General features: G+C 38.6%; 3 protein-coding genes across 3 annotated transcripts in view; 1 reads left to right on the forward strand and 2 right to left on the reverse strand.

The window, feature by feature from the left end:
* Positions 1–3,429: 3,429 nt before the first annotated feature.
* On the reverse strand, positions 3,430–32,929 carry suclg1 (succinate-CoA ligase GDP/ADP-forming subunit alph). The gene is made up of 9 exons (XM_073843062.1): positions 32,802–32,929; positions 31,323–31,423; positions 26,861–26,977; positions 26,382–26,594; positions 23,080–23,137; positions 21,985–22,068; positions 21,732–21,883; positions 11,128–11,316; positions 3,430–3,788 (listed from the first exon to the last, which is right to left on the reverse strand). The coding sequence occupies exons 1-9, from the start codon at positions 32,833–32,835 to the stop codon at positions 3,762–3,764; spliced, it is 975 nt and encodes a 324-aa protein (XP_073699163.1). The 5' UTR covers positions 32,836–32,929; the 3' UTR covers positions 3,430–3,761.
* A 1,428-nt stretch (positions 32,930–34,357) lies between these two features.
* On the forward strand, positions 34,358–36,855 carry cisd2 (CDGSH iron sulfur domain 2). The gene is made up of 3 exons (XM_073842883.1): positions 34,358–34,520; positions 35,105–35,319; positions 35,867–36,855. Exons 1-3 carry the CDS (start codon positions 34,418–34,420, stop codon positions 35,954–35,956), a joined length of 408 nt encoding a protein of 135 aa, XP_073698984.1. The 5' UTR covers positions 34,358–34,417; the 3' UTR covers positions 35,957–36,855.
* Positions 36,856–70,559: 33,704 nt separating this feature from the next.
* LOC141337148 (sodium/hydrogen exchanger 9B2) overlaps positions 70,560–72,089 on the reverse strand; it is a 7,268-nt gene continuing 5,738 nt past the window's right edge. Inside the window, exons 9-10 of the mRNA XM_073842912.1 lie at positions 71,964–72,089; positions 70,560–71,359 (exon numbers count right to left, since the gene is read on the reverse strand). The exon at positions 71,964–72,089 is cut by the window's right edge and continues 11 nt beyond it. Coding sequence (XP_073699013.1) covers positions 71,099–71,359; positions 71,964–72,089 — 387 coding nt within the window. The 3' untranslated portion in view covers positions 70,560–71,098. The remainder of the gene's footprint in view (positions 71,360–71,963) is intronic.

Here is a 72,089-nt window from a genome sequence, read left to right on the forward strand (position 1 = left end):
CTCAGCAAATGTGAGGTTAGCATTTGATTCTTTCTGCTGAAGAGAGGCTGGGTCACTGCAGAGTGCACTTTCAGTCCGACTTCACATAAATATGCCAAGACACATCCTTACCCTGTTCAGCACTGAAATTGCAAGCAATTCCAGCTGCAGTGTTGAACCGATTCCCTATTGAGAGTCTTCGTATTATCTGGTTTTCTGGTGCACTTGTCTTACGTGGACAACCAGCCCTTTTGGGGGACTTGAATGAATTAGTGTCACTAATTGTAAAACTGCAATATTTGAGAAAAAAAAAAAAAAATCACAGATTTGAAATGATTAAAGGGATAGTTCACCCCAAAATGAAAATTTTGTGTTTATTTGCTTACCCCCAGGGCATCCAAGATGTAGGTGACTTTGTTTCTTCAGCAGAACACAAACAAAGATTTTTAGCTCAAAGTGGTGCAGTCTGTCAGTCATTTAATGGCAGTGGATGGGCAACAAACCTTTAGAAGTAAAACAAAACATGCACAGACAAATCCAAATTACACCCTGCGGCTCGTGACGATACATTGATGTCCTAAGACACGAAACGATCGTTTTTTGCGAGAAACTGAACAGTATTATATCATTTTTTTACCTTTGATACACAGCCACGTCCATCTGTCCTAAGCACGAGCTCATCATCCGACTCGTTACACGTGTATGCGCTCTGGTGTTTGTGTTCTGCTGAAGAAACAAAGTCACCTACATCTTGGATGCCCTGGGGGTAAGCAAATAAACATCAAATTTTCATTTTTGGGTGAACTATCCCTTTAACTTCTCTTGCAGTTGCTGAAAGGGTCATCTCTTTGGCTTTCATCTGGAAAACCTCCTGTCGCAAGGTTTTTAGTCACCTTAGAGTGGCCTGCCATCTTGCAATCTCAGTGAAGATGTCTTTCATACTTTTCTGGGCCTTGACAGTGTTATTTTCTTGGCAGTCAATACAACAGTCACAGGCCTCCCGGTTTTAATCTAAATTTCTTAAATTGTGTTCCAAAGATGAACGAAGCTTTTACAGGTTTGGAACGACATGGGGGTACGTGATTAATGACAGTTTTTTTGGGGTGGAGTAACCCTTTAAGGAAATTAGCACCAGGTGCCAGAATAACACCAATAACTTGGAGGTATCTGTAAGTGTTCTCAAATTTTGATCAGAGTTCTTTTTCAAATATCTCATTTAGGTTTTTTATACTGTGCTTTAGAATACAATAAATTTATGAATTATGCCTAAAAAAAATTATCATGCCCTTCTACTCCTCTTAGGATAACTTCAAATAGAACTAAGCAGGGACCTTGAAATTTAGGAAATTATAGGTTGTTCTCAAATTTTGATCTCCACGGTATATGTTTGGAATGACATTTTAGGCACCTTTGCTGTAAAATGAGGATGCTGTCAAAAATAACATCATAAATAGTTTCTTCATCAATTAACTTCTATTAACTAAATTAAATCGTGTGACCATCCTTTGTGTTTAAAGAAGCATGTGCCCTAGGTACACAGGTTCGCAGGTAGTCTCTTGAAGCATCTTGGAGATGTTGCCACAGCTCTTCTGGATTTAGTCTGTCACAGTTTGTTCTGTTCCTTCATGTCATTTCAAACAGACTGGATGATGATGAGATCAGATCTCTATGTAAAGCACTGGCTGATTTCCGCTTGCACACAGACTCTGCGTGCAAGCAAAAAGCTCACTGGATTATTACAATTAATGGCAGAATGAAGGTTTGGAAATGTAACTGATATTTCCTACTGACACAATACAGCAAAAGAGAAATAACAGACTTAAAACCATTTTTTATCTGGTGAAAATACTAGTGTTCTAATAATTTTGGCAACCACTGTTATTTACACAAATTATTATTTATGTATACATTTCAAAGGACATTTCTTTTATTATAACTGAGAGTTCCAAGAGGCAAAAGCAGCATGAAACAAACTCAAACTGAAATAGCTTTTCAACACTACGCAGTTTTGAAGGGTGCTTATTGGGATCTACAAAGATAAATGTCATATTACTCAACTGCACTTAATTTAAAGGCGAGCATATGACTTATGAGCGTTAAGAACAAATAGTGCAACCACACAGAGTTAGTTGCAAACTAAACTAGTTACTAAGCCATACAGTGTGAACTTTCTGTCCCAATTTAAGAAAGAGTTCACAAACAACTGGTACAACCCATCTACCCTGGTGAGCACTAATAAGCTCAAGTCTTATATCTAAGAATAAAAGCTGGTACGCATCCACAAATTTTGCGCCACTGTAGCATTAGATATCACACAGTCAGCGAATCTGTGATCATTTTCTCAAAGTACGTGTCCCAATTTCTGTTCGCCACAAAGGCAGATACAGAGACGCGATGTGTGTCAGTTCAAGAGCTCATCTCAGTGTTTTTCCCGCCCCTATTCTTCCCATTACAGTTCAGCTGGAGGGCTGTAACGATACAGTCAGCGTACCATACATTCGGTGACATTTCCATGCTGACCTCCTCCCACTTGTTCCACACAAATTGGTGTTATTGAAATCTGAGCAAACTCACACATTTTTCCCATTCAGACAACCTGTGCAACCTCGCATAATTGAGGCTGATAAATATGTGATTCCAACTAAGAATATTCATCAACTCTGAGCACTTCTGAAATGCACCTGGCAAGAGAACAAATTTGCATTTTCATTCTTTATCGGAATAAAATGTGAATGCATGTCATTAGGCAGGAGAGATGCAATTACAGGGCGAAAGGAGAAAGTCCTCCCACACACATTTTACCTTCCAGTGAGGCATGTCAGAATTAATAAACCTGTGTCTGCAAATGAAAATCCTTGCTAAAAGCCTGGGACAGGTGACATGTAGTTCTGCTCTTTTCGATGCAAACTAGATTGCGCCATTTAGCGCTCCAATTTTGCCACGCCAAAATAAAAGTTGTCGTACGCAAATCTTCCGAGTGATACGTTATGACAACAGGCCAGCATTACCTGATGATGACATCTTCGGTACAGCTTTCTAAACCTGTCCTGGCCATCTTCACATCTGTAATTGCACCTGCCACATGAAGTAGATGCTGAAAAATACAGGAGAAAATGTCTATGCTTTTAATGGCAAAGAAAAATGACATTTAATGCACTCAAAGACTGGAGGAGCTAGAAGGTCACGCTGAGCCAGTATGAACTGCAAAGCAAAGCAATGTCAAAGGCTTTCACTTGCACAAATGAGTTCTAATGCAAAGGGTGAACGTCATTGTGCCGTACAGCGATTTAGTTTCAGAATCACATGTTAGATCTCACCGAGAGGAGATACATTCATCAAGACTGCCAAAAGGATAACATGCTTCTTTCAAAGCGCACGATCGTCTGAAACCCGCATTGAGCTGCTGTCAATGAATGAAGCATATGTGAAAAGAAATCAACAACTGCAAGGTAGAGCACAAGAGATATATTTTCTGTTTCAGAGGGAGAGAAAACATTATGACATTAAGCAACAACACGGCTGATTTGCTCCGAGTGTGGCAGGATTAGAAAGTGGATGCTGTATGTTCCTGTGCGGTTCAGATCTAAGACGAAGGCTGTGTTAGACTTTGAAATGTTGTTTTTTTATTTCGTCTCGTGCAAATGTGGAATATGTACTCATAGAATCATTTGAAAACACAACGTGTGCGCACTGTTGAGCCTGGAGGAAGGTGGTGGGCTCCAGCAGGGATGAAGGTCCTAAGGCAGGGAGGGCAGTTTGTTTCTCAGACTCCCTCTAACAAGTTACAACATCTTCCTCTTCTCAAACTCCTGCAGAGAACAGGGAAGAGTAAACAGAGGTCAAACAAACATGATCGGCAGGAGCTGGGAGCAGGGTCTGCTTTCAGTGCGACCGTAGCAGGGGTCTGTTATGCAGTTAGTTTTGTCTGAGTCAACAAAGTTTACTGTGCTGAAAGTGCTGAAATACAAAACAAAGAATAATTAAAGGATTAGTTCACACAAAAATGAAAATTCTGTCATTGGTTATTCACCCTCATGACGTTCCAAACCTGTAAGACCTTCGTTTTATTCATATCAGAAAACAAATTAAAATATTTTTGATAAAATCTGAGCGCTTTCTGACCCTGCATAGACAACATCGTAACTCAAGGACAACGAGGTAAGGAAATCAACAAAACAGTCCATGAGATATCAGTGGTTCAACCTTAATTTTATGAAGCTGTGAAAATACTTTTTGTGCGCAAAGAAATGTGTACGCGTGAAAAAATCCTTGTAGCTTCATAAAATAAATGTTGAATCACTGATGCCACATGGACTATTTTTAAGACAACTGTTTTACCTTTCTGGGCCTTGAACGTGCAGTTACATTGCTGTTTATGCAGGGTCAGAAAGCTCTTGAATTTCATCAAAAATATCTTAATTTGTGTTTCAAAGATGAACGAAGGTCTTACAGGTTTGGAATGACAAGAGGTAATTACAGGAGAAGTTCACTTCCAGAACAAAAATGTACAGATAATTTACTCAGCCCCTTGCCATACAAGATGTTTGTGACTTTCTTTCTTCAGTGGATAAGAAATTATGTTTCTTGAGGAAAGAAATTCAGGAACTATCTCCATATAATGGATGTCAGTGGTGCTCCCAGTTTAAAGTTGAAGTTTGAACTTCCAAAATGCAGTTTAAATGCAGCTTCAATGGCTCTAAATGATCCCAGCCGAGGAAGAAGGGTCTTATCTAGCAAAACGATTGGTCATTTTCAAAACAAACTGACACTCATCTAAGCCTGCATGAACTGTTTTTTTGTTTTTTTCCCCCGGTCAATACAGTTAGGGTATGAGAAAAAACTTCCATCTCATTTTCTTCCCCAACTTCAAAATCATTTGTGTTTTCAACCAGTGTTTTGGGTTGGTATGAACATGCAAAGTAGATCAAACGCCCTTTACAAAAAAGGGCGATGTAGGACGATTTTGATGTTGAAGAAGAAAACGAGGTGGGAGTTTTTCAACATACTCTGACTGTATTGACCGGAAAAAAATAAAAATAAATAACAGTTCACGAAGACTTAGATGAGATAAGCGTTTGAGATTAAAAAGTATATAAATTGTCAATTTGTTTTGAAAATGACCAATCATTTTGCTAGATAAGACCCTTCTTCATCAGCTGGGATCGTTTAGAGCCATTTGAAGCTGCATTTAAACTGCATTTTGGAAGTTCAAAATTTGGGTCACCACTGAAATCCATTATATGGAGATAATTCTTTAAATGTTTTCCTCAAGAAACAATTTCTAATCACCTGAAGAAAGAAACACAGGAACATCTTGGACGACAAGTAGGTGAGTAAATTATCTGTCAATTTTTGTTCTGGAAGTGGACAGAATTTTTATTTTTTGGGTGAACTATTCCTTTAAGTATAAAGACATGGAATGAAACATACAATATAAGAACAAGAAGAGAACAGATTTGTGCAGCAGTCAAGTGAAACTTTAAATCTGATCTAAAAGCTTTTTTTGTTTCATATGCTGCTTTTTTGTTGAAATTGTTTGTTTTCGCTATATTTTAATCACTTTGAGAAGCTTCTTCTAAAAGCCTTACATAAAAAAGGTTATTATTTTAATTCACTCTAAAAATAAAAATGCAGTCTTTAAGTTGGCCTCATGCTGTTCCAAATCCGTTTAACTTTATTTCTTCAAAGAAACATGAAAAGAGTTTGTAGAATGTTTTGCTTTTCCATAAAATAAAAGAGAATGAGGTTCAGAGACACAACGGGACAAAAAGTTGATATTTACTTATTGTATGATATTCATATGATTCATATCATTTATATGTAATATAACATACATTTTCATTTATGGGTTGAATTATACCTTGAAATAAAAAATGTGATGCAAAAAGTAAAAATGTTTTGGTGTTCCTTATAGACATTTTGTGCTATCCACTACCCCTCAGGTTATGATACACTGATACACTGATACACTGCTAACAGGGCTGTTTTTCCTTTTTGCAGAAAATTTATTTTTCATCAAGTCTGGAAACCATTCTTCAGAAATGTGGTTTGTACTGTATTTGTCGCAGATGTTTTGATATTTTTCGTATTTTAGAAGAAAATGCCACTCTGTTTTGACCTTGCCTGTTGCACAAAATCTTTCATTGCCGAGTATCTGAAGTTTTTTTGTGTCTGCCATATTTTCAATTTTCAATGGCTAGACTGCTCAAAAATGTTTTGTTTCAGCTTCAGTGTCCCTAACAGTCTAATAGGAATCTATATATTTCATATATTTCGATTTTTCAAATGTGAAAGTTGGAAAGTTTCAACAGCTGGAACGCCCTTTGCATTAAACAGAAGATAGCTCTGCGAATCTCAGGATTTGAGGCCATATAAAGGTTAATGGTAAAAAGCAAAACATTTACAGAAGCTGTGGGTAAACACAAGCTGTGAGAAATGCACTGTACGATACAAAGACAAATGTAGATCGTTCCAGTCAGGAATAGCTATTTACATAGTTAATTTACAAAGGCTTACAGCTACAGGGTGATGCATTGTGCTTTTGAAAATGCATTTTCCTCAACTAAGGGTGACGGAATGGTGCATTTCTGAGAGAATTCCCTTATGCAAATGTCACGTCTTCAAATAGAAGATGCACAGTTTGTCTGTAAAAATACTTGAAGCTCTACTGCCATCTAATGGTCAAGAAGTGCCTTGTCTGCAGCAGACTGAAAAATTATGGATTGCACAAAATGGCCTTGAGTAACACAAGAAATTAAGTATTTGCTGTGATTACATCATTAGGAAAAAGAGAGGGGGAAAGAACGAGACTTTGAGAGTGATTAGGCTGGGTGTTTTCTTGAATACTGACAATTTGCAAAGATTTCATGACATAAATTAAGCATCACTGAGAATATTGATTTACATGCGCGTTTTTTGGTCATTAATGTTTCTAAAACTGTGAAGCATTAAGACGGATACCTAAAATAGTTTAAACTGTCTGTTTAAAAGAAGATTTAAAACACTGACACAAAGGTTTGTTTGTATCATCACTCAAAAAATCATAAAGGTCCCAGTGTGACATTTTACTTCCTTTACAATAAAAATATTGCTGTAAATTACTCTGCACTGCCATTTTAAAAATACACTACCATACTAAAGCTAAAAACTGTGGGATCTGAGTGTTTTTTTTTCATGTTTTTGATCAAATATATAGTAAAACAACAATACAGTTAAATATTATTACATAACTGTTTTAAATTGTAATACTTTTTAAAATGTTATTTATTCCTGTGACAGCAAAGCTGAAATTTCAACATCATTATTCCAGCCTTTAGAGTCAGAAATCATTCTAACATGCTGATTTGCTGCTCGAGAAATATTTCTGATTATTAAAAAGGTTGAAAACATTGTACTGCTTAATGTTTTTGTGGAAACTGTGATTTTTAGGATTTCAGGATTTTTTCCCCAAGTTCAAAACAGCATTTAATTGAAATGAAAATCTTTTGTAATGTTTCCTTGCTGAATAAAGGTATTAATATCTTTCAAAATTACTGACTTTCAATTTTTGAGTGGTAGTGCAATTCCTATTTAAAGGAATAGTTCACCCAAAAATGAAAATTTGATGTTTACCTGCTTACCCCCAGGGCAACCAAGATGGCCGAGAGAGCTCAACGCGCTGCAACTTAAGAAAACAAACACTGACCAACAGCCACTGAACAAATAATCAGGTCCCAGATGGGTTTGTCACGTTTTGAGGTCCCCCGAAACATTTCCGTTGTGCTCTGTGCTATTTGCAGCACTTTGTGTTTGCAGCGCATTCGTGAGTTTGCAGTGCGTTTCCGTATTTGTGTTTGCATTGCGAGGATGTGCAGCACCTGTGTTGTCAAACTGATGAGGATGTTTTTTTTAATTTGTTGTCGTTTTTTTTCTGTTTGCATGTGTTTTCTTAAGTTGCAGCGCGTTGAGCTCTCTCGGCCACCGTAGTTTCTTCAGTAGAACACAAAGATTTTTACCTCAAACCGTTGCGGCCTGTCAGTCATATAATGGCAGTCAATGGTTACCAAATATTTAAGAGTAAAAAAAACATACACAGGCAAAACCAAATTAAACCCTGTGGCTCTTGATGATACATTGAGGTCTTAAGACGCACAACGGTCAGTCTGTGCAAGAAACTGAACAGCATTTATATAATTTTTTACCTCTGATCCACCGCAATGTTCAGCTGCATGGAGCGCGTTCACAACAGCCAGCGCGTGACGCATCAACGTGCTCAGGCAATGTAGTCGGTGAAAAGTCAACGCTCCCAGATGAGTTCACACAAGGAAACATAAACTTTTAGTTTTTAATCAGTTGGCAGAATCAGGATAAGCACAAGTAATTACCATTTTGAGAGGCCAATATGCACTATGTAAACAATGAGTGAGGTAAACATGCGAAAGATCAATTCCGCGTGTACATCTACTATGGCAGATTACGTTGATGTGTCACACGCCAGCTGGGTGAACGCGCTCAGGACAGTAGAATGTGGTGGATCGAAGGTAAATGATAAAAATACTATTTTTTTACTCTTTTTTTTTACACAGACCGATTGTTTTGTGTCTTAAGACCTCAATGTAGCGTGACAAGCTGCAGGGTTTAATTTGGTTTTGCCTGTGTATGTTTTTTTTACTCTTAAAGATTTGGTAACCATTGACTGCCATTATATGACTGACAGACTGCAACGGTTTGAGTTAATCTTTGTTTGTGTTTTACTGAAGAAACAAAGTCACCTACATCTTGGATGCCCTGGGGGTAAGCAAATAAACATCAAATTTTTATTTTTGGGTAAACTATCCCTTAATGCTTACTTAAATTTCAAAAATAATTATTTTAAATTAGATTTTACTGTTTTTACTGTCAGAAAATGTATACAACTTATACTTATGCGAATACAAAAAAAGGGAGATCTGAATATAATTATTAGGGCTGGGCGATTCTTTCGATTTTTTCGATTAATTCGAATTTACGTTTTAAGACAATTTAATTTTTTATAAAATCGAGGTATCGCGATTTTTTAATAAAAATATTAGATACATTGTAATTTCACCAATGGCAGAATAATTAAGAGGCAATATTGTCCGACCACATGATGGCGCGCCTAATTAACCGCTGTATTCAGAACGGAAAACAAATAGCGCATTCTGGTAAAATAAAGCGAGTCACTAAGGGGACATGATTAGCTGCTTGCTAGCAAGTTAGCCTGCTACATTAAATTACATACAATTTCACTTACCAATGGTGCGACTAAAAAGAATCTTAGGTCGCACCGGTGCGACCAGCAGTTCAAGGGCAAAAAAAAAAAACTACTGCGTACGACTATGAAAAAATATTTAGGAGCACCATGTGCGACCCGACCAGCATATTTTTATTTGCGCTGAGTGGAGCTTCAAAGGTTTCCATGTGTTTTGCACCTTGACTAATGTATCTCAAGTGTAGAGAGTGTAAATAAGAGACTGAATGGGCAGTAGCTTTGTTTGTTATAATAGAGCTTTGTGAGATTGCGAACTAAGATGAGTGACAACTTTTAATCATTTTTAAGGGAGTTTGTAAACGAGATATTGATTTATTACAACAGTTAAATAAACAAGAAGTTATTATTAAGTGACTTACATCGTCTAACTATAACACTATTGCCAGATTTTGCTCTATTTCGTCGTCAAAAGTGGTCTGAAACAAGTCACAGCTGAGCCGCCGCGCATCTCCACTCAAACACAGCGGTGTTTCGTTTATGATGGAATGTGCGTTTTTAAACGAATCTAGTGAAATGATTCAATTCCCCATTCATAAAGAGTCACTTGCTTTATTCCTTGAATGAACCATCCGTTCAAAGTAATCAAATGAATTATATGATTCAGTAATTAAATCAGTGTCTTACCACCACCTGCTGGCAGATCGCTGCAGTTATTTAAATCATTTAATATTTCTGTGTTCAAAATTGTATATTTTTGTATATGATATAAGTGCAAGAGAAAAGCATGGAAATATATGTTTTCCTCCCATCTCATATTTATTTGTGTTACAAACATTTACTGTGTCTGGTATGATAAGAATGGGGCCTGGTGGAAAGCGATCACTGATATAGATGCAATGTATATTGCAAAAATATATGGTGCCCATATATATTGTGAAAAAGCTGTTTCTTTACATGCTAAAAGTAGTAGGGGGAAAAAAATCGATTTAAATCGTAAATCGAATTTTTTTTGTGAAAAAATCGGGGATTTTATTTTTAGGCAATATCGCCCAGCCCTAATAATTATTATTGGCTATATAATCCAGGCATAAACACAAATAATGGGAGACCAAGGGTTAATATTCAGGTTGACATTGGGGCAGGTACACCATGAGTGAGTTGCCTCTGTATGTGTGAGTGTTAACATGGGGGGAAAAGCGGGGAAACACACAATCAACTTTGAGGTGTGTGTATGTGCCATCATTAAATCGGCCAATGAGATAAACACAGATGTATGAACACAATGGGCTGCAAAATTAACAACCAGCCAGAGTGTTTTTCATCATTACTTCCAATGATTACAAATTAGAATCCAGGGGTGTGGTGGAAGAGGAGAGAAAATGGTATTGATGCAGAGGAAGGAGCGTTTGCTAGCGCTGATAATGAAAGGCTAAAATGATGAATGAGTGTAATACACGCTTTCACTTTTTATACATCTTGTTAAAACTCCTGGCTGTGATAAATTGAGATACAGAGGCAGAGCTGCTAACTCACCAATATAAATGGAGCTTTGTTCATTTCCTCTCTCGCGGTGTAGCTTTCTATTGAATATCTTACGGTAAAAACTGCAGTGACTGTCTAAGGGGGCCCTTTGTATTAGTCACCGTTTGGCCCACAGATTGCAGAATTTCCCTAAGCCATTTCGGCTAGAGCCGAACAAACCGATAAATCTACTTTAAAGAGTTGTCAGCAAAACTGACATCAATGTGAGACTTTAAAAGAAGAAAAATAAAAAAACAAATCTTTATTTTTTCTTTTTACTAAAACGAATTTCTTTAATGGCTTGCTCTCAGCATGTTCGAGTTTGCAGAGCATTTAGTGAGGTAAAACACGAGGTGACGGCTCTGTGGTGACTCTGCCTCTGAGTTACAGCTCACACTGAGAAAAAACGGTCTTACCTTGTACATGGTGCTGCCCAGCTGAGCTGGAGACATGCTGACGACGACTCCAGCTGACTGCAGGGCGGAGATCTTCTCTTTGGCACCCCCCTTGCCTCCGGCAATGATGGCTCCCGCATGCCCCATTCTCCTTCCAGGAGGGGCTGTCAAGCCAGCAATAAATGACACCACTGGCTTAGCATTGGCCCCCTGAAAAGACAATGACACAAGTTAAAGGACTTTGAAATGCAAACACACTCTTTTGTTTTGAATGAAATTATCACTTATATACAGCAAGGATACACTGACAATGTGTCATGTCACAAAACTTATGCGTTCCCCTGAGACACTTCTTACCAAAAATCTTGCAAACCTCGAACTTCTGTACACAATGTATATGTATGAGTTTAGAAAGTTAATATCTTTAGTGAAAAATATCTGTTTTTGTTTGACCACTGCATTATGGCTCTCCATATAAAACAACAGCAAGAAAAATGTTTTGAGACAATTACAGAAGATGAGTCTCTATTTTTATTTCCTCAAACTACAGCTCACAGACTAGTAAATAAGAGGTGTGCAGAGTGCAGAGGCTTTTAGACAACGCATACTGTGCTCAAAATTGGCATTAAAAGGGAGGAAAATCAAGGCATGTAATAGCTTGTGTGGGAGTAAGCAGATGGGCAGACAGTGGCTCGAGTATGTCATTTAATACAATCTCACTTTCATGGTAGGCAATTTGTCATGTCCACGCCAATTAACTGTCATTGCTCATGGACCATCATGCTCAGGTCTGTTTTTTCCTCATTTCCACCATATTCGGTCCTCATGAATGACATCCTAATTCCAGAGTGGGATGTGGGTTGTCATAAATCGCAACTGCAGCTGCCAACAGATGGGCGCGTGGAATAAAATGGTAGCCTAACATTTTGGATGTTGTGGGGGACATTTGAGACACCTTCGCTTGGAAGGCTGAAACTAAAAGTCAAGGGATGAGTGGTTACCATGTGCCAGCCCCATCATTCTAGGGGTAAAAAGCGTCTTTCTCCATTGCCATTTATTCGAAAAAAAATATTTTATAAATATCTTAATATAGAAGATATTTTTAAGCGGCATACTTCTGGGTCTTCCTGAGCTACTGCCATCAAGATCAATAGAAATGCTAATAGATAGTTTTCTCTGGTATTATAGACCTCCTCGGGCTGAAATGGAGCCAGCACTAATTCAGACACGCTCATTAGCATCTCACAGGAGAGTAGGCTTCTAAACTTCACTGGCAATTTTTGATTTCACTAAAAACTTTAAATGGGAATGCAAACTTTAGGTGGGGAAGATGAAATGAATGTGACCGCCAGTCAAAGACGGTCTGACTTAATGCCTGATAATCTTCAACTACCCGCTAACATTATAATGCTCCACAGGAGCCGTCTTCGGTTCAAAGCTCAAGCTGTTCATGCTCACGCAGCCGACTACAGACTAAAGCCTAATCTGGGAAGATTACGATAATGAACTGAGGTAATTATATTTTGCTCATGCACAAAACCTTGAGACAGTGTTGGAGAGGAACGCCATGCTTTCATTCTGTGCTTCTTTTTGTTGAATGACAACGGCTTCTTCTGAGACTCTCTAGTCTGAGCTTGTTAAAAGGGATAGTTCACCCAAAAATTAAAATTGTGTCATTAATTACTCACCCTCAAGTCTTTTCAAACCTGCACGACCTTTGTTAATCTTCAGAACAGAGGATATTTTTAATAAGCTTCTGACCAGTGTGGCGGGAGTCCCGAGGCACAATCAGCGTCGCCCTGGCAACTCACGCCAAACACCTGGACCTCATCACCACGGACCAATCGTTCACGGACGCCGCCCCTACAAAAGCCGGTTGCTCACCACAGATCACTGAGAAACTATCTCCGATGAGGTTGAAGCTTACCTGCTCTCTGCTCTCATTTCCCCCTACAGATTCGCCGTGAACGATTGGCCACCGTCACTTCTGGACACCGCCACCACCGCGAACTCACCTTCAAGCACCTACCCGTTTGCTTGCACCTTCCTGGGGAATTCTGCACGACAAGGACTTCACCTCTCACGGAGCACCGACGCACATTCACCTGCCACTTCACCGTTTCACTTAAGTCTGTTCAATAAACTCACCCTCCGGGGCTCAACTAAAAGTCTTGTCTTGTCGTGCTGTTCCCCGCCCGGCCACAAGGTGGTGGAGAATGCGGGCAAGTTTCCGGGCCTGAGAACACCGACGAGCAAGACTCACTGTTTGTTTACACCGCCATCTTGCCCCCATTCACTTCCGGTTCTGTTTTTTTCAGGGCGCGCCGCTCCCCGAGATCATGGAAGAACTGGTCAAACAACTCACCGAGGTTAGCGTCCGCCAGCAGCAATGCTTTGAACTGTTGACGGAGCAACATGGACAGATTCAAGGATATTTGGCAGAACTACGTGCCCCGGCTGCTCACACCGTCCCGCTGCCGGACCCCCGCGCCGCCGCCGCTCGACTACTACCTAAACTGACCGCAGATGATGATATTGAGGCTTACCTCAAAATGTTTGAGTCTGTCGCTCGCACAGAGGGTTGGACGAGAGGAATTTGGGCGGAGATATTGGCACCGCTGCTTTCTGGTGAGGCCCAACGGGCGTATTTTTCATTGCCAGCAGCAGCACAAAATAACTATAGTGAATTAAAGAGAGAAATTTTAGGGCGTTTGGGGCTTTCAGCCGTTGCGGCTGCACAGCGTTTTCATGACTGGGAGTTTAAAGCACGGTTGCCAATTCGCGCTCAAATAGCCGATCTGATGCGGTTAGCAGAGCATTGGTTACTAGAGAACTCGCCATCTCCGGCCCAGGTAGTCGAGAAAGTAGTAGTCGACCGGGTGCTGAGAGCGCTACCGCGTTCAATGAAGCAGGCGGCCGGGATGAAGGGTCCAAGAACTCTAGCCGAGCTGGTTGACGCCGTGGAGCTGGCGGACGCAGCCTTCCACCGGGAGGCCGGGGAGCGAGCGCCGCCTTTCCCCCGGAGGGTGAACCAGGAGCGACGCACGCCAGAGGCGCACCCCCGCGCAGTATACAGACCGCCCAGTCCCCGCGACGAGCCAATGCCCACCGATCCACCATCACCGACCCCCAAAGCCTGGATGACCGGCTGCGTGGTGCACCGGGAAACGCCACCAGGAGCCCCCACGACCTTCGTCATGATTCGAGGACGACGGTATCGGGCCCTCCTCGACTCCGGAAGTTCAGTCTCCCTCGCCAGGCCCGGACCCCTAGAACCCCGGCCAGCCCCCAAGTCAACGATGCCTATCACGTGTGTCCACGGTGACACCCGTCAGGTACCTACAAGTCTACTTACCTTTCGTAGGGATGGAAAAGCCTGGACCCTGGAAGTCGGAGTCGTAAGCGACCTGCCGGTCCCATTGCTGTTGGGGCGCGACTGGCCGGGGTTGGAGGCTGCCCTCGCCGAAGCTGCCCGGTCCCCTCGTCCTCGGCACCACCAGCATCGGCCGCCGTCGCGGGGATCTCGAGGCCATACCAACCTGTTGACAACCGACAGTGGGAGAGATGGTGAGTCCCCCTCCCGTAATACTAACCTCTTCCATGATGTCTTCCGGCAGGTTACGGGCGGGGGAGACTTTGGCCGCGCCCAGAAGGAGGACGACCGGCTGAAGCACTGTTGGCGACAGGTCCGCATCCTGGAGGGAAAGGAAGTCCTCCCGGCACCTCACCCTCTCCCATATTTCGTCGTCCAGAACGGTCTGCTATACTGCGTCGCGGAGCGACGGGGGGAGGTCAAACACCTGCTGGTCGTCCCAAAGACCAAGACGGAGCTGGTCCTAGAGTTGGCGCATTCGCACCCCATGGCTGGTCACCTGGGAGCCCAAAACACGACGCAACGGATTCGGGATCGATTCCACTGGCCCGGCCTGGAGGCCGAGGTCAGGAGGTTTTGCCAGGCCTGCCCTACGTGCCAGCGCACGTCACCCAGAAAACCTCCCCCCAGCCCGCTGATTCCATTACCCATCATCGGGGTGCCCTTTGAGCGAATCGGGATGGACATCGTGGGGCCGTTGCCGAGGTCTGGCCGGGGACACGAGCACATCCTCGTTATCGTGGACTACGCCACCCGGTACCCAGAAGCAGTCCCCCTCCGCCAAGCCACCGCCAAAGCCATCGCTCGCGAGCTGTTCCTGCTCTCCAGCCGGGTGGGTCTACCGTCGGAGATACTGACCGACCAGGGAACCCCCTTTATGTCCCGGCTAATGGCTGACCTCTGCCGGCTGCTGAAGGTAAAGCAAGTGAGGACCTCGGTCTACCACCCCCAGACCGACGGGCTCGTCGAGAGGTTCAACCAGACCTTAAAACAGATGTTGCGACGGGTGGCCGCCGAAGACAAAAAGGACTGGGATCTGCTCTTGCCTTATGTGCTGTTCGGCATCCGGGAGGTACCACAGGCCTCCACAGGGTTCACTCCCTTCGAACTCCTCTTCGGCCGGCAACCCCGTGGCCTCCTCGACGTAGCCCGAGAAGCCTGGGAGCAGCAGCCGGCAGTCTACCGGACCGTCGTCGAGCACGTCCGAGACATGCGGGAGAAGATCGACCGGGTCATGCCGTTAGTCCGGGAACACCTGGTGAAATCCCAACAGGCCCAGCAACGTCTCTACAACCGGGCGGCCCAACCGCGGGAGTTCCAACCTGGAGATAGGGTGATGGTCCTGGTCCCCAACGCAGCCTGCAAGTTCTTGGCCCAGTGGCAGGGGCCCTACACGGTTGAGGAGCGAGTGGGCCCAGTTAACTACCGGGTAAGACAACCCGGCCGAAGAAGAGTAAACCAATTATATCACGTTAACCTGTTGAAGAAGTGGATCGGGGACCGGGACCAGCTCGCCGCCCTCGCCTCCCAAGATCCCGCGGTTGTAGATGTCAATCCCAACCTGTCAGCCACACAGAAGACGGAGCTGCGGCACCTGGTCGGTCAGTTCCTGGACGTCTTCTCCGACAGCCCCGGCCAGACTAATGTCCTAAGCCACGACATCTGCACCCCTCCGGGCGTCCTCGTCCGGCAACGGCCCTACCGAGTCCCAGAGGCCCGCCGGCAGGCTATAGAGGCGGAAGTCCAAAAGATGCTCAAGCTGGGGGTAATAGAACCATCACGGAGCCCGTGGTCCAGCCCGATTGTCCTGGTCCCGAAGCCCGACGGCACCCTGAGGTTCTGTAATGACTACCGACGCCTAAACGACATCTCCGACTTTGACAGCTACCCCATGCCCCGAGTGGATGAGCTCCTGGAACGGTTGGGGAGGGCTCGGTACATCACAACACTCGACCTCACCAAAGGCTACTGGCAAGTCCCCCTCTCGGCCGACGCCAAGCCCAAAACGGCCTTCTCGACGCCCTCGGGGCACTGGCAGTACCGGGTTCTCCCCTTTGGCCTGCATGGGGCCCCCGCCACCTTTCAACGACTAATGGATGTAATCCTCCGTCCCCATCAGGCCTATGCCGCAGCGTACCTCGACGACGTGGTCATCCACTCGGAGGCGTGGGAAGACCACCTGGAGCGGCTGCGCAGGGTGCTGTTGGAGCTTCGCCGGGCTGGACTAACCGCCAACCCCCGCAAATGCCACCTAGCCATGAACGAAGGCAGGTACCTCGGCTTCAAAGTGGGAAGAGGACTCATCCGGCCTCAGGAGGACAAGGTCAAAGCCATTATGGATGCCCCTAAGCCATCCACCAAGTCGCAGGTACGTGCCTTCTTGGGGTTGGCGGGTTATTATCGGTGCTTTATCCCCGGCTTTTCCTCTATAGCCGCCCCTCTGACAGACCTGACCAGGAAGGGACAGCCAGAGCGGATCCGTTGGTCTGGGGAAACCGAGGAGGCCTTCCGGCGCATCAAGGAGGCCCTGACCACCGAGCCCGTCCTGCGTGCCCCAGACTTCAACTGTCCCTTCCTGCTCCAAACGGATGCCTCCGACACGGGATTGGGGGCCGTGCTCTCCCAGGTCCAGGAGGGAGAGGAGCATCCGATTGTGTACATCAGCCGGAAGCTGTCCAAGGCCGAGCGCAACTACGCCGCGGTAGAGAAAGAAGCTCTCGCCATCAAGTGGGCAGTCCTGGAGCTGAGGTACTATTTATTAGGTCGACATTTTACACTGTTTACAGATCATGCACCGCTACAGTGGATGGCCCGGGCCAAAGACACTAACGCCCGGGTCACGAGGTGGTTCCTCTCGCTCCAGGACTTCCACTTCGATGTGCGCCACCGGGCCGGATCCAGCAACTCCAACGCTGACGGACTCTCTCGGTCTTGGGCAGCGTATGCAGGTCTGTCAGGGGTCATTCCCCTCCCACCCCCTGTCTCCCCTTTTGTTTCTGCCACCAGGACCAGGACGTCGCTTGGGGGGGGGAGTGTGGCGGGAGTCCCGAGGCACAATCAGCGTCGCCCTGGCAACTCACGCCAAACACCTGGACCTCATCACCACGGACCAATCGTTCACGGACGCCGCCCCTACAAAAGCCGGTTGCTCACCACAGATCACTGAGAAACTATCTCCGATGAGGTTGAAGCTTACCTGCTCTCTGCTCTCATTTCCCCCTACAGATTCGCCGTGAACGATTGGCCACCGTCACTTCTGGACACCGCCACCACCGCGAACTCACCTTCAAGCACCTACCCGTTTGCTTGCACCTTCCTGGGGAATTCTGCACGACAAGGACTTCACCTCTCACGGAGCACCGACGCACATTCACCTGCCACTTCACCGTTTCACTTAAGTCTGTTCAATAAACTCACCCTCCGGGGCTCAACTAAAAGTCTTGTCTTGTCGTGCTGTTCCCCGCCCGGCCACACCCTGCATAGACAGCAACACAACCACCACATTCAAGGTCTAGAAACGTTGTAAAGACATCATTAAAATAGTCCATGTGACATCAGCGGTTCAACCATAATTTTACGAAGCTACGAGAATAGTTTTCGTGCTCATAGAAAACAAAAAATGACTTTATTCAAGAATTGTTCTCTTCTACGTCAGTCACCACCATCATTCATGAGCGTACCATGACGGTGAAGAGAAAAACTGTTAAATAAATAAAATAAAATAAATTAATTATTTTTGTTACACAAACAAAAAGTATTCTTGCAGCTTCATAACATTACTGTTGAACCACTGATGTCACATGGACTACTTTAATGATGTCCTTATTACCTTTCTGAGCCTTGAACTTGTCAGTTGTGTTGTAGGGTCAGAAAGCTCTTATTTATTCACCTTGTTTTTGTATAATAGTCATTTTTGAGTAAACTATCCCTTTAAAAGTGAACAAATTGAATGTATTTTGGCAGAACAAACCCCAGAAAAATAGCTGATAGGTATTCAACAGATGTTTGCGGGAAACAATTTGTCAGGTTTCCACGTTAACAGTTGGAAAGCTTCCTCTCCATCATTCAGCAGCTCCCAATAGTGTTGCGGTGACTGTGGACTGCAAGTGGATCTTAATGGGCAACGTTCCCTAGGTGACAAATGTTAGCAATAAGCAAAAACAAGCATGAAGCTGACAAGCACTTGAGAGGAATATTCATATCAATATGCTAATTTGGCTGAAAAGCAATTTTGCAGTTTGCCTTGGCAATTCTGACACAAGGACTTACTGGTGTATGCATGTTGGGAGTTGATAAATTCAACAAAAAGGGAAAAACAGGGTGCTTGCACCATTATTTGCACAATGCAACTAGAGCTAATGGAAAGTAAGCATCAGATATGGATCCAGCAGGAAGTGTGGGGGCGTATAAATGCACTGTGAAGTTATGGGATCGGACCATGAGCCCTTTGTCACTACCATTATTCCAAAAGAAAAACAGACATTCTTCCTATGTCTAAAATGGCTCATACTATAACATAAATCTGGCTTGACTTTTTTTCTAGAGCTAATAGTTTACAAGCTCCTCTATGGATCGCCACTCCTAGAACTTGATGTATCATCCCCGGCCGCACTTCTTAATGAGACCAGCATGCGTTTAACAGTCTGATCAATTCAGGTCTTGTTAACAGCGGCATAGACGGAAAATTTCATAACTGCCAAATACTCCTCCCAAGGCTAAATCTACCGCATGAAATGTAGCATGACCACGTATTGATCTCCATTATTCATAGCCAAGGCCATCTTTAGAGCATTCGCTTAAAAACTACCTTGTTGAGGTAATGAGATAAGTTCACCTGAAAGGAACAATTTCATACAATTTGCAACTAGTCTTCGAGGAATAATTTCCACCAAGTCAATTCTCCCACTAATTTAATTGACAGGCCGGAAAAGAAGGAAGTTTCACAGTGCTAACTTGTGCACAAAGAGCTACAAGCTCGCTTTTCTTCAAGTGCTTAATGGTTTCTGCAACTGTGAAACTCCTCAACAATTTTGAAAATTGCAGGTTTTGCCATTTCGGTTCAGTTCAAATATGGCAACAATAAAAATGAGCTCTGATTCACAGAGCGGAAGAGAGTTTCTTTGAACATCCAAGCACTCACTCCAAAATGAGGTACTTGTCCATGCTGTGAACATATTCAGAGCGATTTGCTTGATTTTCTGAGGTTACCGTTCCCCCACCACTCTACCACGCTCTCAAACTTAAGCTCCGTCTGAATCATGTCTGGCCGCCTGGGTTCCACTTGAGAAAATGGACATTCATGCATCAGTTTACCACAATCATCACAGCTGAAGCTATTCCATTGTGCCAACGCTTGTTTTATATCACAGACTAAAATTTCTTCCAATGCAAGACACTTGTTAACACATCAGCTCTCTGCATGACTCTCAGACTGGAGGAATAAATAAGCCAAGCTTAATAATAACACAAACTGAGGTGCTGTTAGGAGTGGAGTGAAACCCAGCTTGGCTGGTCCAAAGATCACAATGAAGCTCTGTAGACTTTCCTTCGTAGCCAAAACAGATCAAAGAGCAGCTGGAGTCTGTTTTCTCATTCAGAGAAACAGTGTGAGCTCCAGGGATGAGTAGCTCCCCTTAGCAAGGAAAGAGGAGCTCCATGTGTGGTGAGGGTTCCTGTTTGTTGGAGAAAGATGCCGATATCCAGAAGATGAAAAACAATGTGTACTTCCCAAGGGCTAAGAAAAAAGAAGCACTGATTCGTGGACCTAAAAGTTTATCAGTTTTATCATTTTAGTTCTTGACAGCCCCTGTTCACAATTTAATGTTCATGGGAAAAAATATATAGAATTGTATAGAGCTAATTAGGGATAATTATATAATTATATAATCGCAATATAATATTTCCTCAATAAAACAATATGAAGAGTTCCATAAATGTTTAATATAATGTATATGAACTAAAAGCAGAATGAAACAGTGCTACTCAGTTGAACCGCGTCAACCGGACCGTTTATCCGCTCGGCCATGCAGCGTGAGCTCACTTGAGCAGATGTGTTTACTCTGTTACACAAGCACCAAGCAGTGCTGTGAGATCCAGTGTGAAACACCTGAATTCAGTGAGGAACACAAATGACTTATTTAAACGAGTTTAAAAGTAGATAAAACAGTGCTGACAAACAGGAGAAACACTATGCACCGATACAGTCACAAAGCATTTCATCTACAAATCGCTGTCAGTTACCATGAATTTACTGTAGTAACAGTAGTACTGGGTATATGTATAAAATTTTATTATATTATTAATGTACACATAATTTAAATGTTTTAAAGGTGTAATGGAATATAATTACAATGTTGTTTGATTAAGCTATAGCATGTGTCCATTTATACTAAATGTATTTAGACTACTGGTTTTCCATACAAATACCTACAAACCATATAGTTATATTTTTACCATGGTTTTGAGGTGTGCAATGTGTGGTTTTAACTGCGTTTATCATGATTTAAAATGTATGCTACTATGGAGGACCAATGATTAATAAAATTAATAATCTGGAAAATGAAATTTTACCATATAAAATTAGGTTGCTACAATTTTTTTAAATGTTTCCGATTTGAACAAAAATGTACATCTGCATCCTAACTCAAGCTACTGCTACTGCCACTACTACTACCAAATGTGCACTTCTAAGAGACAAATATATATTAAAAAAATGTTATTAATATTATCAGGCAACACAAACCTGCTTTTTGATTTGAAACAACAAATCACATGCAGAAATACATTTTTCTATTATGATATTTATTTTAAGGAAAATTAATGGTCTGGCTTCTACAACTTTCATTTTGGAGCAAAAATCTGGCTTTAAACTTGAAAGAAATAAAGATTTGACATTTTTTTTCGTAATAATTATCGATTTTGAATGATATGAAATATTTTTTGTTTTCTTTGCAAAGAAAAAGTATTCTCTTAGCTTCATAAAATTAAGTTTGAACCACTGATGTCACATGGACTATTTTAACAATATCTTTACTACCCTTCTGGGCCTTGGATGTGTCAGTTGTGTTGCTCTCTATGCAGATTCGGAAAGCTCTTGGATTTCATCAAAAATATCTTTTCGGTTTAGAACGACATGATGGTGAGCAATTAATGACAGAATTTTCATTTTTGGGTAAACTTAAGCTTTAAGCTTTGAGAAAACGTTTAAATGTAAAAGCTTCCTTTTAGATGTGAACATATGAGAAGAGCTTACAGAGTTGTGCTGTTTCAGGTACTCTGCCGCATTCTCCTCTGCATCTCCTCCAATCTCTCCAATCAGAATGATGCCCTCAGTTTTGGGGTCCTGCAGGAACACCTCCAGGCAGTCAATGAAGTTGGTGCCATTAAAAGGGTCTCCACCGATACCTGAAGGAAAATACAATTTGTTCGAAGACCTCTCTGCACTAAACACTCTGTAGACTAAGCAGATTTATAATAATGGATGATTGATTGCTAGTTTTCCATACCAATGCACAGTGACTGGCCCAGACCCACTTGTGTCGTCTGATGTACGGCTTCATATGTAAGGGTGCCCGATCTGGACACAATGCCTGAAAAAAAAAAAAAAGAACATAAATAAATTGATAAACTGCTATATTATAATTTAATTTGGATTGTTAATTGAACATAATTTGGTACAATTAACCATTACAATAAAAGATTTAAATGAACACATTTGAGTACTTAATTGGCAATTGCTTATACATTTGATTAATTAATAGGTATATAATGTAGTTAAAATGTGAATTTAATCAGCGGACATCCATAAATTTAATACAGCAACAGCAACAAAAGCACAAGTCTCTACTTTCTGTCTTTCACTGATTACATGTTCTGCAGATCATAACTTCTTTATGTCTTGACCATTTTTCTAGAAAGCAAAAATTGAAATTCCTAGAACTTTTTATTAATATACATATTAATAATGCAGTTTTCCTGCTGTTCTATTTCTGTACGCCCAATGCAACCATACAGTTTTTATTAAAACTTTGCAAATGTTAAATGTAACCTAACAGGAAGAAAACTGTATTGGAAAGGGCTAACCATGGCTGAACCATTTCATTTTATGAGGTCACATCTTTCATTACAAAAACAAGCACAGGGTTTAAGTCTGAATACCACTCTTCACAGCTTTTCGAAATGCTGTGGCATCTGTCTAGTGATTTGACTTGAAACTGCACAGCCCTGCAGTTTAAACCTCCCTGACAGATAACTGATGAGAAGCTGTCTGCACCGCTCTCTTTTTAGCAGTCTGAACACTGTGCTACGGTCTACATCTGAGTTCATGTTTGAGTAGAGACATCTCATCTTTCCTGACATGGTGAGAAACTCTAACAAATCCAACACATTAAAAAGTGTCCATCTCAAATCAAGACCCTCTAGCTCGGGCTTTGATGCTTCTTTTATGAACGAGAAGACATGAGGTACGCTAGGCTTTTCAAGGATCTTTTAAGGTTCTATTCGATCAGCATGTTATGCTCTGTGCTGTCAGAATCTTCTGGAACGATGCCTGAGTTTTCTTTGTCATAACAAAGAAAGGTGTCATCCAGGAGAGCTCTTACCAATTCTTCCTTTCTTGTGGATGTGTCCAGGCATGATCCCAATTTTGCACTCGCCAGGCTACAAAAAGATAGAGAAAAAACACCATTAAAGTTCAGTTTAAATTATACATTTTACTACAGGCAATTTAAGTTGCCAGCAGCGGGGGTTTAGAGTCAACCTGAAATCATAACGGACACAATTTAATACACATTCCAGGTATTATTTTGGAAAAAAGAAAAAAAGTTAACGGCAGAATATGTAAACTTTTTTGATTAAAATATCCAAAAACCACTAGAACTGTGGTAAATATTTTTGCTGAATTGTGTACTTACATTATCCCAATTGTTTTAAAGAATGTTTAAATCCAGAGAAATAAGCAATTTTAACTAGTGTAACAGACCGTGTCATTGTGTGACCTGCTAATGACGTCGTACACCCTCAATGTTACCGTTTTATTTTGTAGAAAACATGTACAGAGTAGCATTATAACAGAACACACTTAAATGTATCTAGTATAATAAAACTGTGCTGTTTTTCCTACATACGCATGACCCGAAGAAACGAAAGCGGTCGACGGTTGCATAATAAAAGCTCCGGTGCTTTCAAGCCATGTATCGCGCTCGTCCTTCATTAGTTATCGCTCCAGCTGCCTTGTTTCACTTGTTTCGCCCCACCTGCTTCATACTACAGTGACCTTAATAAGTCTTTAATACATTAGCTCATCCATGGACATGATTTCTGCCCGAGCCCCGATGGATTGCATCAGCTGTGAGGATGAAGACGACAACTCCCATGATTTCACACTCAATCATGGTGTCATCAAACTACGCCTTTGGTTCTTTGTTTGTTTTGAATATGCACCCTCTATCGGTGAAAACTTATTGTGTCTTTAACCTTTTATCCAAATGTAATAACCTGTTATAAACTACCCTTTAAAATTAAGATCAGTTCAATTTATGTTTTTGATTTTTTTAAGGCTGCATTTATTCGGAAAAAAAAAAGTGAAACAGTAATAACGTGACATAGTTTTACAATTTAAAATGACTTTTTTTATTTTATCTTTATGTATTTTATTACTGTGATGGCAAAACTGTTTTTTTTTAGCAACCATTACTATTCAGTGTCACAAGATCCTTCAGAAATCATTGTAATATATTCACGTTATTAAATATTATTGATGCTGAAAACAGTTGTGCCACTTCATATTTTTGTGGAAACAGTTTCACAGATTCTTTCATAAATTGAAAGTTAAAAAAACAGCATTTATTTGAAATAAAAATCTTTTGTAACCTTAAAATGCCTTAACTGTCACTGATCAATTTATGCATCACTGCTGAATAAAATTGCTACTTTCTTTGAAGAAAACTCCTATTTTCACTTATAACACATTATGGAATTAAAATAAATAATTAATGTGTTATGTTAACTTCAAATTTAATACATTTCCTACAGTGTTTTATAGTAAATACTGCTATACAAACTGTTATCATTTACATACGTGGAGCGTCTGTGAATTTTGTTTATTATAACGTTTATTTGGGAATGCAATGTGCGCCATTTCATCAGACTTGTAAGGTAAATAATTTATAAACCTACGAAAACACAGGGGATTACATCAATATCTTTCTCAATATGCTAACTGTTCATTGTGATTTCAAAATAAAAGTTTAAACCCTCGCTCTGTGTTTACACGTTTTGATGTCCACATATTCAAGAAATTACAGTGGCTGGAGAACTGAGTGACAGCTTTTAATGTTTTTAAGGGAGTTTGTAAATATTGATATTGATTTAATACAACAGTTAAACAAACAAGAAGTTAATATTAAGTGACTTACATTGTCTGACTATTGCCTGATTTCGTCGTCAAAAAAAGTTTTTTTTTTTTTTTTTTTTTAAGAATCTAGTGAGTCAACGATTCCATTACCCATTCATAAAGACAGTCCTTTGCTTTATTCCTGAATGAATCAGCTGTTCGAACGAATTAAATAAATAATAATATGATTTAGCAGTTAAATCAATGACTTGCCATAAAAGTAGGGCTGTCGCGGTAAAGGAATTTCCCTTGCGGTAATTTTGAGTGGCTCAGTAGCGCGATATGCGGTATTACCGCCATATATATATATATATATATAATTGTGTGTAGGCTGTTACAATGTAAGGTCATATTCAGAAATCAATAAACAGTTAGCGCGCATCCTCGAATCTAACTGGACAAGAGACTTTTTCTGTCAGTATTTCACCTGTGTGTTCTAGGCGAGCTGTCAGTCAGTGCAGTTTCGTTGTTATGCCACAAGATGGAGGCAAGAGACTATCTTTAAGTGAGTCTTAAAACCGTTCATTCAACTACACGTTCAAAACGCTTATTTATTCATAGAGAGACGTAATGAAACACGATGTTGAAATCATTTTAACTTTAATCGCCACTTTTAAAGGCTCAGCTGACCAGCAGAGCGTCGATGCTAAGACAGAGAGATTTCACTTTCCTTGGACATGACAAGCTAGTTTCACATACATACCTGACTTGATCTGAAAGACAGACGCAGGTAATCGCACAAGCTCAGTCGATCTCTCTCTCATTCGCTGTCTGTTTAGAATTAAGTGCATATCTAACTGAGCCTCATAATAAACACATTATGTTATCATTACTAACTTATTACTAATTTAATATTCAGCACACAAGCATTAAGTGAGAAGGGCAAAACCTTAGGAAAAAAGAAAACAGGCAAATATCGTGGTTGCTGCAGTTGTTGCATTCCTCTGCGGTTATGTAGGTCAATAGCGCGGTATTGCGATATTGCGGTTATCGCGACAGCCCTACATAAAAGTTTACATAACTTAAAGTTAGAAAAATGCCATTACTACAGTAAAAACAAAATTTTGCGGAGTTCATATTAACATGACTTTTGATTCTGAATTTGTTGTGAAGGCAAAGTTTGTGATATTAAATTTTATCTGAAAACTTTTGAAACTGAATAGAGACTGAAACTGTTCTCGGGGTTCTCTTTGCTGGATATGATGACAAAAATAAACATGTTGTATGCCTTAGCAGCTGGATAAATTCTGACTAGAAAAATAAGCATCTGTGTGTTCTGTTTTAGTTTAGCAAGCAGGAAATTGAAACTAAAAATAGCAATTTTGGGAAGTAATGACAAAAAAACATGTTAAAGAAATAAACATTGTGTTTAAAAGTGTGCGATTTATCACGATTAAAAAAATTATCTATTGACAGCCCTAATTTTAAGTCATTTTAAAGGCTATTGCTCACTTAGGTCTTATAATTATCCAATTACTCAATTAATCGACAGATTACTCGATTACTTACGTTAATGACACCGGGACAGTTGGGGCCGACAAGGCGGGTCTTGTTCTGGCGCAGCAGCTTGTGTTTGACCCGCACCATGTCCTGCTGAGGGATTCCCTCTGTGATACAGACGGCCAGTGATATCTCTGCATCAATTGCTTCAATAATGGCGGCTGCCGCGAAAGGGGGCGGCACGTAGATCACGGTGGCATCAGCCCCTGTGCCATCCTTAGCCTAAAAAGATTCATTCACAGAACCAAAACACAAATTAGGTCAAACCTTCAATTTTGGGTATCTCAGTTGGGCTTTATGTGAAAGTGTTTAAACTGATAAAGATTACACAACTAGCCTCTGGCCTTTAATGCTTCTGTTACTGTTGGAGTGACTTGCTCTAAATAAGTCCCCTTAAAAGTCCCCTAACACCCTCAGAGAACCAGAGCAGCTGTCCAAAAAGTAACTGTGGCTCACAGGAGACTGTCAACAGTCTCACAGGCCATTACCTCCTTCACAGAGTTGAAGACTGGCAGACCCAGGTGTGTTTTGCCCCCCTTGCCAGGAGACACTCCTCCTACTAACTGAGAGCCATAGTCCAGAGACTGCTGACTGTGAAAGGTGCCCTAGAGACAGAGAGAGAAAACAGACATCTTTCAACCACCAAGAACAAAGAATTTGACTTAACGTTCAATCATAGACAACTTTTATTTACTTTATTTAAAGGGACATACAACAAAGAATCAAATTATACTTTTAAGTTAAAGACCTTGACGTAAACATACTTTAAATGAAACAAAAAACTTTATCGCCAGTCCAAAAAGACCATTTGTTGATGGTGATCCACACTCTGTTCATCTTAACAAGCTGATACTATCATTCCTAAACACCAGAGGAACTAAAGATATATTTAAGTAAGTGTGTTAAAGTTCACTAAACCTTGAACCATTTGTGATTGTGTGAAGCACCTGCTGTTCCGTAAATCTCGGCTGAAGGAACGGCTGAAGTTTATTTTTAAAAAGGTCTTGGATTATTTTATTCAATTTGATCTTAACCGTTAAAACATGTTTTATTGTTTTGTGAACCTGCTACAATTGGTGTAATGCAGACTTTTTAAAGATAAATAGTAAAAAAAAGATAAAGTTAAAAAAGGAGGTTCAAATCTATACTGAATCCAAAAGCAAACCTGCTGCCAAAGTATGAGCAGACCAGAGTGCAAAGGTGGTATTTCTCAAAAGGCACAGCAAAAAAAAAAAAAAGACAGTTTTATTTTAAATGTCAGAGAGTGGGTGGAAAATGTCTTTGAAAAAAGTAAATTATGACAAAAAAGCAAAAAAAAAAAAAAAAATATCTAAATGGACCTCATTTAAAATAAAATAAAAAATTTAATTAAAATAAATAAAATAATAAAATAAAATAAGGCACAGCAGCTAAAAAAGTGAGGGTGTCAGAGAGGGTGTGGAAAATGGCTTTGAAAAAAATAATTATGACCAAAAAAATTATAAAACTAATGACAATTTACATTTATTTAAAATAAAATAAGATAGCAGCATTTATTTTATATGTCAGAGAGTGTGTGGAAAATGGCTTTGAAAAATTTATGCCAAAAAAAGGTATAAAAACAACATGACTATTTAAATGGACCTTATTTAAAATAAATAAAATAATAAAACTGCACATCAGCAAAAAAAAAAATAAAATAAAAAAATAAAATATATATATATATATATTTTACATTTCAGAGAATGTGTGGGAAATGGCTTTGAACAAAATTAATTATGACCAAAAATGTATAAAACTAATATGACAATTTACATGGACCTTTAAAATAAAATAAAATAAATAATATTGAAATAAAATAGTAAAAAGACAGCAGCAAAAAAGACGGTTTTAATGTAAATGTCAAAGTGTGTGGAAAATGGCTTTGATAAAATTATGACAAAAAAGGCTAAAAATAATAGAACAATTTAAATGGACCTTATTTAAATAAAATGCAATAAATGTCAGAGAGTGGGTAGAGAATGGCTTTGAAAAAAGTCATTATGACAAAGAAAGTATAAAAACAATGACAAATTAAATGGACCTTATTTAAAATAAAATAAAAATAAAATACCAGGGAAGAGATTAAAGACATTAAGACAGGACACGGGCAGGACCGTATCAAGACCCTACAAACAACCCAGTACAGTTTACTAAAGAAAATGCACATAAACAGGACTGTCAATTCAGTAGATATAGTAATAACCTTTATGACTATAAAATTCTAAATAACATCTGTATAACAGACATATGACACTGGCTGGAACACAGAGCCCAAACCACTACACAAAGATAAACCACAGCTTTTAACAATACAAAGAATAGCTCAAAAAAGTCTTAGGCACGATTACATATTTTTTAAGTACATAGATAAATCAGTTCACATTTAACTTGCTTTTTACATTTAGTTAGTAATTTAATGAGACTAATGTACAACATGACAGAGCACAGGCTTATAAATGCAATTTCCTAACGTGACACATTTTAAAATCAATGAAAATTAAATTAAATTATTTTATCAGCAAAATACTGTTTCCCTCTTATTACAGATTTGAACAGTCAGTGGAAATCGTACATCATGAACTTTAACCTTTCTTCCCCTGCTATGTCTGTGTTAATTATTACAAATTATTTTGAAACATTGCAGATAAGTCCAAAGGCAAGGGTCGCCAGTACCATGTCAATATCTACCACTGTATTATTACAATTATAATTAGAAAGAATGAGAAATCTGGCACGTTTTCGATCCATTTCCCCTCAAAGCGTCCTCTTGCCAACTTTTCTACCATCATTTGTTCTCATGCTTTCATTAACACTGAAGTGCTGTGCTAACTTTGCCGTTTTTCCTGCACGCTGCCTCCGTTAACAGTGTGGCGATTAATTTGAGGTATGGTTTGCTTATGTAGCCGAACAGCAAAGTTAATATGCCGCGATGACACTCTAGTCATTCCTCATCCCCTTCTAATTATAATGAGTGTTCATTAAAACTTCATCTAATAACCCTTTATTATAGTAACAAGTCATCTGAAAGAGGGTGAAGGAGAGCGGGAGAAATACAATGAGAGATACGACATAAATCAGAGGGGCGAGCAAAGCAAGGTTATTGGATACTAGAGCCAGCAGTTTTAGCGTAAAAGTCCTACAGACAGAAGTCAAATCTTTATCTAATAAAATAAAACAAGAATTGATAGTGGATACTGCTGCTCAAATGTTTGGGATCAGTAAGACTTTAAATATTTTTAAAAGATGTTTCTAACGCTCATCAAGACTGCATTTATTAGATTAAAAATACAGTAATTTTGTGAAATATTATTACAATTTCAAATTGCAGTTTTATAGGTTAATATACTTTAAATATATTTTTTTTCATGTGATGCAAAGCTACATTTTTATCATCCATTACTCCAGGCTTCAGTGTCACATGATCCTTCAGAATTTATTCTGAGTTATTATCAATGTTAAAAACAGTTGTGCTGCTTAATATTTTTGGAACCTAGGATACTTTTTTCAGGATTCTTTGGTAATTAAAAGAACAGCATTTATTCAAAATATAAATATTTTCTAACAATATAAGTCTTTAGCATCACTTTTTAATCATTTAACACATCCTTGCTGAAATAATATATATATATTTTCTTTAAAAAAAAAAAAATTAAAATACTGACCCCAAACATTTGAAAGGTAGTGTATATTATTACAAAAGATTTCTCTTTTTAATAAATGCTGTTCTTTATTTTTTTCCATCAAAGAATGCTGAAAAAAGTATCACAAGTTTCAAAAAAATATTTAGCAGCAAATGTTTCCAACATAATAAATCAGCATATTAGAATGATTTCTGAAGGATAATGTGACACAGAATAATGCTGAAAATTCAGCTTTGCATCACAGGAATAAATTATGTTTGAATATATATTAAAATAGTGATCCATTATCAATTGCAATAATATTTAAGACATTACTGCTTTTCTGTATTTTTGATCAACTGAAACTTCTTTAAAAAAACATAAAAAAAAATAATATTATATCTTCCACTTAAGTTTCTCTTGTTTTGCACTAAAACCCACTTTGCTCTTAAAATGCGATGCCCACAGTTTTACAAACAAGGAAAAAATAATGACCACTGCAGCCTACAGATCCTTAAAATAATGTCAAAATTAAAAACGCTATTTTAGGGTTTCATAAGCAAGCAGGCTTCACATCAAGTTCATCTGTGACTCACTGTTTGCAAAACTGAATTTATCAACTTTTTAATATTTTGGGTCAAATAAAACTTTGGTTTTATCAACAGCATCTGTGGCATTACGTAAATTACCACAGAAAATAACTTTAAGTCCCTCAGTTAAATAAAAGAGCATCAAAATGACAATTATTGTTTGAATTTTGTTGTCAAATTGACAGAATCTCAATCTTGTTTCATAGTATAAAAAATATGAATAATTAAAGCACAAATTTATTTATTTATTATCACATAGTGTGATTTTTAGGTGGCAGGTGTGCAACAAACAATGTTTAGTGAAATTTGTTCATGCATAAACTAAAAATATCACAGACAGCACTGGTTCATCAAAAACAAGATCAGTTAAAAACAAGTTGACATGTTCACCCGTTGCAAATTATTCACGATGTGTGCATGAAAAAGACACGTTTAAAACCTACCATCAGAGAAGTGAAACCAAAAATTCCTAATATTATTTTATTATTTTCTTTTTGGTTGCCGAAATTTCAGTGCATCACAACACATTATGGTCCGTTACGGTGAGCAGATAATTTAGTTTAAAATACTGCTGTTGCTCAGCCAGTTACTCTCACTCCGACAGGCCACAACCAATGACTGCATTTCAGTTAGTGACTAAATGAAAAAGAGGCAAGCCTTTTTAGATATTTGGTTAGAAATGTAGGGTGCTGTGGGGATCACAGACTGTGGCTACTCACCTGTTTTCCTGTGAAGCCTTGACAGATGACCTTACTGTTCTTGTTGATGTAAAGGTTGTTTCTGTTGCCAGTATAACAGTGTCTCACCCCAGCCTGCTGCACTGCAAATACAAACACAACAGCAGTGGAATAATAACCAAGTATCAGTTAATACGTCTAAAATTTTCTTAAACATTTTGGATTATTTTTTAAAAATTTTTAGTAAAGCCCCAAATGTTGCCGTTTCTATATTTCTGCCTTTGTAATATATTCTGGGTTCAACACAACCGCCTGCAGTTTATTTATTAATCTGTCACACTAAATGCAAATGTTTGACCTGTAGGGTAACAACAAAACTTGGTCAACTTGGTAGCTACACTAGTAAATTTGGTCTAGGCCTAAAAAGTTACTTTGGTCTAGGGCCAGGCCTAAGCAGTTTCTTTCACATTACTCTATATATGTTCCCCCTACAGGGTCTAATGTCCAAAGGTCATGCTGCCTTGACCTCAAACAGTTTAGAAATAAGACAGGAGTCGAAGCGACAACACTAGTTGTAAAGCACCAAGCTCTACTATAAATTCCAATATATTTATAAGTGTTCAGCAAAGAGTTTCAACTCCTGAATGACGTAACAGAGAGACTATGACTTCAAGAAACAGGTTATTGATCACAACTGACAGGGATAGATGGTCTGTCTACATTTATCTAGGTTAAAGTTCACTTTAAACCGCTCATAGACAATCAGTTGCTTATCTACTCAATAGCAAAGCTATTTTGTGTGAATTCCTAAAGATATTAAATAAATGCAACATTTTATGGCATTACACTAATTTCATTAGGTATACAAGTGATTTAAAGGTATTTAAAGGTAAGATAAAAAGGTATAGAGTGCAGTGTATCGCACTGAGAGAAGTTAGTCAACACTAATTTCTGTGAGTGAAAATTCCCTTATTGACAGACACTTGATTGCACAAGACTGGAAGAGTTAACAGAGAACCAAAAGTTTCAGAAGTGGCAATACTCGTATAAAGATTACAGTTAAACGCCAACTCTGAATTTCTACTGCATTACTTTTAAGAGAAAAAAGGTTATGCACTGATGACAGCAAAGTACAAGAAAGCACACACAGCTTAAGTTGTCACACTAGTCCTCTTCATGTACTAATCCTTGTCAACATGCGTTTACATTGAATGCTACTGCTGTCAGTCTGCAACTTGTCCAGTTTACTAACATTGATATTTTATATAAAGTTTCGTAACCTCGCGATTAATTTGAAATAACATATTAACAGAGCAAAAGGTCACGTTTCAGAAGTTCACTGTTAAATGTTACACTTGGTGCACAGCAACACAACAGCATTAGCATTAGCTAACTGTGTGTGTTTAATGCAAATAATAAGAGATAAATGACTCTAACGTGTACAATAGCTGAGGGAGCAATGTCAAAACAAAGACAGCTTTGTGTTTTAAATGTAACAACACTCGGGTCAGTTTTACTTACAGAGCAAGCGGGCAAACAACCTGCTGTGAGACATCTTCGGTCATTCACCAATGACACCGGACAGACATGGACCTAAACGTCAGCGCACATAGTAGTCCTGATAGTTGCCTGAAGAGAAAGAAACGCCTTCATAGGGCGTAAACAACAGATCTAAAACACACCATAGGATCACATGTAACTTAAGAAATAAATTTAGCTCGTTGTAAATATTACATGAAGGAATGCTGAACAATGTTGTTCTTTCATGCCTGCCTTAAATAATATAATATAATAAATATAATATAATAATCTGATTTTACATATATATACAAGATACACTGTATACAGTATCCATTTGTATCCACATTTAGATTTTTGACAGCATTATTTATTTATTTTTATCATTATTATTTAAAATTTTGTGAGAAAAAAAATGTAAAAAAAATTAAAGGCAGAGTTGTTTTGAACATGAACACCCAGTTCATTAATAATCCACATAATACATAATTAGAAAATAGTTTTTACAGTTATAATTTAATTCTAATTCAATTGAAATATATATAATATATTATAATATAATTTAATATAATATAATATTATATTATATTATATATTATATTATATTATATTATATTATATTATATTATATATGATCAGCAGTATCTTATTATTAATTATTATTATTATTACTCTTTGCAGCGAGTAACACTGTATACAGTATCCATTTGTATCTGCATTATGATTTTTTTAATTAATATTATTAATATTATTATTTTAAATTTTGTTAGAAAAATTAGGGAAAAAATGAAAGGAAATAAGACAGAAAGAGATGTTGTGAACATGACCACTCAGTCTAATAATAATCCACATAATGTGAAAATTTTTTTTTAAATTATAATTCAATTCTAATTCAATTTTAAATAAATAAATAAAAATACATAAATATATTAATCTGATATATATAATTATATTACATTTTGTGAGAAAAATGGGAAAAATTAGGAAATAAGACGTGTTAGATGTGTTATAATTATGAACACCAAGTCTATTAATAATCCATATAAAATATGTTTTTAATTAAAATATATATTTTAAATAAATGAATAAATAAATAAATAAATAAGCACACTGAATAAAATATGGCTTAGCTTTAGTTCGTTTTCTTTCACATTAATATGTTGGCTACTTTCAATAAATATTACCATGTACAAATTGCATAATTTGTATAATAATAATAATAATAATAATAATAACCAAAATATTATTAAAAAGTTCAAACGAAAACGTTTCACACCATCAAATTTCTAAGAATTTTTAATATCCAATTTAATCCGTTTTCTAGACTCTTTTTCTGCACAACAGAAAAGCAAACAGCCAATAAAACTAAAAGCAAGTGGCGCGGTGAAAGCAGCCAATCAGGCTCAACCAACTCTGCACATGCTGATTGGTTGACGCTTTTACTGCGCGTCGTGCACTTACGCCTATTCACGATCACAACCTACGTATATTCTTCCAGCCTTGACTAGCACCTTCAACGAGCAAACGGAAACGACTACGCAAGTAAACTAACGCGATGACGTAGAATGTCCCAGGAAATATCCTGCTGTCTCAATTAGAAGCGCACAAAGTCATTCAAGATGGTGTTAGAAAGTATTTCCAAGATTATCAAAATACAGCTTCCAGCCTACCTCAAGAAACTGCCCCTTCCAGAAACAATCGGCGGCTTTGCGAGACTCACAGGTATGTGTTTTATCATCCAAAATGTCACCAGCGTAGGAGGAAAGTTAAGTTAAGCGCGCATGTCTGCACAGAAACAGTGATATAAAACTCAGTTTTCCGTCTGTTAAACGCCAAAATAACTCATACCTAATTATTTGTTTGGAAAAATGCAAGTTTTAAGAATAGTCCACCTTTCATGTAATGTTTTGCAGTGCCTCACTGCACAAAATATCCACAGGAGAGAGTGTTTACTTTAAAAATGTAAGAAAATATCCAGAGCATCTGACAGCATGCTTTGCTCTAGTATAGTATAGAAGATGGCACAATAAATACACAACTATTTGCATCTGTAAATGTAAAGTAGCCTATACATGCACCTAAATTAACCCATCATCAGTTTTAACAAAGGTCATTGTGTTCATGAGAAGTATATTATCACTAATGCACATGTGTGTGTTAATCATTGGATAGTACTTTATCTGACACTTACCACACTTCTTTTTCCACATTAAGTAGATCCCTTACTAAGTGGCTTGTGATGAGTTATAGTGATAATTAAGTGTACTTAAACTTAAATCCCATGATAACTTTTGATTGTGTCTCAGTTTCAGAGTGGTTGCGGCTCCTGCCGTTATTGGGGATTTTGGCTCTGTTGGGTTATCTGACCATCCGGCCCTTCCTGCCCAAGAAGAAAAAGCAAAGAGACAGTCTAATAAATCTGAAGATCCAAAAAGAAAACCCAAAAGTGGTGAACGAGATCGACATAGAGGACCTGAGGACTCCAAATGTTTGCTACTGCCGCTGCTGGCGATCTAAAACGGTAGGAAGCTCAACGCCTAAGATAAAAAGAAAAAGTTTAATGTAGAAAAAGTTTAAATTAAATTGAATGGGTAGGTAATATCACTTTAAACATCAAAAAGTCACTTTTGTATAGCACTTATCACAATACACATCATAAAATCATAATGTTAATGTTTATAATATCTTAATGCATTAGTAACATTTAGCAGATTAGAGCTGGGCGATTATATATATATTACATTTTCCGTTGATACAAGCCATCAAACAATAGAATAATAGAGAAAATGGACATGCAAAACTAAATTGTGACTTATTGGTGGAAAAAAAAACAATTGGATCAAAGATGGAAAAAGTATTATTAAATTAATCAAATTTATGACATGTCCCCTTTTTAAAAAAAATATATATATATTAGTGAAACTATTAATGTACATGTGAAAAATGAAAAAAAAAAAAAAAGTGTGATTTGTTACTTCCTCTTTTAAGTGTCTATTTTGTCAAAAGCCTCGGGTGCCTAAGAACCACTGTCACTATCAGCTCTTAATTTGTTCTTTCTTATCTTGCAGTTTCCTGTTTGCGATAAATCACACATAAAGCATAACGAGCTGACAGGAGACAACGTTGGTCCACTTATTCTTAAGAAGAAGACTCTGTAGCCGTCCAGCTTCGGCCCCTATAAAATACCTAGTTTTCTCCACTGAAAAACCTACTGTAATTTAGTTTGTTGTACTTACCCAAACCTATTCCAACTTGTTATTGTGGTATAGAGACGCATAGAGCTTTAATGCTCAAGATATTGTGGTTGATCTGAGAGAATAATTATATTGATTACTTTTTGTTACATTGCTCTGGTGTGTTTACTTTTTATACAAACGTAGTAGATTTTTGTGTGCAATATAACTTTGCCATAGGGGTAAAATTTCGATTGATGTCACCAATTCTTCATTCGTGGTGATGAAAGTGTCTTTTTTATTTTTAATCTGTATCTAGATTCAGTTTTAACTTTAAATCGCCTTTTACTATTAGTGTTGTCGTTGTGATAACTTGCGGGAGACAACATAAATCAAATACTTTTAACTTTTCGATGTGAAGTATATTATTAGGATTTGTTTTTGTCATTTTCTGCAGAAATATTCCTAAAGTTCTACAATGTTTGCTAAATTATTTCAACTACAGGATACTAAACTTGACTTGTGTTTGCGCACATACAGACATTTCACATTGCATTAGATTGTAACAAATGCTTTGGTCAAAGCTATTGTTACTCATCATTCAAATATTACAATATTTATCATAATGTAACAAAGACAAGTGACCTCTTTTAACCTTCCACCTGAACCAACATGCTGCAACAATTAGGCCTACAATTCATAATATGTATGCATTAATTTCTATTCAAAATAGTTTGACAATCCCTTGGTTCCTTTTTTTGTGCCATGTTTCATATGAGATTGCTCTTGTTCATAGGTGTTTTCATTAAAAATACATTTGTATGGTAACTGGAATGTGCCTAATAATGACTTTTGTAAAATAAAAGGTAACCAACCTTCTTTTAGATCACCGATTTTGTTTTTGTTTTGCTTAATTATCTAATTTGAGTGATGGATATGTGATGCCATGCCAACAGTTTGCGTTTTGTGTACTTTTCCTAGACCACACAATAGTGTAACTCTACCACACCAATGCTTGAAATGTCTTTTCAGAAAGTAACAGTGCTGCTTATTTACATCTGATTTGCGTTAGATGATATAACAAGATATGCTTTCAAATATAAACAGGTTTGCCTGTCGTTACTGAAAAGGCAAATGTCATTCATTTTCTGCAGCAGTCTACAATCTACAAGTAAACTACACATACACCATAGAAAAAAAGTTATTACATAAAGATGGCTATAAACATAAGGTGTTAAAAGTAGTCATTTAATTCCTTAAATTAAATTATCAGTGACTGCATGTAGCATTGCCATTACTGTGACAAAACCATGACACAAAACGTAAATTTCAATCAGTAAACATAACTCACTGTATTCACAAAATAACTTTCTCTTTCTTATGACTCTATAAACATTCAAATACACATTTGATGAAAACAATCATATTAAAATAAAAACTTATAAATATGGATCATGGAAAGTAACATGAGGAACTGGTGCAATGCTGAAGCAAAAATATAGAATTTGTTATTCTTGTACTACTACTAAATAAAAAAAATCCTTCTTTAGGTTCTAAAATGAATTCACTGTAAACACAAAATGTAACGGAGCTCTGAAGTGACCACAGTAGTATTTGATTGTTTTGTGTAACGACTAACAAGATACTAAGAAATCTTTGATCAATCTCAGAATGCAGATCAATGACTGTGTTCGGAATAGTTACTACTATACTGTTCCTACTATTGCTGCAGTATACAATATGCCTAGAATACACGGGTAAACTGCTACATTTTCCAAAATATAACTCTTGCATGAATTACTCTTATCCTGCAATGTACTCAACTTCAGCATCCATTCCACATTGATGGATGATTTGAAAGAAAATGTTTTCTAGCTGCATTATTTGTATGGTATGTTAAATATTAATTTTCGTTTCAAAATAACCATCACCTGCCATTGACAGTGGCGAAAAAGTGGGCATGTATTCTACTGAACATTTCCCACTGTCCAATTCTTTGTTTCAGGGCTATTAATACCAAAAATCAATTACTAATACTAATAAATATAGCTGCAACAATGAGTAAAGGAAGCCATTTTAAGAAGACTTTATACAAGATTTTACTTACCAACAGTTGCCGCTGTTATCAAATCAATGTGGTGTGTTTAGTGTGAGGTGACAAAGGCACACAGAAAGTTTGGTCATTTTGGCATCAAGCCTTAAATTTTGTAGTGCCGCTGTATAACTGTTTCATCTATCGACAATGAAATCCATAACTTTTTGTCAGCACAATCTGAAGATGATCTGACTCGATTGTGGTGAAAATAAAAAATGGTCTGAAGATTATTAAGAGTCAAATTTGGTGAAAATCAGATCAACGGTCTAGGAGGAGTTAAAAAAAAGTAGGTTTTCTACATTAATCAGAATGGCTGACAGTAAGTTCAGCCAATTTTGGCTTATTTGGTATCAATGTTCTCGGCGTGACCCAAGGAATGTTAGCATTATATAAGGAATAATCAGCATTTTTCAAAATTTCCTTATAACTTTTTACCACAAGGTCGTGCTGCCATGAAACCTTTTGAGTACAGTCAGGGCATGGTGCCGAAGACACATACTGATTTCCGTAACGATACGTCAATGTAAAATATAGCATTTTATGACCAAATTCAAAATGGCTGACATGGGAAAATTGGATATGGTTCGACTCGTTATGCTCTTCCGAATCTAACGAGACCATTTTTGGCCAAACTATTAAGAAGTTATAAGCAAAAATAGCCATTTTCATCATATCTCCTGAACACTAGGTGGCACTGTGCAGAAACACAGCAGGTAGCCTCAGGTCACGCTTGTTATAACACACACCAAGATTGGTCTCAATATCCCTAACCTTTGCAGGATATAGCCTCACGTCCATTTTGGTGTATTTTTTGAGAACTGCTATTCAACTTGAATTTCATAACTTTTTGCCAGCATGGTCTGAAGATGCTCTGAGCCAATTTTGGTGAAAATCAGACAAACCGTCTAGGACGAGTTCGAAAAAGTAGGTTTTTCAAACAATTAAAAATAGGAAGGAAAAAAAAACTAAACCTTATTTTTGAATTTTGGTGTTAATTCGACTAAGCATGAGCTAAGGATTCAGAGGAAAAAAAAGAATTTTGATTCTGTGCTTTACTGTTCAAAAGTTATTAGCATAAACATGAGTGAAATTTGTGGACAAGTGGTGGCGCTAAAGAGTTTCCGTTAGAGACTCCAAATTTGCTATGATTAATGTTGAGACTGTCCTCTATCAGTGGGCCAAATTACACAACTTTCCCGCAAGCGGTTCTAAGGACTGCTATAGACTTCCAGAACGGAATAATAATAATAATAAATATAGCTGCAAGCAGCAATTACGGGGCCAAGCACTCAAAGCGGAAAATGAGGAGCTAACGATGGCAGGAACAGCAGACCAACTGCAACAATAAGTAAAAAGAAGCCATTTTAGGATGATTTTAGTCAAAACGACAGAAAAGTGATGTAGAACGCCTACTGATATGATTTAATGGCTTATTAGGTTTGACCAACAGGTGGCGCTGTTATCAAATCCATGTGGTGTGTTTAGTGTGAGATGACAAACGTTCACACAAAGTTTGGTGTCATTATGTCAAAGTTTTCCAAAGATATAGCCTTAGAGTCATTTTCACATCAAGCCTGAAATTTATAGAGGCGCTGTACGAAAACGGTTTCATCTATCAACATGAAATCCATAACTTTTTGTCAGCACAGTCTGAAGATGATCTGACTCGATTTTGGTGAAAATCGGACAAACGGTCTAGGACTAGTTCGAAAAAGTAAGTTTTCAACATAAATCAAAATGGCGGACAGGGAGTTTGGCCAACTGTTGCATAATTGGTATCTATGTTGTCGGCATGACCCAAGGAATATTTTGAGATCACTTTTATTACAATAGGCTAATGCTATCTACAGTTATTAGCATTTTTGTTCATTTAAAAACTAATGGTCAATGAATGCTTCATTACTCTTGACCAATAGGTGGCGCTGCTACCAAATTGATGTGGTGTAATCAGTGTGAGGTGGTAATGCCACATACCAAATTTGGTGCAAATATCTCAAAGCTTTGCAGAGATACAGCTTCCGATGCGCTTTGGCATCTTACCTGCAAATTCGTTGATGCGTTAAATGAAAACGGTTTCGAATATCGACACGAAATCCATAACTTTTTGTCAGCATGGTCTGAAGATGATCCGAGTCAAATTTGGTGAAAATCCGACTAACGGTCTAGGAGGAGTTCGAAAAAGTAGGTTTTATACATTAATCAAAATGGCGAACAGGAAGTTAGGCCAATTTTGGCATAATTGGTATCAATGTTCTCGGCCTGACCCAAGGAATATTTTGAGATCACTTTTATTACAATAAGCCATTTTTTTCAGAAGTTATTAGCATTTTTCGAAATTTCGTTATAACTTTTGACCACAAGGTGGCGCTGGCCCCAAAATTGGTATGTCCATTCAGGGCATGGTGCCGAACATTTTTGTAATTATTGTCGAAACGATACGTTAATCCGTTCTCAAGATACAGCATTTTAAATCTAAATTCAAAATGGCCGACACCCAAAATGGCTGACATGGGAAAATTGGATATGGGTCGACTCGGCATGCTCCTCCGAATCTAACAAGACCAGTTTTGAGATTTTTGGTCAAACCACTGAGAAGTTATAAGCAAAAATAGCCATATTTCATAACTCCTGACCACTAGGTGGCACTGTGACGAAACACTGCAGGTAGCCTCAGGTCATGCTTGTTACAACACACACCAAGTTTGGTCTCAATATTCCAAAGCGTTGCGGAGATACGGCCTCACGTCCATTTTTGAACGCTTTTCGTAGAATTAATTAGCGCGTTATTCGAGAACGGTTTGACCAATCAACTTGAATTCCATAACTTTTTGCCTGCATGGTCTTAAGATGATCTGAGCCAATTTTGATGTAAATCAGACAAACCGTCTAGGACGAGTTCGAAAAAGTAGGTTTTATAAACAAAAAATTATAGAAAAAAAACTAAACCTTAGGATTTTTGAAATTTGGTGTTCATTCGACTCGGCATAACCCAAGGATTCAGGGAAAATTGGAATTTTGATTTTATGGCTTACGGTTCAAAAGTTATTAGCAAAAAGAAAGTGAAAGTTTGGACAAGTGGTGGCGCTAGAGAGTTTGAATTAGAGACTCCAAACTTGCTATGGTTAATGTTGAGTCGGCCCTCTATCAGTGTGCCAAATTATACAACTTTCCCGCAAGCGGTTCTATGGGCTGCCATAGACTTGCGGCGGAATAATAATAATAATAAATATAGCTGCAAGCAGCAATTACGGGGCCAAGCACTCAAAGCGGAAAATGAGGAGCTAAGGATGGCAGGAACAGCAGACCAACTGCAACAATAAGTACAAAGAAGCCATTTTAGGATGATTTTAGTCAAAACGACAGAAAAATGATGTAGAACGACTACTGATGTGATTTAATGGCTTATTAGGTTTGACCAACAGGTGGCGCTGTTATCAAATCGATGTGGTGTGTTTAGTGTGAGATGACAAACGTTCACACAAAGTTTGGTGTCATTATGTCAAAGTTTTCTAAAGATATAGCCTTAGAGTCATTTTCACATCAAGCCTAAAATTTGTAGAGCCGCTGTACGAAAACGGTTTCAACTATCAACATGAAATCCATAAATTTTTGTCAGCACAGTCTGAAGATGATCTGACTCGATTTTGGTGAAAATCGGACAAACGGTCTAGGACTAGTTCGAAAAAGTAGGTTTTCAACATAAATCAAAATGGCGGACAGGGAGTTTGGCCAACTGTTGCATAATTGATATCTATGTTGTCAGCATGACCCAAGGAATATTTTGAGACCAGTTTCATTACAATAGGCTAATGCTATCTACAGTTATTAGCATTTTTGTTCATTTTAAAACTAATGGTTAATGAATGCTTCATTACTCTTGACCAATAGGTGGCGCTGCTACCAAATTGATGTGGTGTAATCAGTGTGAGGTGGTAATGCCACATACCAAATTTGGTGCAAATATCTCAAAGCTTTGCAGAGATACAGCCTCCGATGCGCTTTGGCATCTTACCTGCAAATTCGTTGATGCGTTAAATGAAAACGGTTTCGAATATCGACACGAAATCCATAACTTTTTGTCACCATGGTCTGAAGATGATCCGATTCAAATTTGGTGAAAATCCGACTAACAGTCTAGGAGGAGTTCGAAAAAGTAGGTTTTCTACATTCATCAAAATGGCGAACAGGAAGTTAGGCCAATTTTGGCATAATTGGTATCAATGTTCTCGGCCAGACCCAAGGAATATTTTGAGATCACTTTTATTACATTAAGCCATTTTTTTCAGAAGTTATTAGCATTTTTAGAAATTTCGTTATAACTTTTGACCACAAGGTGGCGCTGGCCCCAAAATTGGTATGTACATTCAGGGCATGGTGCCGAACATTTTTGTAATTATTGTCGAAACGATACGTTAATCTGTTCTCAAGATACAGCATTTTAAAGCTAAATTCAAAATGGCCGACACCCAAAATGGCTGACATGGGAAAATTGGATATGGTTCGACTCGGCATGCTCCTCCGAATCTAACGGGACCAGTTTCTAGATATTTGGCCAAAGCACTAAGAAGTTATAAGCAAAAATAGCCATTTTTCATATCTCCTGACCACTAGGTGGCACTGTGACGAAACACTGCAGGTAGCCTCAGGTCATGCTTGTTACAACACACACCAAGTTTGGTCTCAATAAGACAAACCGTTGCGGAGATATGGCCTCACATCCGTTTTTGCGCACTTTTCGTAGAATTAATTAGCGCGTTATTCGAGAACGGTTTGTCCAATCAACTTGAATTCCATAACTTTTTGCCTGCATGGTCTGAAGATGATCTGAGCCAATTTTGGTGAAAATCAGACAAACCGTCTAGGACGAGTTCGAAAAAGTAGGTTTTATAAACAAAAAATTATAGAAAAAAAACTAAACCTTAGGATTTTTGAAATTTGGTGTTCATTCGACTCGGCATCACCCAAGGATTCAGGGAAAATTGGAATTTTGATTTTATGGCTTACGGTTCAAAAGTTATTAGCAAAAAGAAAGTGAAAGTTTGGACAAGTGGTGGCGCTAGAGAGTTTGAGTTAGAGACTCCAAACTTGCTATGGTTAATGTTGAGTCGGCCCTCTATCAGTGTGCCAAATTATACAACTTTCCCGCAAGCGGTTCTATGGGCTGCCATAGACTTGCGGCGGAATAATAATAATAATAAATATAGCTGCAAGCAGCAATTACGGGGCCAAGCACTCAAAGCGGAAAATGAGGAGCTAAGGATGGCAGGAACAGCAGACCAACTGCAACAATAAGTAAAAAGAAGCCATTTTAGGATGATTTTAGTCAAAACGACAGAAAAGTGATGTAGAACGCCTACTGATATGATTTAATGGCTTATTACCTTTGACCAACAGGTGGCGCTGTTAATAGATCGATGTGGTGTGTTTAGTGTGAGGTGACAAACGTACACACAAAGTTTGGTGTCATTATGTCAAAATTTTCCAAAGATATAGCCTTAGAGTCATTTTCACATCAAGCCTAAAATTTGTAGAGGCGCTGTACGAAAACGGTTTCATCTATCATCATGAAATCCATAACTTTTTGTCAGCACAGTCTGAAGATGATCTGACTCGATTTTGGTGAAAATCGGACGAACGGTCTAGGACTAGTTCGAAAAAGTAGGTTTTCAACATAAATCAAAATGGCGGACAGGGAGTTTGGCCAACTGTTTCATAATTGGTATCTATGTTGTCGGCATGACCCAAGGAATATTTTGAGACCAGTTTCATTACAATAGGCTCATGCTATCTACAGTTACTAGCATTTTTGTTCATTTTAAAACTTATAGTTAATTAATGCTTCATTACTCTTGACCAATAGGTGGCGCTGCTACCAAATTGATGTGGTGTCATCAGTGTGAGGTGTTAATGCCACATACCAAATTTGGTGCAAATATCTCAAAGCTTTGCAGAGATACAGCTTCCGATGCGCTTTGGCATCTTACCTGCAAATTCGTTGATGCGCTAAATGAAAACGGTTTCGAATATCGACACGAAATCCATAACTTTTTGTCAGCATGGTCTGAAGATGATCCGAGTCAAATTTGGTGAAAATCTGACTAACGGTCTAGGAGGAGTTCGAAAAAGTAGGTTTTCTACATTAATCAAAATGGCGAACAGGAAGTTAGGCCAATTTTGGCATAATTGGTATCAATGTTCTCGGCCTGACCCAAGGAATATTTTGAGATCACTTTTATTACAATAAGCCATTTTTTTCAGAAGTTATTAGCATTTTTCTAAATTTCGTTATAACTTTTGACCACAAGGTGGCGCTGGCCCCAAAATTGGTATGTACATTCAGGGCATGGTGCCGAACATTTTTGTAATTATTGTCGAAACGATACGTTAATCCGTTCTCAAGATACAGCATTTTAAAGCTAAATTCAAAATGGCCGACACCCAAAATGGCTGACATGGGAAAATTGGATATGGTTCGACTCGGCATGATCCTCCGAATCTAATAAGACCACTTTTGAGATTTTTGGTCAAACCACTGAGAAGTTATAAGCAAAAATAGCCATTTTTCATATCTCCTGACCACTAGGAGTCACTGTGACGAAACACTGCAGGTAGCCTCAAGACATGCTTGTTACAACACACACCAAGTTTGGTCTCAATAAAACAAACCGTTGCGGAGATATGGCCTCACATCCGTTTTTGCGCACTTTTCGTAGAATTAATTAGCGCGTTATTCGAGAACGGTTTGTCCAATCAACTTGAATTCCATAACTTTTTGCCTGCATGGTCTGAAGATGATCTGACTCAAATTTGGTGAAAATCAGACAAACCGTCTAGGACGAGTTCCAAAAAGTAGGTTTTATAAACAAAAAATTATAGAAAAAAAACTAAACCTTAGGATTTTTGAAATTTGGTGTTCATTCGACTCGGCATGACCCAAGGATTCAGGGAAAATTGGAATTTTGATTTTATGGCTTACGGTTCAAAAGTTATTAGCAAAAAGAAAGTGAAAGTTTGGACAAGTGGTGGCGCTAGAGAGTTTGAATTAGAGACTCCAAACTTGCTATGGTTAATGTTGAGTCGGCCCTCTATCAGTGTGCCAAATTATACAACTTTCCCGCAAGCGGTTCTATGGGCTGCCATAGACTTGCGGCGGAATAATAATAATAATAATAATAATAATAATAATAATAAGAATTCTAACGGATACAATAGGTGCCTTCGCACCTTCGGTGCTTGGCCCCTAAATATAGCTGCAAGCAGCAATTACGGGGCCAAGCACTCAAAGCGGAAAATGAGGAGCTAACGATGGCAGGAACAACCGACCAACTGCAACAATAACGAAAAGGAAGCAATTTTAAGAGGATTTTAGTGAAAATTACAGAAAAATGGTGTAGAACGCATACTGATTTGATTTAATGCTTATTACGTTTGACCAACAGGTGGCGCTGTTCTCAAATCGATGTGGTGTGTTTAGTGTGAGGTGACAAACGTGCACACAAAGTTTGGTGTCATTATGTCAAAGTTTTCCAAAGATATAGCCTTAAAGTCATTTTCACATCAAGCCTAAAATTTATAGAGGCGCTGTACGAAAACGGTTTCATCTATAAACATGAAATCCATAACTTTTTGTCAGCACAGTCTGAAGATGATCTGACTCGATTTTGGTGAAAATCGGACGAACGGTCTAGGACTAGTTCGAAAAAGTAGGTTTTCAACATAAATCAAAATGGTGGACAGGAAGTTTGGCCAGCTGTTACATAATTGGTATCTATGTTGTCGGCATGACCCAAGGAATATTTTGAGACCAGTTTCATTACAATAGGCTAATGCTATCTACAGTTATTAGCATTTTTGTTCATTTAAAAACTGCTAGTTAATGAATGCTTCATTACTTTTGACCAATAGGTGGCGCTGCTACCAAATTTATGTGGTGTCATCAGTGTGAGGTGTTAATGCCACATACCAAATTTGGTGCAATTATCTCAAAGCTTTGCAGAGATAAAGCTTCTGATGCGCTTTGGCATCTTACCTGCAAATTCGTTGATGCGTTAAAGGAAAACGGTTTCGAATATCGACACGAAATCCATAACTTTTTGTCAGCATGGTCTGAAGATGATCCGAGTCAAATTTGGTGAAAATCCAACTAACGGTCTAGGAGGAGTTCGAAAAAGTAGGTTTTCTACATTCATCAAAATGGCGAACAGGAAGTTAGGCCAATTTTGGCATAATCGGTGTCAATGTTCTCGGCCTGACCCAAGGAATATTTTGAGATCACTTTTATTACAATAAGCCTTTTTTTTCAGAAGTTATTAGCATTTTTCGAAATTTCGTTATAACTTTTGACCACAAGGTGGCGCTGATCCCAAATTTCGTATGTACATTCAGGGCATGGTGCCGAACATTTTTGTAATTATTGTCGAAACGATACGTTAATCTGTTCTCAAGATACAGCATTTTAAAGCTAAATTCAAAATGGCCGACACCCAAAATGGCTGACATGGGAAAATTGGATATGGGTCGACTCGGCATGCTCCTCCGAATCTAACAAGACCAGTTTTGAGATTTTTGGTCAAACCACTGAGAAGTTATAAGCAAAAATAGCCATTTTACATAACTCCTGACCACTAGGTGGCACTGTGACGAAACACTGCAGGTAGCCTCAGGTCATGCTTGTTACAACACACACCAAGTTTGGTCTCAATATTCCAAATCGTTGCGGAGATATGGCCTCACTTCCATTTTTGAACGCTTTTCGTAGAATTAATTAGCGCGTTATTCGAGAACGGTTTGTCCAATCAACTTGAATTCCATAACTTTTTGCCTTCATGGTCTGAAGATGATCTGAGCCAATTTTGGTAAAAATCAAACAAACGGTCTAGGACTAGTTTGAAAAAGTAGGTTTTCAACATAAATCAAAATGGCGGATAGGGAGTTTGGTCAACTGTGGCATAATTGGTATCTATGTTGTCAGCATGACCCAAGGAATATTTTGAGACCAGTTTCATTACAATAGGCTAATGCTATCTACAGTTATTAGCATTTTTGTTCAATTTAAAACTAATGGTTAATGAATGCTTCATTACTCTTGACCAATAGGTGGCGCTGCTACCAAATTGATGTGGTGTCATCAGTGTGAGGTGGTAATGCCACATACCAAATTTGGTGCAAATATCTCAAAGCTTTGCAGAGATACAGCTTCCGATGCGCTTTGGCATCTTACCTGCAAATTCGTTGATGTGTTAAATGAAAACGGTTTCGAATATCGACACAAAATCCATAACTTTTTTTCAGCATGGTCTGAAGATGATCCGAGTCAAATTTGGTGAAAATCCGACTAACGGTCTAGGAGGAGTTCGAAAAAGTAGGTTTTCCACATTCATCAAAATGGCGAACAGGAAGTTTGGCCAATTTTGGCATAATCGGTGTCAATGTTCTCGGCCTGACCCAAGGAATATTTTGAGATCACTTTTATTACAATAAGCCATTTTCTTCAGAAGTTATTAGCATTTTTCGAAATTTCGTTATAACTTTTGACCACAAGGTGGCGCTGAACCCAAAATTGGTATGTACATTCAGGGCATGGTGCCGAACATTTTTGCAATTATTGTCGAAACGATACGTTAATCCGTTCTCAAGATACAGCATTTTAAAGCTAAATTCAAAATGGCCGACACCCAAAATGGCTGACATGGGAAAATTGGATATGGTTCGACTCGGCATGCTCCTCCAAATCTAACAAGACCAGTTTTGAGATTTTTGGTCAAACCACTGAGAAGTTATAAGCAAAAATAGCCATTTTTCATATCTCCTGACCACTAGGTGGCACTGTGACGAAACACTGCAGGTAGCCTCAGGTCATGCTTGTTATAAGACACACCAAGTTTGGTCTCAATATTCCAAAGCGTTCCGGAGATATTGCCTCACTTCCATTTTTGAACGCTTTTCGTAGAATTAATTAGCGCGTTATTCGAGAACGGTTTGTCCAATCAACTTGAATTCCATAACTTTTTGCCTGCATGGTCTGAAGATGATCTGAGCCAATTTTGGTGTAAATCAGAGAAACCGTCTAGGACGAGTTCGAAAAAGTAGGTTTTACAAACAATTAATTATATAAAAAAAACTAATCCTTACGATTTTTGAAATTTGGTGTTCATTCGACTCGGCATGACCCAAGGATTCAGGGAAAATTGGAATTTTGATTTTATGGCTTACGGTTCAAAAGTTATTAGCAAAAAAAAAGTGAAAGTTTGGACAAGTGGTGGCGCTAGAGAGTTTGAGTTAGAGACTCCAAACTTGCTATGGTTAATGTTGGGACGGTCAACTATCAGTGTGCCAAATTATACAACTTTCCCGCAAGCGGTTCTATGGGCTGCCATAGACTTGCGGCGGAAGAATAATAATAATAATAAATATAGCTGCAAGCAGCAATTACGGGGCCAAGCACTCAAAGCGGAAAATGAGGAGCTAAGGATGGCAAGAACAGCAGACCAACTGCAACAATAACGAAAAGGAAGCAATTTTGAGAGGATTTTAGTGAAAATTACAGAAAAATGGTGTAGAAAGCCTACTGATATGATTTAATGCTTATTACGTTTGACCAACAGGTGGCGCTGTTCTCAAATCCATGTGGTGTGTTTAGTGTGAGGTGACAAACGTGCACACAAAGTTTGGTGTCATTATCTCAAAGTTTTCCAAAGATATAGCCTTAGAGTCATTTTCACATCAAGCCTAAAATTTGTAGAGGCGCTATCCGAAAACGGTTTCATCTATCAACATGAAATCCATGACTTTTTGTCAGCACAGTCTGAAGATGATCTGACTCGATTTTGGTGAAAATCGGACGAACGGTCTAGGACTAGTTCGAAAAAGTAGGTTTTCAACATAGATCAAAATGGCGGACAGGGAGTTTGGCCAACTGTTGCATAATTGGTATCTATGTTGTCGGCATGACCCAAGGAATATTTTGAGACCAGTTTCATTACAATAGGCTAATGCTATCTACAGTTATTAGCATTTTTGTTCATTTTAAAACTAATGGTTAATGAATGCTTCATTACTCTTGACCAATAGGTGGCGCTGCTACCAAATTTATGTGGTGTAATCAGTGTGAGGTGGTAATGCCACATACCAAATTTGGTGCAAATATCTCAAAGCTTTGCAGAGATACAGCTTCCGATGCGCTTTGGCATCTTACCTGCAAATTCGTTGATGCGTTAAATGAAAACGGTTTCGAATATCGACACGAAATCCATAACTTTTTGTCAGCATGGTCTGAAGATGATCCGAGTCAAATTTGGTGATAATCAGACTAACGGTCTAGGAGGAGTTCGAAAAAGTAGGTTTTCTACATTAATCAAAATGGCGAACAGGAAGTTAGGCCAATTTTGGCATAATTGGTATCAATGTTCTCGGCCTGACCCAAGGAATATTTTGAGATCACTTTTATTACAATAAAACATTTTTCTCAGAAGTTATTAGCATTTTTCGAAATTTAGTTATAACTTTTGACCACAAGGTGGCGCTGGCCCCAAAATTGGTATGTACATTCAGGGCATGGTGCCGAACATTTTTGTAATTATTGTCGAAACGATACGTTAATCCGTTCTCAAGATACAGCATTTTAAAACTAAATTCAAAATGGCCGACACCCAAAATGGCTGACATGGGAAAATTGGATATGGTTCGACTCGGCATGCTCCTCCGAATCTAACAAGACTAGTTTTGAGATTTTTGGTCAAACCACTGAGAAGTTATAAGCAAAAATAGCCATTTTTCATATCTCCTGACCACTAGGTGGCACTGTGACGAAACACTGCAGGTAGCCTCAGGTCATGCTTGTTATAACACACACCAAGTTTGGTCTCAATACTCCAAAGCGTTGCGGAGATATGGCCTCACTTCCATTTTTGAACGCTTTTCGTAGAATTAATTAGTGCGTTATTCGAGAACGGTTTGTCCAATCAACTTGAATTCCATAACTTTTTGCCTGCATGGTCTGAAGATGATCTGAGCCAATTTTGGTGTAAATCAGACAAACCGTCTAGGACGAGTTCGAAAAAGTAGGTTTTACAAACAAAAAATTATATATAAAAAACTAAACCTTACGATTTTTGAAATTTGGTGTTCATTCGACTCGGCATGACCCAAGGATTCAGGGAAAATTGGAATCTTGATTTTGTGGCTTACGGTTCAAAAGTTATTAGCAAAAAGATAGTGAAAGTTTGGACAAATGGTGGCGCTAGAGAGTTTGAGTTAGAGACTCCAAAGTTGCTATGGTTAATATTGGTACGGTCCTCTATCAGTGTGCCAAATTATACAACTTTCCCGCAAGCGGTTCTATGGGCTGCCATAGACTTGCGGCGGAAGAATAATAATAATAATAATAATAAATATAGCTGCAAGCAGCAATTACGGGGCCAAGCACTCAAAGCGGAAAATGAGGAGCTAAGGATGGCAGGAACAGCAGACCAACTGCAACAATAAGTAAAAAGAAGCCATTTTAGGATGATTTTAGTCAAAACGACAGAAAAATGATGTAGAACACCTACTGATATGATTTAATGGCTTATTAGGTTTGACCAACAGGTGGCGCTGTTATCAAATCGATGTGGTGTGTTTAGTGTGAGGTGACAAACGTTCACACAAAGTTTGGTGTCATTATGTCAAAATTTTCCAAAGATATAGCCTTAGAGTCATTTTCACATCAAGCCTAAAATTTATAGAGGTGCTGTACGAAAACGGTTTCAACTATCAACTTGAAATCCATAACTTTTTGTCAGCACAGTCTGAAGATGATCTGACTCGATTTTGGTGAAAATCGGACAAACGGTCTAGGACTAGTTCGAAAAAGTAGGTTTTCAACATAAATCAAAATGGCGGACAGGGAGTTTGGCCAACTGTTGCATAATTGGTATCTATGTTGTCGGCATGACCCAAGGAATATTTTGAGACCAGTTTCATTACAATAGGCTAATGCTATCTACAGTTATTAGCATTTTTGTATATTTTAAAACTAATAGTTAATGAATGCTTCATTACTCTTGACCAATAGGTGGCGCTGCTACCAAATTGATGTGGTGTCATCAGTGTGAGGTGTTAATGCCACATACCAAATTTGGTGCAAATATCTCAAAGCTTTGCAGAGATACATCTTCCGATGCGCTTTGGCATCTTACCTGCAAATTCGTTGATGCGTTAAATGAAAACGGTTTCGAATATCGACACGAAATCCATAACTTTTTGTCAGCATGGTCTGAAGATGATCCGAGTCAAATTTGGTGAAAATCCGACTAACGGTCTAGGAGGAGTTCGAAAAAGTAGGTTTGCGACATTCATCAAAATGGCGAACAGGAAGTTAGGCCAATTTTGGCATAATTGGTATCAATGTTATCAGCCTGACTCAAGGAATATTTTGAGATCACTTTTATTACAATAAGCCATTTTTTTCAGAAGTTATTAGCATTTTTCGAAATTTCGTTATAACTTTTGACCACAAGGTGGCGCTGGCCCCAAAATTGGTATGTACATTCAGGGCATGGTGCCGAACATTTTTGTAATTATTGTCGAAACGATACGTTAATCCGTTCTCAAGATACAGCATTTTAAAGCTAAATTCAAAATGGCCGACACCCAAAATGGCTGACTTGGGAAAATTGGATATGGTTCGACTCGGCATGCTCCTCCGAATCTAACGGAATGAGTTTCGAGATTTTTGGCCAAATCACTGAGAAGTTATAAACAAAAATAGCCATTTTTCATATCTCCTGACCACTAGGTGGCACTGTGACGAAACACTGCAGGTAGCCTCAGGTCATGCTTTTTATAATACACACCAAGTTTGGTCTCAATATTCCAAAGCTTTGCGGAGATATGGCCTCACTTCCATTTTTGAACGCTTTTCGTAGAATTAATTAGCGCGTTATTCGAGAAAGGTTTGTCCAATCAACTTGAATTCCATAACTTTTTGCCTGCATGGTCTGAAGATGATCTGAGCCAATTTTGGTGAAAATCAGACAAACCGTCTAGGACGAGTTCGAAAAAGAAGGTTTTATAAACAAAAAATTATAGAAAAAAAACTAAACCTTAGGATTTTTGAAATGTGGTGTTCATTCGACTCGGCATGACCCAAGGATTCACAGAAAATTGGAATTTTGATTTTATGGCTTACGGTTCAAAAGTTATTAGCAAAAAGAAAGTGAAAGTTTGGACAAATGGTGGCGCTAGAGAGTTTGAGTTAGAGACTCCAAACTTGCTATGGTTAATGTTGAGTCGGCCCTCTATCAGTGTGCCAAATTATACAACTTTCCCGCAAGCGGTTCTATGGGCTGCCATAGACTTGCGGCGGAATAATAATAATAATAAGAATTCTAACGGATACAATAGGTGCCTTCGCACCTTCGGTGCTTGGCCCCTAATAAGAATTCTAACGAAAACAATAGGTGCCTTCGCACCTTCGGTGCTTGGCCCCTAATAAATATAGCTGCAAGCAGCAATTACGGGGCCAAGCATTCAAAGCGGAAAATGAGGAGCTAAGGATGGCAGGAACAGCAGACCAACTGCAACAATAAGTAAAAAGAAGCCATTTTAGGATGATTTTAGTCAAAAGGACAGAAAAATGATGTAGAACGCCTACTGATATGATTTAATGGCTTCTTAGGTTTGACCAACAGGTGGCGCTGTTATCAAATCGATGTGGTGTGTTTAGTGTGAGATGACAAACGTTCACGCAAAGTTTGGTGTCATTATGTCAAAGTTTTCCAAAGATATAGCCTTAGAGTCATTTTCACATCAAGCCTAAAATTTATAGAGGTGCTGTACGAAAACGGCTTCAACTATCAACATGAAATCCATAACTTTTTGTCAGCACAGTCTGAAGATGATCTGACTCGATTTTGGTGAAAATCGGACAAACGGTCTAGGACTAGTTCGAAAAAGTATTTTTTCAACATAAATCAAAATGGCGGACAGGGAGTTTGGCCAACTGTGGCATAATTGGTATCTATGTTGTCGGCATGACCCAAGGAATATTTTGAGACCAGTTTCATTACAATAGGCTCATGCTATCTACAGTTATTAGCATTTATGTTCATTCTAAAACTAATAGTTAATGAATACTTCATTACTCTTGACCAATAGGTGGCGCTGCTACCAAATTGATGTGGTGTCATCAGTGTGAGGTGGTAATGCCACATACCAAATTTGGTGCAAATATCTCAAAGCTTTGCAGAGATACAGCTTCCGATGCGCTTTGGCATCTTACCTGCAGTTTCGTTGATGCGTTAAATGAAAACGGTTTCGAATATCGACACGAAATCCATAACTTTTTGTCAGCATGGTCTGAAGATGATCCGAGTCAAATTTGGTGAAAATCCGACTAACGGTCTAGGAGGAGTTCGAAAAAGTAGGTTTTCTACATTCATCAAAATGGCGAACAGGAAGTTAGGCCAATTTTGGCATAATTGGTATCAATGTTCTCGGTCTGACCCAAGGAATATTTTGAGATCACTTTTATTACAATAAGCCATTTTTTTCAGAAGTTATTAGCATTTTTCGAAATTTCGTTATAACTTTTGTCCACAAGGTGGCGCTGGCCCCAAAATTGGTATGTACATTCAGGGCATGGTGCCGAACATTTTTGTAATTATTGTCGAAACGATACGTTAATCCGTTCTCAAGATACAGCATTTTAAAACTAAATTCAAAATGGCCTACACCCAAAATGGCTGACATGGGAAAATTGGATATGGGTCGACTCGGCATGCTCCTCCGAATCTAACAAGACCAGTTTTGAGATTTTTGGTCAAACCACTGAGAAGTTATAAGCAAAAATAGCCATTTTTCATATCTCCTGACCACTAGGTGGCACTGTGACGAAACACTGCAGGTAGCCTCAGGTCATGCTTGTTATAACACACACCAAGTTTGGTCTCAATATTCCAAAGCGTTCCGGAGATATTGCCTCACTTCCATTTTTGAACGCTTTTCGTAGAATTAATTAGCGCGTTATTCGAGAACGGTTTGTCCAATCAACTTGAATTCCATAACTTTTTGCCTGCATGGTCTGAAGATGATCTGAGCCAATTTTGGTGAAAATCAGACAAACCGTCTAGGACGAGTTCGAAAAAGTAGGTTTTGTAAACAAAAAATTATAGAAAAAAAACTAAACCTTAGGATTTTTGAAATTTGGTGTTCTTTCGACTCGGCATGACCCAAGGATTCAGGGAAAATTGGAATTTTGATTTTATGGCTTACGGTTCAAACGTTATTAGCAAAAAGAAAGTGAAAGTTTGGACAAGTGGTGGCGCTAGAGAGTTTGAATTAGAGACTCCAAACTTGCTATGGTTAATGTTGAGTCGGCCCTTTATCAGTGTGCCAAATTATACAACTTTCCCGCAAGCGGTTCTATGGGCTGCCATAGACTTGCGGCGGAAGAATAATAATAATAAATATAGCTGCAAGCAGCAATTACGGGGCCAAGCACTTAAAGCGGAAAATGAGGAGCTAAGGATGGCAGGAACAGCAGACCAACTGCAACAATAAGTAAAAAGAAGCCATTTTAGGATGATTTTAGTCAAAACGACAGAAAAATGATGTAGAACACCTACTGATATGATTTAATGGCTTATTAGGTTTGACCAACAGGTGGCGCTGTTATCAAATCGATGTGGTGTGTTTAGTGTGAGGTGACAAACGTTCACACAAAGTTTGGTGTCATTATGTCAAAGTTTTCCAAAGATATAGCCTTAGAGTCATTTTCACATCAAGCCTAAAATTTATAGAGGTGCTGTACGAAAACGGTTTCAACTATCAACATGAAATCCATAACTTTTTGTCAGCACAGTCTGAAGATGATCTGACTCGATTTTGGTGAAAATCGGACAAACGGTCTAGGACTAGTTCGAAAAAGTAGGTTTTCAACATAAATCAAAATGGCGGACAGGGAGTTTGGCCAAGTGTTGCATAATTGGTATCTATGTTGTCGGCATGACCCAAGGAATATTTCAAGACCAGGTTCATTACAATAGGCTAATGCTATCTACAGTTATTAGCATTTTTGTATATTTTAAAACTAATAGTTAATGAATGCTTCATTACTCTTGACCAATAGGTGGCGCTGCTACCAAATTGATGTGGTGTCATCAGTGTGAGGTGTTAATGCCACATACCAAATTTGGTGCAAATATCTCAAAGCTTTGCAGAGATACAGCTTCCGATGCGCTTTGGCATCTTACCTGCAAATTCGTTGATGCGTTAAATGAAAACGGTTTCGAATATCGACACGAAATCCATAAATTTTTCTCATCATGGTCTGAAGATGATCCGAGTCAAATTTGGTGAAAATCCGACTAACGGTCTAGGAGGAGTTCGAAAAAGTAGGTTTTCTACATTCATCAAAATGGCGAACAGGAAGTTAGGCCAATTTTGACATAATTGGTATCAATGTTCTCGGCCTGACCCAAGGAATATTTTGAGATCACTTTTATTACAATAAGCCATTTTTTTCAGAAGTTATTAGCATTTTTCGAAATTTAGTTATAACTTTTGACCACAAGGTGGCGCTGGCCCCAAAATGTTTTTGTACATTCAGGGCTTGGTGCCGAACATTTTTGTAATTATTGTCAAAACGATACGTTAATCCGTTCTCAAGATACAGCATTTTAAAGCTAAATTCAAAATGGCCGACACCCAAAATGGCTGACATGGGAAAATTGGATATGGTTCGACTCGGAATGCTCCTCCGAATCTAACAAGACCAGTTTTGAGATTTTTGGTCAAACCACTGAGAAGTTATAAGCAAAAATAGCCATTTTTCATATCTCCTGACCACTAGGTGTCACTATGACGAAACACTGCAGGTAGCCTCAGGTCATGCTTGTTACAACACACACCAAGTTTGGTCTCAATAAGACAAACCGTTGCGGAGATATGGCCTCACATCCATTTTTGCGCACTTTTCGTAGAATTAATTAGCGTGTTATTCGAGAACGGTTTGTCCAATCAACTTGAATTCCATAACTTTTTTCCTGCATGGTCTGAAGATGATCTGAGCCAATTTTGGTGAAAATCAGACAAACCGTCTAGGACGAGTTCGAAAAAGTAGGTTTTATAAACAAAAAATTATAGAAAAAAAACTAAACCTTACGATTTTTGAAATGTGGTGTTCATTCGACTCGGCATGACCCAAGGATTCAGCGAAAATTGGAATTTTGATTTTATGGCTTACGGTTCAAAAGTTATTAGCAAAAAGAAAGTGAAAGTTTGGACAAGTGGTGGCGCTAGAGAGTTTGAGTTAGAGACTCCAAACTTGCTATGGTTAATGTTGGGACGGTCCACTATCAGTGTGCCAAATTATACAACTTTCCCGCAAGCGGTTCTATGGGCTGCCATAGACTTGCGGCGGAAGAATAATAATAATAATAATAATAATAAGAATTCTAACGAAAACAATAGGTGCCTTCGCACCTTCGGTGCTTGGCCCCTAAATATAGCTGCAAGCAGCAATTACGGGGCCAAGCACTCAAAGCGGAAAATGAGGAGCTAACGATGGCAGGAACAGCAGACCAACTACAACAATAAGTAAAAAGAAGCCATTTTAGGATGATTTTAGTCAAAACGACAGAAAAATGATGTAGAACGCCTATTGATATGATTTAATGGCTTATTATGTTTGACCAACAGGTGGCGCTGTTATCAAATCGATGTGGTGTGTTTAGTGTGAGATGTCAAACGTTCACACAAAGTTTGGTGTCATTATGTCAAAGTTTTGCAAAGATATAGCCTTAGAGTCATTTTCACATCAAGCCTATAATTTATAGAGGTGCTGTACGAAAACGGTTTCAACTATCAACATGAAATCCATAACTATTTGTCAGCACAGTCTGATGATGATCTGACTCGATTTTGGTGAAAATCGGACAAACGGTCTAGGACTAGTTCGAAAAAGTAGGTTTTCAACATAATTCAAAATGGCGGACAGGGAGTTTGGCCAACTGTTGCATAATTGGTATCTATGTTGTCGGCATGACCCAAGGAATATTTTGAGACCAGTTTCATTATAATAGGCTAATACTATCTACAGTTATTAGCATTTTTGTTCATTTTAAAACTAATAGTTAATGAATGCTTCATTACTCTTGACCAATAGGTGGCACTGCTACCAAATTGATGTGGTGTCATCAGTGTGAGGTGTTAATGCCACATACCAAATTTGGTGCAAATATCTCAAAGCTTTGCAGAGATACAGCTTCCGATGCGCTTTGGCATCTTACCTGCAAATTCGTTGATGCGTTAAATGAAAACGGTTTCGAATATCGACACGAAATCCATAACTTTTTGTCAGCATGGTCTGAAGATGATCCGAGTCAAATTTGGTGAAAATCCGACTAACGGTCTAGGAGGAGTTCGAAAAAGTAGGTTTTCTACATTCATCAAGATGGCGAACAGGAAGTTAGGCCAATTTTGGCATAATTGGTATCAATGTTCTCGGCCTGACCCAAGGAATATTTTGAGATCACTTTTATTACAATAAGCCATTTTTTTCAGAAGTTATTAGCATTTTTCAAAATTTCGTTATAACTTTTGACCACAAGGTGGCGCTGGCTCCAAAATTGGTATGTACATTCAGGGCATGGTGCCGAACATTTTTGTAATTATTGTCGAAACGATACGTTAATCCGTTCTCAAGATACAGCATTTTAAAGCTAAATTCAAAATGGCCGACACCCAAAATGGCTGACATGGGAAAATTGGATATGGGTCGACTCGGCATGCTCCTCCGAATCTAACAAGACTAGTTTTGAGATTTTTGGTCAAACCACTGAGAAGTTATAAGCAAAAATAGCCATTTTTCATATCTCCTGACCACTAGGTGTCACTATGACGAAACACTGCAGGTAGCCTCAGGTCATGCTTGTTACAACAAACACCAAGTTTGGTCTCAATAAGACAAACCGTTGCGGAGATATGGCCTCACATCCGTTTTTGCGCACTTTTCGTAGAATTTATTAGCGCGTTATTCGAGAACGGTTTGTCCAATCAACTTGAATTCCATAACTTTTTGCCTGCATGGTCTGAAGATGATCTGAGCCAATTTTGGTGAAAATCAGACAAACCGTCTAGGACGAGTTCGAAAAAGTAGGTTTTACAAACAAAAAATTATAGAAAAAAAACTAAACCTTAGGATTTTTGAAATTTGGTGTTCATTCGACTCGGCATGACCCAAGGATTCAGGGAAAATTGGAATTTTGATTTTGTGGCTTACGGTTCAAAAGTTATTAGCAAAAAGAAAGTGAAAGTTTGGACAAATGGTGGCGCTAGAGAGTTTGAGTTAGAGACTCCAAACTTGCTATGGTTAATGTTGGGACGGTCCTCTATCAGTGTGCCAAATTATACAACTTTCCCGCAAGCGGTTCTATGGGCTGCCATAGACTTGCGGCGGAAGAATAATAATAATAATAAGAATTCTAACGGTTTCAATAGGTGCCTTCGCACCTTCGGTGCTTGGCCCCTAATAAATATAGCTGCAAGCAGCAATTACGGGGCCAAGCACTCAAAGCGGAAAATGAGTAGCTAAGGATGGCAGGAATAGCAGACCAACTGCAACAATAAGTTTAAAAAAAGCAATTTTAAGATGATTTTAGTCAAAACGACAGAAAAATGATGTAGAACGCCTACTGATATGATTTAATGGCTTATTAGGTTTGACCAACAGGTGGCGCTGTTATCAAATCGATGTGGTGTGTTTAGTGTGAGGTGACAAACGTTCACACAAAGTTTGGTGTCATTATGTCAAAGTTTTCCAAAGATATAGCCTTAGAGTCATTTTCACATCAAGCCTAAAACTTATAGAGGTGCTGTACGAAAACGGTTTCAACTATCAACATGAAATCCATAACTTTTTGTCAGCAGAGTCTGAAGATGATCTGACTCGATTTTGGTGAAAATCGGACAAACGGTCTAGGACTAGTTCGAAAAAGTAGGTTTTCAACATAAATCAAAATGGCGGACAGGGAGTTTGGCCAACTGTTGCATAATTGGTATCTATGTTGTCGGCATGACCCAAGGAATATTTTGAGACTAGTTTCATTACAATAGGCTAATGCTATCTACAGTTATTAGCATTTTTGTTCATTTTAAAACTAATGGTTAATGAATGCTTCATTACTCTTGACCAATAGGTGGCGCTGCTACCAAATTGATGTGGTGTAATCAGTGTCAGGTGGTAATGCCACATACCAAATTTGGTGCAAATATCTCAAAGCTTTGCAGAGATACAGCTTCCGATGCGCTTTGGCATCTTACCTGCAAATTCGTTGATGCGTTAAATGAAAACGGTTTCGAATATCGACACGAAATCCATAACTTTTCGTCAGCATGGTCTGAAGATGATCCAAGTCAAATTTGGTGAAAATCCGACTAACGGTCTAGGAGGAGTTCGAAAAAGTAGGTTTTCCACATTCATTAAAGTGGCGAACAGGAAGTTAGGCCACTTTTGGCATAATTGGTGTCAATGTTCTCGGCCTGACCCAAGGAATATTTTGAGATCACTTTTATTACAATAAGCCATTTTTTTCAGAAGTTATTAGCATTTTTCGAAATTTCGTTATAACTTTTGACCACAAGGTGGCGCTGATCACAAATTTCGCATGTACATTCAGGGCATGGTGCCGAACATTTTTGTAATTATTGTCGAAACGATACGTTAATCCGTTCTCAAGATACAGCATTTTAAAGCGAAATTCAAAATGGCCGACACCCAAAATGGCTGACATGGGAAAATTGGATATGGGTCGACTCGGCATGCTCCTCCGAATCTAACAAGACCAGTTTTGAGATTTTTGGTCAAACCACTGAGAAGTTATAAGCAAAAATAGCCATTTTTCATAACTCCTGACCACTAGGTGGCACTGTGACGAAACACTGCAGGTAGCCTCAGGTCATGCTTGCTACAACACCCACCAAGTTTGGTCTCAATATTCCAAAGCGTTGCGGAGATATGGCCTCACTTCCATTTTTGAACGCTTTTCGTAGAATTAATTAGCGCGTTATTCGAGAACGGTTTGTCCAATCAACTTGAATTCCATAACTTTTTGCCTGCATGGTCTGAAGATGATCTGAGCCAATTTTGGTGTAAATCAGACAAACCGTCTAGGACGAGTTCGAAAAGGTAGGTTTTACAAACAAATAATTTTAGAAAAAAAACGAAACCTTACGATTTTTGAAATTTGGTGTTCATTCGACTCGGCATGACCCAAGGATTCAGAGAAAATTGGAATTTTGATTTTGTGGCTTACGGTTCAAAAGTTATTAGCAAAAAGAAAGTGAAAGTTTGGACAAGTGGTGGCGCTAGAGAGTTTGAGTCAGAGACTCCAAACTTGCTATGGTTAATGTTGGGACGGTCCTCTATCAGTGTGCCAAATTATACAACTTTCCCGCAAGCGGTTCTATGGGCTGCCATAGACTTGCGGCGGAATAATAATAATAATAAGAATTCTAACGGTTTCAATAGGTGCCTTCGCACCTTCGGTGCTTGGCCCCTAATAATAATAAGAATTCTAACGGATACAATAGGTGCCTTCGCACCTTCGGTGCTTGGCCCCTAAATATAGCTGCAAGCAGCAATTACGGGGCCAAGCACTCAAAGCGGAAAATGAGGAGCTAACGATGGCAGGAACAACCGACCAACTGCAACAATAACGAAAAGGAACCAATTTTAAGAGGATTTTAGTGAAAATTACAGAAAAATGGTGTAGAACGCATACTGATTTGATTTAATGCTTATTACGTTTGACCAACAGGTGGCGCTGTTCTCAAATCCATGTGGTGTGTTTAGTGTGAGGTGACAAACGTGCACACAAAGTTTGGTGTCATTATGTCAAAATTTTCCAAAGATATAGCCTTAGAGTCATTTTCACATCAATCCTTAAATTTAGAGAGGCGCTATACGAAAACGGTTTCATCTATCATCATGAAATTCATAACTTTATGTCAGCACAGTCTGAAGATGATCTGACTCAATTTTGGTGAGAATCGGACGAACGGTCTAGGACTAGTTCTAAAAAGTTGGTTTTCAACATAGATCAAAATGGCGGAAAGGAAGTTTGGCCAACTGTGGCATAATTGGTATCTGTGTTGTCGGCATGACCCAAGGAATATTTTGAGACCAGTTTCATTACAATAGGCTAATGCTATCTACAGTTATTAGCATTTTTGTTCATTTTAAAACTAATGGTTAATGAATGCTTCATTACTCTTGACCAATAGGTGGCGCTGCTACCAAATTGATGTGGTGTAATCAGTGTGAGGTGGTAATGACACATACCAAATTTGGTGCAAATATCTCAAAGCTTTGCAGAGATACAGCTTCCGATGCGCTTTGGCATCTTACCTGCAAATTCGTTGATGCGTTAAATGAAAACGGTTTCGAATATCGACACGAAATCCATAACTTTTTGTCAGCATGGTCTGAAGATGATCCGAGTCAAATTTGGTGAAAATCCGACTAACGGTCTAGGAGGAGTTCGAAAAAGTAGGTTTTCTACATTCATCAAAATGGCGAACAGGAAGTTATGCCAATTTTGGCATAATGGGTATCAATATTCTCGGCCTGACCCAAGGAATATTTTGAGATAACTTTTATTACAATAAGCCATTTTTTTCAGAAGTTATTAGCATTTTTCGAAATTTCGTTATAACTTTTGACCACAAGGTGGCGCTGATCCCACATTTCGTATGTACATTCAGGGCATGGTGCCGAACATTTTTGTAATTATTGTCGAAACGATACGTTAATCCGTTCTCAAGATACAGCATTTTAAAGCGAAATTCAAAATGGCCGACACCCAAAATGGCTGACATGGGAAAATTGGATATGGGTCGACTCGGCATGCTCCTCCGAATCTAACAAGACCAGTTTTGAGATTTTTGGTCAAACCACTGAGAAGTTATAAGCAAAAATAGCCATTTTTCATAACTCCTGACCACTAGGTGGCACTGTGACGAAACACTGCAGGTAGCCTCAGGTCTTGCTTGTTACAACACACACCAAGTTTGGTCTCAATATTCCAAAGCGTTGCGGAGATATGGCCTCACTTCCATTTTTGAACGCTTTTCGTAGAATTAATTAGCGCGTTATTCGAGAACGGTTTGTCCAATCAACTTGAATTCCATAACTTTTTGCCTGCATGGTCTGAAGATGATCTGAGCCAATTTTGGTCAAAATCAGACAAACCGTCTAGGACGAGTTCGAAAAAGTAGGTTTTACAAACAAAAAATTATATAAAAAAAACGAAACCTTACGATTTTTGAAATTTGGTGTTCATTCGACTCGGCTTGACCCAAGGATTCAGGGAAAATTGGAATTTTGATTTTATGGCTTACGGTTCAAAAGTTATTAACAAAAAGAAGGTGAAAGTTTGGACAAGTGGTGGCGCTAGAGAGTTTGAGTTAGAGACTCCAAACTTGCTATGGTTAATGTTGAGTCGGCCCTCTATCAGTGTTCCAAATTATACAACTTTCCCGCAAGCGGTTCTATGGGCTGCCATAGACTTGCGGCGGAAGAATAATAATAATAAATATAGCTGCAAGCAGCAATTACGGGGCCAAGCACTCAAAGCGGAAAATGAGGAGCTAAGGATGGCAGGAACAGCAGACCAACTGCAAAAATAAGTAAAAAGAAGCCATTTTAGGATGATTTTAGTCAAAACGACAGAAAAATTATGTAGAACGCCTACTGATATGATTTAATGGCTTATTAGGTTTGACCAACAGGTGGCGCTGTTATCAAATCGATGAGGTGTGTTTAGTGTGAGGTGACAAACGTTCACACAAAGTTTGGTGTCATTATGTCAAAGTTCTCCAAAGATATAGCCTTAGAGTCATTTTCACATGAAGCCTTAAATTTATAGAGGCGCTATACGAAAACGGTTTCATCTATCATCATGAAATCCATAACTTTTTGTCAGCACAGTCTGAAGATGATCTGACTCGATTTTGGTGAAAATCGGACGAACGGTCTAGGACTAGTTCGAAAAAGTAGGTTTTCAACATAAATCAAAATGGCGGACAGGGAGTTTGGCCAACTGTGGCATAATTGGTATCTATGTTGTCGGCATGACCCAAGGAATATTTTAAGACCAGTTTCTTTAAAATAGGCTAATGCTATCTAGAGTTATTAGCATTTTTGATCATTTTAAAACTAATGGTTAATGAATGCTTCATTACTCTTGACCAATAGGTGGCGCTGCTACCAAATTTATGTGGTGTAATCAGTGTCAGGTGGTAATGCCACCTACCAAATTTGGTGCAAATATCTCAAAGCTTTGCAGAGATACAGCTTCCAATGCGCTTTGGCATCTTACCTGCTAATTCGTTGATGCGTTAAATGAAAACGGTTTCGAATATCGACACGAAATCCATAACTTTTTGTCAGCATGGTCTGAAGATGATCCGAGTCAAATTTGGTGAAAATCCGACTAACGGTCTAGGAGGAGTTTGAAAAAGTAGGTTTTCTACATTCATCAAAATGGCGAACAGGAAGTTAGGCCAATTTTGGCATAATTGGTATCAATGTTCTCGGCCTGACCCAAGGAATATTTTGAGATCACTTTTATAACAATAAGCCATTTTTTCAGAAGTTATTAGCATTTTTCGAAATTTCGTTATAACTTTTGACCACAAGGTGGCGCTGGCCCCAAAATTTGTATGTACATTCAGGGCATGGTGCCGAACATTTTTGTAATTATTGTCGAAACGATACGTTAATCCGTTCTCAAGATAAAGCATTTTAAAACTAAATTCAAAATGGCCGACACCCAAAATGGCTGACATGGGAAAATTGGATATGGGTCGACTCGGCATGCTCCTCCGAATCTAACAAGACCAGTTTTGAGATTTTTAGTCAAACCACTGAGAAGTTATAAGCAAAAATAGCCATTTTTCATATCTCCTGACCACTAGGTGGCACTGTGACGAAACACTGCAGGTAGCCTCAGATCATGCTTGTTATAACACACACCAAGTTTGGTCTCAATACTCCAAAGCGTCGCAGAGATATGGCCTCAATTCCATTTTTGAACGCTTTTCGTGGAATTAATTAGTGCGTTATTCGAGAACGGTTTGTCCAATCAACTTGAATTCCATAACTTTTAGCCAGCATGGTCTGAAGTTGATCTGAGCCAATTTTGGTGAAAATCAGACAAACCGTCTAGGACGAGTTCGAAAAAGTAGGTTTTATAAACAAAAAATTATAGAAAAAAAACTAAACCTTAGGATTTTTGAAATTTGGTGTTCATTCGACTCGGCATGACCCAAGGATTCAGGGAAAATTGGAATTTTGATTTTGTGGCTTACGGTTCAAAAGTTATAAGCAAAAAGAAAGTGAAAGTTTGGACAAATGGTGGCGCTAGAGAGTTTGAGTTAGAGACTCCAAACTTGCTATGGTTAATAGTGGGACTGTCCTCTATCAGTGTGCCAAATTATACAACTTTCCCGCAAGCGGTTCTATGGGCTGCCATAGACTTGCGGCGGAATAATAATAATAATAATAATAAATATAGCTGCAAGCAGCAATTACGGGGCCAAGCACTCAAAGCGGAAAATGAGGAGCTAAGGATGGCAGGAACAGCAGACCAACTGCAACAATAAGTAAAAAGAAGCCATTTTAGGTTGATTTTAGTCAAAACGACAGAAAAATTATGTACAACGCCTACTGATATGATTTAATGGCTTATTACCTTTGACCAACAGGTGGCGCTGTTATCAAATCGATGTGGTGTGTTTAGTGTGAGGTGACAAACGTACACACAAAGTTTGGTGTCTTTATGTCAAAGCTTTGCAGAGATAAAGCCTCAGAGTCATTTTGGCATCAAGCCTAAAATTTGTAGAGGCGCTGTACGAAAACGGTTTCATCTATAAACACGAAATCCATAACTTTTTGTCAGCACAGTCTGAAGATGATCTGACTTGATTTTGGTGAAAATCGGACAAACGGTCTAGGACTAGTTCGAAAAAGTAGGTTTTCAACATAAATCAAAATGGCGGACAGGGAGTTTGGCCAACTGTTGCATAATTGGTATCTATGTTGTCGGCATGACCCAAGGAATATTTTGAGACCAGTTTCATTACAATAGGCTAATGCTATCTACAGTTATTAGCATTTTTGTATATTTTAAAACTAATAGTTAATGAATGCTTCATTACTCTTGACCAATAGGAGGCGCTGCTACCAAATTGATGTGGTGTAATCAGTGTGAGGTGGTAATGCCACATACCAAATTTGGTGCAAATATCTCAAAGCTTTGCAGAGATACAGCTTCCGATGCGCTTTGGCATCTTACCTGCAAATTCATTGATGCGTTAAATGAAAACGGTTTCGAATATCGACACGAAATCCATAACTTTTTGTCAGCATGGTCTGAAGATGATCCGAGTCAAATTTGGTGAAAATCCGACTAACGGTCTAGGAGGAGTTCGAAAAAGTAGGTTTTCTACATTCATCAAAATGGCGAACAGGAAGTTAGGCCAATTTTGGCATAATTGGTATCAATGTTCTCGGCCTGACCCAAGGAATATTTTGAGATCACTTTTATTACAATAAGCCATTTTTTTCAGAAGTTATTAGCATTTTTCGAAATTTCGTTATAACTTTTGACCACAAGGTGGCGCTGGCCCCAAAAATTTTTTGTACATTCAGGGCTTGGTGCCGAACATTTTTGTAATTATTGTCAAAACGATACGTTAATCCGTTCTCAAGATACAGCATTTTAAAGCTAAATTCAAAATGGCCGACACCCAAAATGGCTGACATGGGAAAATTGGATATGGGTCGACTCGGCATGCTCCTCCGAATCTAACAAGACCAGTTTTGAGATTTTTGGTCAAACCACTGAGAAGTTATAAGCAAAAATAGCCATTTTTCATATCTCCTGACCACTAGGTGGCACTGTGACGAAACACTGCAGGTAGCCTCAGGTCATGCTTGTTATAACAGACACCAAGTTTGGTCTCAATATTCCAAAGCGTTCCGGAGATATTGCCTCACTTCCCTTTTTGAACGCTTTTCGTAGAATTAATTAGCGCGTTATTCGAGAACGGTTTGTCCAAACAACTTGAATTCCATAACTTTTTGCCTGCATGGTCTGAAGATGATCTGACTCAATTTTGGTGAAAATCAGACAAACCGTCTAGGACGAGTTCGAAAAAGTAGGTTTTATAAACAAAAAATTATAGAAAAAAAACTAAACCTTAGGATTTTTGAAATTTGGTGTTCATTCGACTTGGCATAACCCAAGGATTCAGGGAAAATTGGAATTTTGATTTTATGGCTTACGGTTCAAAAGTTATTAGCAAAAAGAAAGTGAAAGTTTGGACAAGTGGTGGCGCTAGAGAGTTTGAGTTAGAGACTCCAAACTTGCTACGGTTAATGTTGGGACGGTCCACTATCAGTGTGCCAAATTATACAACTTTCCCGCAAGCGGTTCTATGGGCTGCCATAGACTTGCGGCGGAAGAATAATAATAATAATAATAATAAATATAGCTGCAAGCAGCAATTACGGGGCCAAGCAATCAAAGCGGAAATGAGGAGCTAAGGATGGCAGGAACAGCAGACTAACTGCAACAATAACGAAAAGGAAGCAATTTTGAGAGGATTTTAGTGAAAAATACAGAAAAATGGTGTAGAAAGCCTACTGATATGATTTAATGCTTATTACGTTTGACCAACAGGTGGCGCTGTTCTCAAATCCATGTGGTGTGTTTAGTGTGAGGTGACAAACATGCACACAAAGTTTGGTGTCATTATGTCAAAGTTTTCCAAAGATATAGCCTTAGAGTCATTTTCACATCAAGCCTAAAATTTGTAGAGGCGCTATACGAAAACGGTTTCATCTATCAACATGAAATCCATAACAGTTTGTCAGCACAGTCTGAAGATGATCTGACCCAATTTTGGTGAGAATCGAACGAACGGTCTAGGACTAGTAATAAAAAGTAGGTTTTCAACATAGATCAAAATGGCGGACAGGGAGTTTGGCCAACTGTGGCATAATTGGTATCTATGTTGTCGGCATGACCCAAGGAATATTTTGAGACCAGTTTCATTACAATAGGCTAATGGTATCTACAGTTATTAGCATTTTTGTTCATTTTAAAACTAATGGTTAATGAATGCTTCATTACTCTTGACCAATAGGTGGCGCTGCTACCAAATTGATGTGGTGTCATCAGTGTGAGGTGATAATGCCACATACCAAATTTGGTGCAAATATCTCAAAGCTTTGCAGAGATACAGCTTCCGATGCGCATTGGCATCTTACCTGCAAATTCGTTGATGCGTTAAATGAAAACGGTTTCGAATATCGACACGAAATCCATAACTTTTTGTCAGCATGGTCTGAAGATGATCCGAGTCAAATTTGGTGAAAATCCGACTAACGGTCTAGGAGGAGTTCGAAAAAGTAGGTTTTCTACATGAATCAAAATGGTGAACAGGAAGTTAGGCCAATTTTGGCGTAATTGGTATCAATGTTCTCGGCCTGACACAAGGAATATTTTGAGATCACTTTTATTACAATAAGCCATTTTTTTTCAGAAGTTATTAGCATTTTTCGAAATTTCGCTATAACTTTTGACCACAAGGTGGCGCTGGCCCCAAAATTTGTATGTACATTCAGGGCATGGTGCCGAACATTTTTGTAATTATTGTCGAAACGATACGTTAATCCGTTCTCAAGATACAGCATTTTAAAGCTAAATTCAAAATGGCCGACACCCAAAATGGCTGACATGGGAAAATTGGATATGGTTCGACTCGGCATGCTCCTCCAAATCTAACAAGACCAGTTTTGAGATTTTTGGTCAAACCACTGAGAAGTTATAAGCAAAAATAGCCATTTTTCATATCTCCTGACCACTAGGTGGCACTGTGATGAAACACTGCAGGTAGCCTCAGGTCATGCTTGTTATAACACACACCAAGTTTGGTCTCAATATTCCAAAGCGTTCCGGAGATATTGCCTCACTTCCATTTTTGAACGCTTTTCGTAGAATTAATTAGCGCGTTAATTGGAGAACGGTTTGTCCAATCAACTTGAATTCCATAACTTTTTGCCTGCATGGTCTGAAGATGATCTGAGCCAATTTTGGTGTAAATCAGACAAACCGTCTAGGACGAGTTCGAAAAAGTAGGTTTTACAAACAATAAATTATAGAAAAAAAACTAATCCTTAGGATTTTTGAAATTTGGTGTTCATTCGACTCGGCATGACCCAAGGATTCAGGGAAAATTGGAATTTTGATTTTGTGGCTTACGGTTCAAAAGTTATTAGCAAAAAGAAAGTGAAAGTTTGGACAAATGGTGGCGCTAGAGAGTTTAAGTTAGAGACTCCAAACTTGCTATGTTTAATGTTGGGACGGTCCTCTATCAGTGTGCCAAATTATACAACTTTCCCGCAAGCGGTTCTATGGGCTGCCATAGACTTGCGGCGGAATAATAATAATAATAAGAATTCTAACGGATACAATAGGTGCCTTCGCACCTTCGGTGCTTGGCCCCTAATAAGAATTCTAACGAAAACAATAGGTGCCTTCGCACCTTCGGTGCTTGGCCCCTAATAATAAGAATTCTAACGGTTTCAATAGGTGCCTTCGCACCTTCGGTGCTTGGCCCCTAATAAGAATTCTAACGGTTTCAATAGGTGCCTTCGCACCTTCGGTGCTTGGCCCCTAATAATAATAGGAATTCTAATGGATACAATGGGTGACACGCCATTGGTGCTTGGCCCCTAATTAAGCATTTTAATGCTTTATATGTCACAGCTTAAAGTCACTTGTAAAGGCTTTTGAAACTACTATTTTGATACATCAGCATTGGACATGATGTTGTCAATGTATTTTTTCTGCTGCTTCAGAGTAACTATTTGCAATTAATGATGTAATTGTCTTTTCAGTTCATGTCACTAACAGTGTAAGCCTATTAAGAATTTATTCATGTTATACTTGAAATCATATAATAAAATAGACATGCGGTTTCTCTAAAGACTTTGATATATTTAAAATAGTATATAAAATGTTTTGGTCAAGTTTACACTGGAATCCAGATCACATGAATGTAATATGATACAATATTAGACAGGCTGGGCATATAAATAAATAAATGCCACGAAAACGAACAAAAATGCCCCATAAATTCAAGACAAAGGGGCAAAAAATGCCCCTGCACAATTAAACACTATTACTGCTATCATAATCAAAATTAAATGTGAAAATGAATGAAAATTGCAGAATTACATTTAGATTCGTACACACTGAATCAGTTTGCTTTTACTTGCTGTTTTGTGCAGCATTAAGTCTATAACCAATTAAATGCATTTCTGTTGAACTTAGGAATGCATTGACCAATCAGAGGCGCCTTGGTTAGTCAGCGCTGAAATCGCTGGAGCTGCTGATCAGTGCGCATGCTTGCATGATTATAACAGGAGTTTTTGCATAATTTGTGCTAGATTTGGCATGTCATGGACCGAAATGTTTGTCTTTGAAGCCAGAATGTGACATGCCCAAAATGACACAAAACCTTTTATATTGTTCTATATATGGATATTAGTAATCACTATTACAATATAAAGAGCGATAATCTACAATAATGATTTTTGTCATAATATTGCATCCCTATGAGCTCCTGTTTTTAGATAAGCTACAATTTTAAACAGTCTGTTATTGTCACCAATTTAAAATATTGATTAAAGTAATTGGGTAAATTTAAGTATTTGACATTAAAAACAACATAGTATGGCGATTATAATAAGGTGATTATAAAAACTGCTTTTACTAATGTAAAAAATGCCCCTGGAAATCAATACTGACCCTTAATGAAAAAGTGAATTTCTGACCTGCTGTATACAGTAAATCCTGAACAGTGCTCAGTAAGTAGTAAGCTTGTATTCCATTCCAAACATAGTCATGATGACAGCATTGACCACTTCATGACTTCTTGTAACACTGATATGCAGTCACTGCAGACTCGTCTGTTATATATTTAACGTAAGAAATACTATCGACACAAATGTAAGCCAGTTAGAAAAAAAAAAATCATTAAAAAGAGTTTTTGTACTTGATGGTGCTAACAATGATCCCTGTAGTGTTCGATCCTTCAAAATCCCACCTTTTAGTGGAGAAAAATAACTTGTAACTTGTCACCTGTAAAAGAAATAGTGCGAGTGATTAAAGTGTTTTCATCCACCTTGGAAGGTGAAAAAAAGTTGGGTGAGTTGGGTTCCTTCATCTGAAAAACACATCTGCGACTTTTGCAGTCTCACTTCAGGGGGTTGCAGTAATACTGAGTTTGAAAAATCCACTTTGAAGACAAAAAGGATCATCAGCAGCATTGGACATCGGGATGTCAGTTTCCAGAAGCATCACAGGGCACTCTCATACGTCACCGGTGTCCCCGATGCAGATAAAGCACCTTGACTGACAGCTACGATTCAGAAAGTGACAATTAACATAAACATACACATTTATTTTACACAATGAAGAATGAAGGTACCATGTGATTGTTAAAGAGATTTCAGTTACTTTTTACATCTATTTATGCTACTTATATACAGAGTATATACAAATATGAATCTACTGGTCTCTGAATCTGAAGCATTTTATGTGCTTTTTACCACATTAGCAAAGTGCAATAGCCAGCATTGTACAAACAATAAAGCAAACACACAGTGAAACAGGACAAATGGTGACCTGCCAGGATGCAAATTCACCAAGCTGTGGTGAAATTTCCATGTGCATCTCATGTCACATGTTTAAAAAAAACAGATTAGTTGCTATCCATATATTTTTAGTGGCAAGACAACTTCAGAAACCTACTTCAGTATAGCACAGCTATGCAATTTAGATCTGAACCAAACCCTCTTTGCGTGGTATCTAACCATCATGAACCATCAATGACTGATAATGATGTTTTTGGATAGCAACTTTACGCTCTTTCACGCATGCCACACAAATAGCACTTCTCATGTGAAGAGCAACTAACGTTCATGTTGCTAAGCTAATGACTAATGCTGTAATAAAAAGATTTACTGCAAACATATGCATATTGTACATTGTCTCACCCCATTCAGGGTTCTTTGGTTTCTGCAGGAGTCGAGGGCCGAGCAGGCTGATGAGGAGTGCTCCAATAGGAGCGGTGATGATAATAGACAGCACAGCCACAGTTAGGACATCCATGCCGTACCTCTGCAGCTCTAGGTCATTCTTGGAGCGCGCCATGTCCAGAGCTGTAGAGCCTATGGCAGCCTGAAAACAATCGCACATAAGCATTCATAAGTATGGAAGCCAGTTTTTGCCACTGAATAAAAAAATAAAAAAGGTAACAGACATTCATCTCTCAATTCTGACTTTTTTTTCTCGAAATTGCGAGTTTACATCTCAGAATTGCGTCATATAAACTTGCACTTCTGACTTTTTTCTCAGAAATATGAGATGTAAACTCGCAATTGCGAGTTATAAAGACCAATTCTGAGGGGGGAAAAAGACTGATATATGTTCACAGAATTACAAGTTTCTATTTTACAATTCTGACTTAACTCACAATTGTGACTTTATATCACACAATTATGACTTAATTTCTCAGAATTGCTAGATTATATCACACAATTCCGACTTAATTTCTCAGAATTGCAAGTTTATATCACATAATTCTGACTTAATTTCTCAGAATTGTGTGATAAGTCACAATAACCTTTTTTTTATTTCTTCAGTAGTGGAAACAGGCTTCTGTACATAAGGAATCTCACGTGTGCATTAGATTTTTTTGTCATGTAGCTTACACTTTCTCTAAGAAAAAACCTAAAAGGCACAATAAAACAGAGGCTATATTTGTTCGACTTGGCAAGTATACCTGTACTGTGGCTTTAGGCATCCAGGCTAGAGCGATGAAGACTTTCTCTTTCAGGTTAAAGCCAGCTCGCAGTACCACAACAAAAGTGATAAGCAGGCGTACCGTGAGTGCGATGAACAGGGCTGC

The sequence above is a fragment of the Garra rufa genome, chromosome 6, assembly GCF_049309525.1.
Source record: "Garra rufa chromosome 6, GarRuf1.0, whole genome shotgun sequence".
NCBI lineage: Eukaryota > Metazoa > Chordata > Actinopteri > Cypriniformes > Cyprinidae > Garra > Garra rufa.

Excerpts from the sequence above, each read along its gene's own strand:
- suclg1 (XM_073843062.1), bottom strand. The coding sequence starts at position 32,835 with ATGTCTCACAGCAGGTTGTTTGCCCGCTTGCTCT. Across the intron at positions 31,424-32,801 it reads GTTGTTTGCCCGCTTGCTCT|TGCAGCAGGCTGGGGTGAGA; the intron begins GTAAGTAAAACT and ends TTGTATTTGCAG. Across the intron at positions 26,978-31,322 it reads AAGGCTTCACAGGAAAACAG|GGCACCTTTCACAGTCAGCA; the intron begins GTGAGTAGCCAC and ends CTCTGTCTCTAG.
- cisd2 (XM_073842883.1), top strand. The coding sequence starts at position 34,418 with ATGGTGTTAGAAAGTATTTCCAAGATTATCAAAATACAGCTTCCAGCC. Across the intron at positions 34,521-35,104 it reads CGGCTTTGCGAGACTCACAG|TTTCAGAGTGGTTGCGGCTC; the intron begins GTATGTGTTTTA and ends ATTGTGTCTCAG. Across the intron at positions 35,320-35,866 it reads GCTGCTGGCGATCTAAAACG|TTTCCTGTTTGCGATAAATC; the intron begins GTAGGAAGCTCA and ends CTTATCTTGCAG.